This window comes from Microcaecilia unicolor, chromosome 1 (genome assembly GCF_901765095.1).
Source record: "Microcaecilia unicolor chromosome 1, aMicUni1.1, whole genome shotgun sequence".
In the NCBI taxonomy this organism is placed as follows: domain Eukaryota; kingdom Metazoa; phylum Chordata; class Amphibia; order Gymnophiona; family Siphonopidae; genus Microcaecilia; species Microcaecilia unicolor.
In genome coordinates, this window is record NC_044031.1 from 477427673 (window position 1) to 477499761 (window position 72089).

Consider the following 72089-nt stretch of genomic DNA (forward strand, 5'->3'; position numbering starts at 1 on the left):
CCTTGCTGGAGCTGAATAGGAGTTTGGAGGAGAGGCCCCGAAGGAGATATACCTATCAGAATGTCTTCAGCCCCGCATCTGCTTTCTGGGTCTTACTGACCAGGAATGTCTTACTAGGTACTAATTTGACAGGGCTGCCATACAGCATCTCTGTGACCAGCTACAACCTCTCCTCCAGCACAGGGTATTCAGAAATAATTCTTTGCTAGTCAACCTGAAGGTCACTGCCTCCCTTACCTTTCTGGCCACCAGCACTTTACAGTCAGTGCTAGCAGTGAATACAGGCCTCACCCAGCTTGCCATCTCCAACTGTCTTGTCCAGTTCTTTGATGCCTTCCTCACCTTTGATGCCTTTATCTCATACTATATCACCTTCCCCACTACTGCCCAGGCACTCCAGAAAAGCATGGCTCAATTCTACACCACAGACCACTTCCCCTCAGTCATAGGCCTGAATGTACTTTAGTGAGCTGCTGCTAGCGTTCTCATCAGTATGCAGGCATGGGGTAGGATGCTGGGGGTCCAGATATATGCAACCCCTCATTTTAGCATTGGATGGTTAGTGGGGGGGGGGGGGGGCAAAATTACTTGTCATTTGATATTCTGTATATTCTGATTTCAGCAATCTTTTGTTATTCCTTCTTAGGAAAAAGCAAGAATATGTATTGTAATTTACAAAGGGACCTCACTGTATGTGACTCTGCCTATGTATGGTGCTCACACATGAGTAAAGCTGTGATCCTGGGGAGGGGGGGGGGGGGGGGGCATGCTTCACACTTACCTTTCCAAGCTGATTTTTATGGATCTCCTTTATGGAGCTTCATGTCCTCATGGGGGACATTGTGTGGAGGCAGATGATGATGGTGTTTGAAGATTTGTCTCCTGTGCCTCACCAGAAACTCTTACTCCTAATCCCTACTCAGTGACATAGCTGTGCACACTGAGGAACATTCTTCCACATGCAGATGTATATATGCACATTTTTCATGTGGAGGGAACGTCCTGCCATTGCCGCAGATGTTTTCTCAACGCAGAGACCAGTACCACCATTACATGTTTTACCTATTTTATATTCGATTGGCAAAAAACGTTTATCTCTGAACGTCTTTGACTCTTGTAGAGCGTCCTCTTTCTAAAAATGTTTTTGGGGGGGAGGGGGTATTTTCCAGTATCAGAAAACATTCAGTTCTTTCTTCCATTATGTACTTGCATTTTTAGATGTTTTCTGATAAATGTTTCTTACACCATTTAAAAGTCATAGCATAAATTCCTCTCCACATCTGCCATGGTTTAAGTTGTACCAGTTCCAATTACAAATAAAAAGGGATACAAATACTGAAGTATGAACATTAACTCAAATAAAAGCCTTTCAAACATCCTGCTGCTGAATATTGTGGGCTTGGTTCAGTCCCTGTGACTTTGAGCACTGGAAGATAAATATCTGTGTATATTTGGGTTTTCTTGAATAGTAATTGTCATAAAAGAGGTTATTTAGGGCAGTGAAAAGTGTAATGTAGGTATATAGGATGAATAGCAACCACAGGCAGTGCACTAGGTTTTTCTGCTATGTCCATAAACCAATCCAAAATTGTTTATTGCCAATACTTTTGTACAGGACCTAACAGTCCTGTGATCCAAAGATATTTACACCTTCCTAGAGACAGAACAACTCTAGAAGGTCATTTGCCACAGTCAAGTACCTTCCATTATAGCACAGAGGAACGACTGTATCGCTTTTTCCTTTTAATTTTAAGGTAAAAATGAAAAAAATGTAGATAGAGCAAGTCATGGTATTTTTTTGTTACTCCATTTTACTTTATAATGAGAGGAAAAATGTGAAACTGAATTGTTCATTTGTTAAACTTACAGGATATGTTTAGTAATACCGAGGTGAAAAGTTGAGGGGAAAATATTTGTTTTGTTTTCTTTTTTTATTTGCTTAGATTTAGCTCATGTCTTTTCATTGGCAGCTCAAGATGAGGTACATTAGATATTTCCCTGCCCACAAAGGGCTTAAAATCTAATGGACCTATTTGCTAAAAATAAATGGCAATAAATGTAAAACACCACATTTTTGTGGTATTTCACTGTAGGAAAACTGAGAATTTGCCATGCTGGAATCAGTAGCATGGCTTTGTAAAAGGAACCCTAAGGGTGGTACCTTAGTACCATGGGTTACTGAATTCCACAGTACATATATATTTTTAGATTGCTGTAGCCAGAAATATCACACATTCTCAATTGTAGCTTTGTGTGTTGGTGGACCCCAGCTCAGACCTGCTATCTTCAGAGATTTTAGTAAAACAAACAAAAAACCCAGCCCCCTTCCAGAGCAATTCAAATCACTGGTAGTTCTCACATGTCACATATCTCCTCCAACACTTCCACACATACAGAGTGGAGTGGAATGGGTAGAGGTGAATCGCTTGTTTACTCTTTCTAAAAATACTAGGACTACAGGGTCGAAAGGAAGCTACTAAATAGTAAATTCAAAACAAACTGGAGAAAATATTTCTTCACTCAATGTCTAATTAAACTCTGAAATTCATTGTCAGAGGATTTAAAAGCAGTTAGCTTAGCAAGGTTTTAAAAAGGTTTTAAAAAGAAAAGTCCATAAATCATTATTAAGATAGACTTGGGAAAATCTACTTCTTATTTCTAGGATACTGTCAAATAGTTCTGGCAATATTCTACTGTCGACTACACAAAGACTCCAGTATTTTTTCTTTATCACAAAAACATTTTATTGTATTGCAATGCCCACTAACCTCACTAGCACTGCTGCCTACTATTAAAACCTCACACATTCACTCCTCCCATAGGCGTAGTTTGACTGTTTCATTTGGGGGGGCAAAAAAATGGGCGGAGCATATTAGCATATCATTTGCATATATACATATGCAAATGAATATGCTAATATGGAGGAAGGAAATGAAATTTACAGGCAAAATATCACAGATGCACATTTCAAAAAGCTGACACATTTCAATTAATAAATTATGAATAAAATAAACTTTTATTTACCTTTGTTGTCTGATCATGTAGTTTTTCTATTCGCTTTGATCCCAGTGTCTTCTGTTTTATGCAGTGTCTTCTTTCCAGTAGGCTTCCCTCTGCTCCCCACCCTCCCAGTCCCATCCATCTCTTGCTCCTTCCCTCTGCTCCCCACCCCTCCCAGTCCCATCCATCTTCTGTTCCTTCCCTCTGCTCACCATCCCTCCGTCCCATCCATCTCTTGCTCCTTCCCTCTGCTGTGCCTGACCTCTCCAAATCCCATCCATCTCCTGGTCCATCCCTCTGCTCCCCACCCCTCCCAGTCCCATCCATCTCTTGCTCCTTCCCTCTGCTCCCCACCCCTCCCAGTCCCAACCATCTCTTGCTCCTTCCCGCTGCTCCCCACCCCTCCCAGTCCCATCCATCTCCTGCTCCTTCCCTCTGCTCACCTCCTTTCCCAGTCCAATCCAATTCCTGGTCCTTCCCTCTGCTCCCCACCATCTCTTGCTCCTTCCCACCCCTCCCAGTCCCATCCATCTCCTGCTCCTTCCCACTGCTTCCCACCCTCCCAGTCCCATCCATCTCCTGCTCCTTCCCACCCTCCCAGTCCCATCCATCTCCTGCTCCTTCCCACTGCTTCCCACCCTCCCAGTCCCATCCATCTTCCCTCTGCTCCCCACCCCTCCCCCCCCCCGCGCGAGGTCCAAGATGGTGACTCCGTTTACCCCCTCTCTTCCTCCCTCCCTCCCTCCGGCGCAGGCAGCAGTCTTTTCCAGCGTTCCTGGCAGCTGTAGCGATATACACGCTGCCTTCGGTCTGCCCCGGAAGCCTTCTCTTCAAGTTCCTGTTCCCACCTATGCGGGAACAGGAACTTGAAGCGAAGGCTTCGGGGCAGAGCCAAAGGCAGCGTGTACAACGCTACCGCTGCCAGGAACGCTGGAAAAGACTGCTGCCTGCGCCGGAGGGAGGGAGGAAGAGAGAGGAGTAGACGGAGACGCTCCTCTCCGTCCGCTTGGCTTCCCTGCCCTCTCTGTCTGCGTCCCGCCGAAAGGAAATGACGTCAGAGGAAGGCGGGACGCAGATAGAGAGGGCAGGGAAGCCAATCGGATGGAGAGGAGCGCGTGCCTGCATGTGTTTTTTTTTTTTTTTAACTAATGGCGCGGCAGCGCCTCGCGTCGTTTGGGGGGGCACTGCCCCCCCTCGCCCCCCCCCAGTCTACGCCTATGACTCCTCCACTCACCTTGCACACCTGTATTTAATTTAAATACAAAACAGTTGATTTTACATTTTAAACTGCATACTTATACTGTTTCGTATTGTGCATATGTTTTGCCATGCTTATATATTATATCATACTCAAATAATCAAAACATGAAACAGATATGGTGGACTGTTGAGTTAGTCACCAAGCACACAGCACCTGTATTGTGATGCATACTAATGACTGGAGGTGGCGTATTTGAACAGCCAACGGAGGTTTAATGGACATACAGAGTTTGTCCATGAAGAACAGTCATCCAGCGTTTATGTGGAAACATTTTCACTGCGTCCATGCGGAAGGCGTGGCGTTTGTAGGAAAAGGACCATTTTGCTGGCAGGACTGAGTTTTGATTATTTGAGTATGATATAATGTATAAGCATGGCAAAACATATGCACAATGCGAAACAGTATAAGTATGCAGTTTAAAATGTAAAATCAACTGTTTTGTATTTAAATTAAATACAGGTGTGCAAGGTGAGCGGAGGAGTGAATGTGTAAGGTTTTAATAGTAGGCAGAGTAGTGAGGTTAGTGGGCATTGCAATACAATAAAATGTTTTTGTGATAAAGAAAAAATACTGGAGTCTTTGTGTAGTCGATATTAAAAGTGACTCTGGAATTAAAAGAGTTATCCCCTGATTAGTAATTTTAATATTCTACTGTGCCAATACAATATTCAATACTATATCCAGTAGAAAAGATCTACGAAGTATATATGTGCCACTAAGTACTGTTGGCTGTTCAAGGGAGAGTCTCATACAAACACCATAAAAATCCTCTACACCATTCGGTGTATAACCTTTAAAAACGTGACAAATTTAATCATTGACAGCGTAAAACACTGAAGGCAGCTACACTGTCCTGATCACATTTTGCCAAAAATTCCTTGAAAAAGCCGTCTTAGCAAAACAGGCACCTGTCGGGGGGGCAAGACCAGTACCTGGGACGTGAGATGTACCTGGACTGGAATACGAAGGACAGTAAGAACACCAGATAAGTGAACACGGCCAGGCTTGATGTAGACCACACAGCCGATAGTGGCATTACTAATCTATTCCGACTGCATTACTTGATCTGCATAAGAAGTATACATATCCACAGCGGTAAAGCATAGAAAAGGATTTAGGCTCCGCTGTTGATTGCATGAAAGCAGACGCAGAATAGCGGGAAAGCATTATACTTGAAAAAAAACAAAGAATTAAAAAAATATTTAAAAAACATTAAAATTCGGATATACAGGCAGGAGGGCGGCTGTCAATGATTAAATTTGTCACCATTTTAAAGGTTATACACCGAATGGTGTAGAGGATTTTTATGGTGTTCGTATGAGACTCTCCCTTGAACAGCCAATAGTACTTAGTGGCACATATATACTTCGTAGATCTTTTCTACTGGATGTAGTATTTTTAGGATAAGCAGCATAAAATCTGTTTTACTGTTCTGATATCTTGCCTAGTGCTTGTGACCTGGATTGGCCATTGTTTGGAAAACAGGATCCCTGGCTTGATGGACATTTGGTCTGTCCCATTATGGCAACGCTTATGTTCTTATATGTACTAGGTGGATGTACTTTGTTTTAAAAAAATCCATAAATAAGAATCAAATATATAGTAATCGATATATTCTAATAAGATTCCTTAATAGCAGCCCTGGATTGACCATTAATCAAAATAAGCACATGCTTAGGGCACCAAGGGAAAAGGGACACCACAGAGCTTTATCCCCTGACTATCATGCCCTTAACTCTTTCACTGCTGTCTGCTTCACCCTTTAACCAACATAAATTTCAGTATTTTTTAATCATTATAAATATATATGATGTTTTGCTTTGCACAATAATGATATTTATCAGTACTTATTGTGGCTTAAGTAATGGCAGGGCCAAGGGGCACCATTGTTCGGCTGTGCTTAGGGAATCAGTTGGACTTAATCTGGCCCTGCTTAATAGACCTGCATCTCTCATTTAACTATTGTTTGAAACTACGAAGATGCCAAACTGAAGGATCCAGGAGTTAAAACCTGGAAAGGAATATGAGGGGAAGTACTACAATCATAATAAAATTACAAATCAATACATATTTTGCCAAAACACCATATATTAACAACTATCTAAAGAGAATTGTAACACAAGACTACCTCTACTTCAGGAAGCAGGTGAAAGCTTGGCTCTTCAACCAGGCCTTTAATAGAAGAAGTAACTAACTTGTTAGTCTCACTCACACACTCAAGGAGTGACTCGGGCTGCATATACTGCAGCAGGACATGTTTATCCACTCCTACCCTAGCTAAGATAATATTTAACCATATCTCTGACCTCATGTGCAACTTTCTTTAAATCAGTCACCTTACTTACTAACTCTTCCTACTTTCTTACCTATCTATATGTTACATCTTTGCTTTACCCTTCACTATCAATTATAATGTTCTATTACGTATAGTGTTGACATTGTAAGTAGTATACCATGCCATACTTTGTATTGTTTTTGAATATTTTTACTGCTGTAATTGCTTATTGCTCATGTTTGATCTATGCTTACTGTACACCGCCTTGAGTGAATTCCTTCAAAAATGTGGTAAATAAATTCTAATAAATAAATACATATTAAATAGGGAATATACATTGAGGAACAGATGGGTAGAAGGCATCAAAAACACTCACACAAACAAAAGAGAATGACCTAAGAAAACCTAAAGGTTTTCAGGGTTGATTTTAACTTGACAAAAGAAGTTTATGACTGGATGTATTACCAGAAACATGGGTAGGAACAAATAAATGTTGATGGAGATCCTAGTCTGATAGAAATGAAAGCAAGATGAAAATTGATTGTTAATGTATTTTATGTACAGTATCTGATCAGATACTGCCTATATTGAACGCTGTTAAAATATATGCCTATTGCCCTTGACAAAGCAAACAATAGCGAAACAGGCTCCTGTCGGGCGGGCATTGTTCTTGCTGATCTGATCAAGTTTCTACAAGTGAAGCGCGAGGGCTACAACAATCATTGGATTGAAAGCAACAAAGCATCCCGCAGCTTCTAGAGAAATGAGATAAGTTAAAATATATACTTGTCCTTCCCATATTGCTTCGTTTGATTACAACAGTATAAAAAGTTTTTTTCTTTCTAAAGTAAAGACTTTAAACCCTATGTATGCACTGGAGAAAAAATCACATCAAAAAAAGAGTGTCGATCACAATAAGATATCAAAGCACATTCACTTAGAACGCAATTCCCGTGCATCACAGGTGGTTGGGGGCAATCTATGATTACATTTTGTCACAGCTATATAGGCTCAACAAAAGCCAGTCACATATAAGTGTCCATGTGACTGTATGAGACGCTCCTTATATCTACATACATATTGGTATTTCCAATATATTTCTAGGATAAGCAACATAAAATGTATTGTACTGTTTTGGAATCTTACCAGGTAGTCGTGACCTGGATTGGTCACTGTTAGAAGCAGGATACCGGGCTTAATGGACCTTTGGTCTGTCCTAGTATGGCAATACTTATGTACTTATGTTCTTATGTAACAATCTTCTCTCATTTGTATGCTTTTATTGGAAGACTCATCCTTTGACCTTACTGTTTGACTGTTTCTACAGACTCCATAAGATTCTCCTTGTTCCTTAACTTTGGTGATTTCCTTTTCTACGTAACGTTTAGAGCCACCGGGATGATTTTGAAGGCTGTATGCCAAGGATTCCATTAATGTTGCCTTTTGCCTTGTTATCTTTTCAGCCAGTAAGGTAAGGTTGCAAGATCAACACTTACTGATGATTCTTCTTTTGTGATGGGCTCAAGAAGTATCTACATACAGTTGCTCTTTGTCTGGTGCAGGTCCCACTCTGTGGAATTCAATATCTGTTGCTTTCTGCAGGATGACTGATTTCCTGGATTTTTGATAGAAAAGTTAAATATTTCAGGATGCTTTTAACATATGAACTTAGAACATTTCTGAATTTTACCGTCAATAAACTTCTGTTTTTTAATGTTTGTTTATATATGTATTTGTTAGTGCATATGATTGAATATGATCTATGTTTTGTTGGCATCCACTGAGAACTTTGGATAAGCAGACTATAATTGATTTGTAAATAAAAAAAAAATACTGTATAAGCATTTGACCTTGCATAAAACTCAACTACTGAATAGTCTGAGCATGATACATCTATGTTTGCATTCTTTGACATATGACATTTTTATTAGATGAAATAATAAAATGCTCTCCAGTTGATTTGGATGGATATACAGTATGACTACTTGAACTTTTATTGTGATCTTTGATTGCAAGCCAGATGTTCATAACACCATCAAGGTTATAAAATATAAAGAGTCACTGGAATGCACTTTAGAGTGCTTATGAGGGTTTCAAGGTATAATGATTACAGGAAGTACTGAGTAATTTTGATTAGATTATAATTCTTGATGCTTAAGGTGACCAGGCTGGAATAGGTCCATGTTTTAAATGATTACGCTTTCTCTGCATATCACAGAACTATAAAGAACTTCCCGCTTATCAATTCTCTTTATATCTCATATACAGAAAATCATAATTAAATGGGAGTTTAGATAGGGATGAAATCCTACCTAAAGGAAAAATAAATAACTGATGAACAGTGAACTGAGGAGATGCAGTCTAAAAACTCTCATCTACAACAAATATTAAGGGGAAATCTGCACTCCCATAGTCCAGTACTGGGTTAATGCCACTTGGAAACATTAGCTATCCCAAAGTACACCATATCCAAAACACAATCATCAAATTCAACTCCCCACACAAGCATTTAAATAAACTAAACTTTCAGTGAGAAAAATCTCAATATTAAAACACCAAGGAAAACAAGACTTCAAAAGACGCCAACTATCTCTGTAAGATAGGTGGTACTTACACCGCTTCAAAATACCAAAAATCTCAAAAATCTGTTCCATGGGGGGGCGCAGAGGAGCACCGACTGAGATAGCAGCATAATCACTGTGCTCTCTAAGACTCCTACAATCAATCGGATTATCAAACAACCTTATGTAACTAATTACAATCTAATTACTACATTAATAACCCTATAACTCATGGCATCTGGTAAAAATAGCAAACGTCATCAGGTTGAACCTGTGTCACCGCAGAAAGGGCAGACTGGAAAACCTGATGAATCCTGCATAGTGGCCATCTTGGAAGAGATACACCCTCTCAAAGAATTAATCACAGACACCAAGGAAGGTCTAAACGATATAAAGGAAGACCTCTCACTCATCAGATCCGATTTATCTATGTTAAACTCCAAGGTGCTTATGTTGGAGAAGAAAATCGACATTTCGGAAGCTAACATAAAAACGATACAAAAGCAAGTTAAGAAGATCACACTGCTTGAGAGAGAAATGGAGGATAGTAACAACAGATCCAGATGTAACAACATACGTCTACTACGCCTACCAGAAAACCTAGGAGGCTCCGATCCCATGCAATTTCTAGATAAATTCATACCAAACATTTTGTGCCTCCAATTTGACAAGGATTTCGAACTAGAACGAGCACTCAGATTACCTTCTCAATGTAGTCCTAAAGACAAATACCCTTGGCCTATCATCATGCGTGTACTGCATTACCCTCAAGTTACGGAAATTTTTCAGCGTGCCCGCATTCGTGCTCCAGTAAAATATGAAGGGCAAGAGCTACAATTTCTGCCGGATCTATGCAAGGCAACAGTTCAAGCACGGAAACAGCTTTTGGCCTATCGACCTAAACTGAAAGAGATCAATGCTAGATATGGCATGCTGTACCCTGCCAAGCTAAGAGTAATATACAACAACGTTACCAAAGATTTTACCGCTTCCAACACCTTGGCTTCTTATCTGGAAGAAATAGCTCCAAGTAAAATTGACGCAAGTTGAGCTTAAATTTCTATCATGGCTGTTTATATTACAATTTTGTTGTTATATGGGCTATAATGTAATTTATGTGTGAGATTTCCTAACCACTATAATTTTCTCTTCTTTCTCTTATCGCTCTTATTTTCTACAAGGTTAGTCTCAATCAGACCTAAGTTTTTTAAATATTTTTGTATGACTTATAGTAATCATAAGATTCTATATATACTTTTTCATTAGTAATGATAATCCTAAAACCATATATGGTTTCCTTAAATCCTCGGAGTCAGTGAGGGGATGCTGGTCATCTGGGTATCCATATCTCATGGTTAGAACATACCGTGTTTGTTGTTCACACACTGCTATGTTATATGTTAATGTACTCAGCTCTAAAAATATGATACTTTCACTACATAATACTGACTCTATTCTTAGGAGTGTATACATAACGCTGCTGTTATTATTTCACATGCTAGGTGTTACATGACGCTTAATATTTTATCCCTCAGTGTTAAGAGGTTTAACAATCCAATTAAGTGAAAAAAATTTTAAATTCCTTAAATAAGTATGTACCCGATATAATCTTCTTCCAAGAAACACATTTATCTGACCGTGAGTCAATTAAACTTAAAACGTCATGGTCTTTAACCCCCGTTTTCTCTGCTGCTGATGGAAAAAAATGGTGTGGCCATTCTTATCAGGAAGAAGGATAATATTAAATTAATATCATCTGACAATGACTCATTAGGCAGATGGGTTAAGGTGCACCTCACAGTAAATGACGAACCCTTAATGTTATTGAACCTATATGCACCGAACACTGATGGCCCGGATTTCTTCCACACTATTGCTGACCTAATTGCATCTGAAGGAGATAAACTATACATAGTAGGTGGTGATATTAACCTCATCTTGAACCCTGAAATTGATAGGAAATCCACGTTCCCATACAAGAAAACCAGAGCTTGGTTCATTCTGAGGGACATGATGCTACAACTTAAACTATGTGATGTATTGCACCTCTTACATGATAAAGAACGCAATTCTACTCCTTACCACATAATTCTTACTCTCGTATTGATTACTTCTTAATTTCTGAGGCCTTATTAAGTTTCTGATACTAACATTGATACTATACATCTATCAGAGCATGAACACATTTCTCTACAACTCATTGATCTTTCATCTAAAGCACAGGCAAAAAATATGGCACTTTAATGCTAGTTTACTAGCTCATCCTGAATTTATAGAGGAAATAAATGGTTACATTATAGAATACTAGTAAAAGAGGCCCGTTTCAGAGCAAATGAAACGGGCGCTACCAAGGTTTTAGTCGCCAACACCCCCCCCCCCCCTCCGTGGCCAACTCCGTCGTTGTTCTGCCATTGCTCCGCCCCTAACATCATGACATTTGACGCGAGGGTGGGGCCTGGAGTGATTTCCCACCCCCCTCCTCCCTGCCTCCCTCCCTGCCAAGCCCTTCATTGTTCTGCCATTGCTCCGCCCTCGAGGGTGGGGCCCGGAGCGATTTTGGTGGCTTCACCACCACGAACCTTCGAACCTTTTTTGAAGGAAGTGAGGGCTTGGCTTCACTGACATCAGTGTCCTCAGAACATTGAGGGTGAGTTTTATTATAGTATATTTTCAATTTAACACATTAGATGACACTAACTGGACAACTAGATGGGACGCTTTCAAAGCTTATATATGTGGCTCAATTATACGTTTCTCTGCCAAACAAAAAAAGAAACAAACATGTGACATTATTGAATTGGAAAAATCTATATCATGTTTAGAAAAAATCCATCAGAAAACACCTTCTGATCTAGGAACTTTGGAAAGATTACAAAAAGCAAGATATAAATACAACTTAATATTAGCTAATAATGCTAATAAAGAGATATTCATGAAATCAGCGCAATACTAATTGCATGTTCTCCCTGTTTTTATCTGATTTTTCATTATATCATCCATGTTTCTATATATATTACCAATTGTATCTGTACTAAAGTGGCATAAGTCATGATTAATGATAAATGTGTCTCATGGTCTAAATGGATAGAAGCAGGTATCTGGTACATACACCAACTTCTTGATCAAAATAAGTGGATTCCATTTACAACACTACAATCATCATATAAACTGCACAACCAATGCTACTTTCAATGGTTACAATTAAAACATTGCATATCTACAAGCATTGATATTGACCTATTAACAAATGCTACACCAAGTTGCTGGGACTTACGTCATCAATTCTCCAATAGAAGGAAAATTGCTTCTAACTGGTATAAAATTCTACAAGACTGGACTTTTCATGCACCATCCGCTTTAGAAAGCATATGGAATAAAGAACGTAATACTTCATTAACACCCGATTAATGGGAAAAAGTTTGGTCCTCATTATACAAATCCTCTAAATCAGCAGCATACACACAATCTTCTTTCTTTGTGCTACATAGAGCTTTATGGACCCCAAATAAACTATCTAAAATATCCAAAAGCTCATCAAATCGCTATTGGTCTTGTAATTCCAACATAGGTACATTTAATCACCTTATATATTATTGCCCATTATTGGAAGAATATTGGTCTCAAATTTAGAAAACTATCTCTAAAATATTATACATAAAGGACACCTTATCGTACAATATCATTATCACGGGTGAGCTTGGTCTAAGCACTTCTGTGAAGCCATATGCAGCTAAGTTACTACACATATTATTGCATACTAGTAAAAAAGGCCTGTTTCTGCCTGAAATGAAACGGGTGATAGCGGGCATGGGACTCCCTTCCCCTCCCCTTACTCTACTATCCCTGGTGGTGTAGAGGTACCTGTTCGCTCGGGGCAGGAAAGAAAGAGCCCCCTGTTTCCTGCCTGTAGCACTGCTGATAGCTGCCCTGCTGCATCCTGTGCAAGTCCGGCTCTCAGCGTTTCAAAATGGCCGCCGAGAGTTGAAGTCTCACGAGGCTGCTTCAACTCTCGGTGGCCATTTTGAAACGCCGAGAGCCGGACTCACACATGATGCAGCAGGGCAGCTAGCAGCAGCGCTCCGGGCAGGAAAGCGGGGGCTCTTTCTTTCCTGCCCTGAGCGAACAGGTACCTCTACACCACCAGGGATAGTAGTGTAAGGGGAGGGGAGGTGACAGGAGGAAGGGAAGGTGATGGGGGAAGAGGGGGTGACCGGGGGCGGGGCGGTAGCATGAACAGGGTGGGGCGATGGCGCGAAAGAGGCGGGGTGATGGGCACGTCCTTGGCGGCTTGCTTTTGTTAGGGTGTGTGCAGCAATTCATTGGAAGGGGAGGAGTAGGGAAACACGCTCCGCGTGTTTCCCTACTCCTCCCCGTTCATTCATTGCGTTGTTGTGTACTTGTTCTGCCCTCGACATCATCACGTGTGACGCGAGGGCAGGGCATGGAGAAATGGTGAGTGTTCTGGCTTCACCACCATGAACTTACGAACCGGTGTCTGAGTGGCTGCAGTGACGTCAGTGTCTTCAGAACATTGAGGGTGCGTTTTATTATAGTAGATAGCATTCAAGTTGATATGCCATAGTTGGAAAGACTTTACAAAGTTATCATACGACATGTGGTGTAATAATGTCTGTTGAACTGCCAAATGAACATGCAGCTGCTGAGAGATGTGGATCCACTTTATCTTTCAAAAAAGTATGGTCTCCAGTACAAACTTATATTTCTAAAAACTAACAGTGTATTATTGTATCATATTTGCTTACTTTTGAGCTAAATTTTCCATTGTATTTTGTCTACCTGAGTACATGTTTATAACTTGCTAATTTTGTCACAATTGGCTATTTATATATTGCCATTTTGTTATAAAAAACAATAACACTAATTGAAAAATAAACATAAAATCTGTTCCATGGAACTAAACAATACTTAAAATTAAAAAATGATATCTAATAATTATACTTATCATCCAAAAGTTAACATCATGAAGAACCAGAAAAAGAGTCAGTAAAGCCACAGTAATATATCTCAATGGCAAAAAAAAACATTGGCAGCCGGTATTCTCAAATTCATACTCATAAATTAATAGAATTAAGTTTGGGTAAGAGATATTAAAGATTAATATTCTAAAATTTAAATATTATCTATATATCTATATCTGTCAATCTATCTATATATTATTTTTTTCTTAATGGCATAGACTGAAGCATTCTGACATTCAATAATATTCACTCAGACTTGCTGTGAGAAAAATGATAGATTTATTAGCACTATAATCAGTTTGAGTGTTTATCTGTTTTTGTTTCTAATAAGAAGGTGAAGGTTGAAAAGGAGGTCTGAATTCAGAGATTCTGGGACTTTTGTAGACCATTAAAGAAGAATTTCCAATAACTATGTAGTTATGTTAAAAGCAATGACTGTATATGTATTTTGTTTATGATTTATTAACCACTTAATGATGAAATTCATCCTGGGTGTGTTTGTAATGGAATTTAAATTATCTCCTCTTTTCAAGATTTTATGCTCAGTATAGATATTGAAGTGTAATAAGAGAAATCATCTTCCATTGATCTATAGTTTTGAAAAATGTGCCTATCTCTGCTAAATGCAAAAACATGCATAGCCTCATCTACTGGGCAGTACCTCTAGAAATGAGGCAGTGGTGGAAAATCTAGGATGAATTCTCGGAGGGAAAAATCAGTCTCTTCAGGGTCCTAGTGGTAGTTACCCTTCCTGAAAAAAATCTCCCACAGACCCATATATGATGTTCCAAAACAGTAATTGATCTACTCTAGATTCAAAACTTTGCTCAAAACCCATCTTTTCTCTGAAGCCTTTGGATCATTCTGCATTTAGGGTCCCTCAAACCAAGCTGCAGTAAAAGGGGGGTTGGAGTGGCATCGGTATGTGGATTTGCCACATGCTGATGCCCCCTTTTACTGCAACATTGTTCCTTTTCTGATTTGTGTATGTAAAGGCAGCGTTCCCTATTTGCTTGCTTTTCCCTTCTCTCTAGTGTCTGTTATTTGACTCTGTGGCACAGCCTCGTGTATTCTTATGAGTGGCTTCCCTTTACCTTTGAGTCCTGTATGGCCAGCCTTGTGTATTCTTATGAGTGGCTTCCCTTTACCCTTGAGCGCTGTGTGGCACAGCCTTGTGCATTCTTATGAATGGCTTCCCTTTACCTTTGAGTCCTGTATGGCCAGCCTTGTGTATTCTTGTGAGTGGATTCCTTTGACCCTTGAGTGCTGTGTGGCATAGCCTACAGTGTTCCTATGAGTGGCTTCCCTTTTCCCTTGAGTACTGTGTGGCGCAGCCTAGTGTATTCCTGAGTGGCTTCCCTTTTCCTTGAGTGCCTGGTGGCACACCCTTGAGTATTTCTTTGAGTGGCTTACCTCTTCCCTGAGTGCTGTATGGTACAGCTTAGCGTGTTCCTTCATGAGTGGCTTCCCTTATCCTTGAGTGCTGTGAGACATAGCCATGAGTGCTCCATTGTGTGGCCTTGCTTTGAGTTTTTCCTGTGTGCTTTCTGTTTGAGTTCTCTCTATGAGGTTTCTGACTCTGCTTGAGTGGGTTGGGTTTTTTTTTTTTTCGTTTAGCTGTGACTACTAGTGCAGCCTTGAGTGATCTCTCTGTATGGCACAAGTGGGCCATTCTTCTGTTTAGCTATCCAGCTTATAATCGAACGAGAAAAACGCCCAAGTTCCGACCTAAATCGGGAGATGGGCGTTTATCTCACAAAAACGAATAACGCGGTATAATCAAAAGCCGAATTTGGGACGCTTTCAACTGCACTCCATCGCGGATGCGGACAAAGTTGACGGGGGCGTGTCAAAGGCGTGTCAAAGGCGGAACTGGGGCGTGGTTATCGGGCGTACAGAGATGGGCGCCCTTTCGCCGATAATGGAAGAAAAATATGCGATTTTAGCGAGAATTTAGGGCACTTTTCCTGGACCCTGTTTTTCCACGAATAAGGCCCCAAAAAGTGCCCTAAATGACCAGATGACCACTGGAGGGAATCGGGGATGACCTCCCCTGACTCCCCCAGTGGTCACAAACCCCCTCCCACCACAAAATATGCCGTTTCACAACTTTTTCTTTTCACCCTCAAATGTCATACCCACCTCCCTGGCAGCAGTATGCAGGTCACTGGAGCAGTTATTAGGGGGTGCAGTGGACTTCAGACAGGTGGACCCAGGCCCATCCCCCCCCTACCTGTTACAATTGTGCTGCTTAATGCGTTAGTCGTCCAACCCCCCCAAACCCACTGTACCCACATGTAGGTGCCCCCCCTTCACCCCTTAGGGCTATAGTAATGGTGTAGACTTGTGGGCAGTGGGTTTTGAGGGGGATTTGGGAGGCTCAACACACAAGGGAAGGGTGCTATGCACCTGGGAGCTCTTTTACCTTTTTTTTTTGTTTTGTAAATGTGCCCCCTAGGGTGCCCGGTTGGTGTTCTGGCATGTGAGGGGGACTAGTGCACTACGAATCATGGCCCCTCCCACGAACAAATGCCTTGGATGTATTCGTTTTTGAGCTGGGCGCTTTCATTTTCCATTATCACTGAATAACAAAAACGCTCAGCTCACAAAGTAGCGAATAACATATGGGCGTCTATTTTTTTCGAAAATACGGTTGGCTCCGCCCCTTCACGGACCCGTTCTCGGAGATAAACGCCCATGGAGATAGGCGTTATCGTTCGATTATGCCCCTCTATGTCTACTAGCACAGTCTTGTGCATCCCCTCTGTTTAATTCTGTTTGAGTGGGTGGTTCTTCTGTTTTGTTGGGACTACTAGCTCAGCCTTGAGCTGCCTCTGTGTGTGATTTCTGTTTGACTTGGTTAGGATCATTCAATTATAGCTGTGGATCTAGCACAGCCCTGAGTGTCCTCTCTGTTTGGTTCTGTTTGTGCTTGAGTGGGTGGTTCTTCTGTTTAGCTGGGACTACTAACCCAGCCCTGTGCTACCTCTCTGTGTGATGTCTGTTTGACTTGGTTAGGATTAATCATTTATAACTAGGGTTCTATGCCCAGTCCTTTGCTGCATTCCTGTGTGGTTTTCTTATCTTTTACTTGTGGTTTCTACCATATGAGTCTAAGTGGGGTTCTCTTTTCCCCTTCAGTTTCTTTGTGCCAATGTGTAGGGTCTTTTGACCCCTTGATTGTGGCTCTAGTGCAGTGTGTGTGCACTGCTTGAGTAGTACTTGCTCAAGAGATTCCATTCTGTTTCTTTTCCCTTCCCTCTGGCATGATTCAGTTCCAGTTCGGCCATGAGGCCCTTATGCTTGAACTCTGTACGAGGTGTTCCGGATCAGCCATGAGGCCCGCCTGAATGGTCTAGCTCCCTTTTCTGGTGGTGCTTGTTGCTTGTCTTGAGTGTGCTGTCTATTTGCCATGTCTAGTATCCTGTGTGTATTCAGTGCCTGGTTCACTTCTGCTCTGCGCCTCCCCAGAGGACTTGTCTACTGCAGCCCAAGGGCTCATTATCCCAGGTTCCATGACACAAACATACAGTGTGTGCAGTGAGACCTAATGTAACCCGATGTTATATATATATATATATATATATATATATATATATATATATATATATATATATATATATATACCCTTTTTTTTAGTACCTGGGGGTCCTCTGGGGCTTCCAGACATTATTGGTGGCCAGTGCCCATCAGGAGTTTCTGGAGGAGCTGCTCTTTCCTGCTCCTCCGCTGATGCTATCTGGCTGATGAGTGATGTTTCCCGGACAGGCACAAGCTACAGAAAGGCTGGATTTGGCCTGTGCAGAGGAGACACCTAGCATGCATGCCTTTTTCTGCACTTGGCTCAAAATGAAGCCAGGGCCTTGATTTTTGAAGTGCTGCAGTAGGAGTTCCATGGCTACTATGGTAATTCATGGTAGTATGCCATGGCTGTGGAGGGACTTCCGGGACCCACATCAGTGGTGGAGGTTGAGTGAGGACCCAAGAAGTTGCTTAGCTTATTTTTTAAGTGGTTTTTTTTTTGTCCTGTTGGGCTGGCATTTAAGGGGTTAATTTTTGAGGGTTTCTAATGGTAGTTTTGGATCCCTGAGAACTTCTTTAGGTGTTCTAGTAGTTTGAAACTTTTTGAAAAAAATATTTTTGGGGTTAAATGAGAAGGTTTTAGTTTGTCCCAGTTCTGAGCTTTGGATTTTTTTTTTTTTTTTGACTGTGTATTGCTCGGCCATGTGCGTGGGGTGATGCAGATTTTTATTGGAGTGAATGTCTCTAGTTTTATAGAAGTTTTGATAGAGATTAATGTCAAAAATATATGAACATCATTTCTTTAAATTTTGTTCATACCTTTTTCAGTAGTAGCTCAAGGTGAGTTACATTCAGGTACACTGGGTATTTCTCTAACCCAGGAGGGCTCACAATCTAAGTTTGTATGTGAGGTAGTGGAGGCTTAAGTGACTTGCCCAAAATCACAAGGAGCAGCAGTGGGATTTGAACTGGCCACCTCTGGATTGTAAGACCAGTGCTCTAACCACTAAGCCACTCTGTATGTATTTAGATTTATTTTAAAAATGTACTGTATGTGTAGTTCAATGACACTAATGGTTATAGGATATATTGATCAAATTGTATAGTAATGTTTATGGTTTTTTTCCCCTAAAAATGTAACTTTTCTATTATTTTCTATGGAGAAATTATTTTCCAAAATGGAGATGTGAAAAATGCTAATTAGGGCCCATAATGCAAACATCCTGTGTTCTGAGACCTGATTGGCTAGCAGAGGTCAGCTGGTCACTCAGAGTCACTGTTTCCCTTAGCAACAGTTTTCCTAGGAGTGGGGAGAGGGCATGAAGACACCGAAGAGTAAGAATGTGTGTGAGGGAGCTCTGACTGGATTTCTGAGACAAAAAGTATCTGAAAGTGAGTTTTTCTGCAAGTGTTTGAGCACTGAGTGAAGGTGAAGTGAACTAGAAGTGAAAGGTGTTGGATTTGAGCAGAGAAAAAAATCTAAAAAAATTTTTTTGTGTGTTACTCGTGTGATGTTTAAAAGCTCTGCAGTTAAGACTGAGGTAGAGAGACCAAGTACATGATTGTGTGAAACAAGTTTGTTTAAGTGGATTAATCCCAGTTAAGCCACTAGGAAAACTGGTCTCCAAGACGTAAGGTTGGGCCTTGGGGTATTGCAGTTTATGTATTCTGCATGATCTGCTGGTGTGCTAGTGTGGGAGATTGCATGATTTTGGAGCGACTGAGTTGCTGTGGGCAGTGCTACTGTAGGATTCAATGAAGAGTGTCCTTCCTTATTTAGCGTACACAGTAAAAAAAAATAGAAGAACTATTTAAGGTTGCAAAATTATTATTTATTTTGTCAGCTAGAAAGCCACAGTTATCCCTGCACCCCAGCTAGGGCAATTCCTGGTGTTAAGTCTTTTTGTTGTTGTTGATTTTCTTTAAATTGTGAGGCAGCAGGTTCCTGAACTGGAAGAAAAGAACCTGAACTCCAACGTTCAAACAAGGAGAAGAAAGAAGCGCCAAGAAAGACCAAATTAAAGATAAGTCTGCATTTCTGTGCACAGCTAAAGAAAGGACACTGAGAAGTCACTGAATTTAATCCAATTTACTAGAGACTGGATCTGGGTGTTCACACCTGAAAGACATAAATAAGTTCAAAAAGAATCAATTCTTGAGACATACACTACAAAGGAAAGTTATAGAGTAAGAGAGAGCAAATAAGATAATTTGGTCAATACCTATCTGATGGGTTCACTGTTGTTCCTAAGCAGTACTACTGCACCTGTTAGAGAAATTTCAGTTGTTAGTTTATATTTAAATGTATGTTTATAAACAAAAGAGCCTAATGTGTTAACAACATCACATCTTTTTATACTCCAGATTGGGTTTAAATAAAAAAAAAAAAACTAGTAGCTTGTACTTACCATCTGTCTGGTTACTGGGTCTTAAAATCCTTTTAGTTTCCTTTTCTCTCCATAGTTTAGAACTTTGGAGATGAAGTTAGTTTAATTGTGTCTGATCTTAGAGGTGAAATGCATCTTGAGGTATTTGGCCATTGGTAATTGTAGAGCTTGCAGGGCCTTCTGAGACTCGGAAGCTACACTAAGAATATTTTAGAGACGGAACAATTCTTCAAGGAAGGATGGAAAAAAAAATCCAAAAACAAGAATAGAAAGATTCATCACTGGCTACAGGAAGCATTTGAAAGCTGCTATTTCTGCCACAGAAAGAGTTACAAAGTATTGACTGAATGGATGTCAAACTTTTGGACCTGCTATAGTCTCTGTTTTCTTATCTGGAATCTTTAAAAAAAACTGCAAGTAAATAGTAATTATGTATTAAAAGTCACAGAAAGATATGTCATTCCATGTAGAGTCTGTCAGCTTGTATTTGTGTAGGAACACATGAAAACATACAATTCAAAGATGGATACCTAAACTTCTGCACACAATTGTGTGTCTCTCGCTTAAAGAAAAATATGTGCCTAATGTACTTAATAGTAATATCACAAATCTGTAAATTATGTGAGGGTAAGGCTAATGATAAAAGATTTAGATTTAGCTTACACCTTTCTCAGTAGTTCAAGATGTTACATTCAAGCACAGAGAACAGCTATTCCATTTTCAAATTGGTATGTCCGGTTAACTTTAGGAGTTAGCTCACAAATGTGTCCAAACATAAATTGTTTCCTGTATAATTTTTGCCCAGAGAAAAAAAAAAGTAACATTGGGGAGGCAATTAAATTTCAGCCAGATAACTCTGGTCAGATAGCTATTCTAAAGTCATCCAGATCTTTATCCATTAATATTCAGTAAGTGCTGCTGAATATCAGTAGAGTTTTGAGCAACAGTCTGTCCAGAGAACATACAGAATCTTTTTAACTTTAATCAGATATTAATAGGTCAATGCTATATAGTTGGCCATCAGCAGTTATAATGCGTAAGGGCTGAAACAGTTGGCACTCACATTTATTATTGCTTTATGCACTATTCTATAAGGTAGTGTCTATGTGCCTTACCCCTGAATTCTATAAATGGTGCTAAAAATTGCATACACAAATTTAATTGAATAGTGAGCAAATTAGTGCTGATAATTGGGCCACAACAATCAATTATCAGTGCTAATTGGCATTAATTAAAATTTACATACATAAATTTACATGGTCGGCTCCATGTGTAAAAATTTACACACGGATCCAAAAAGGGGGCATGGTCGTGGTTGGGTTATGGCTGAATCAGGGGCATTCCCACAATTTATGCATGTTGCTATACAAAGGGGATTCATGCCTAATTTAGGCATGGGGATTTACACCAGCGTTTCATTGGTCTAAACGGTCACGCCTAAAAGTAGTTGCAGTTTCTGCCATGAAGCGCTATTCTATAAATGGCACCTAACCTTGAGTGCTGATATTTTAGATGCCATTTATTGAATTTAGTCCTTAGAACATAACTGCAAGGGGGGCTTATGCATGGACAGAACATGGGAGAAGCATGGGCGTGTCTCCAATTTGCATGTGTAACATATAGAATGCTATAAGTTCCCCTCCGAAGGGACACCGCCTTGTAGTGGTGGAGGGGCTTCTGTGTTTCAATGACTCAGAGGGCTATGCTGAAGGGTTACCCATATCAGATAGGCCTCTGAGGAGAAACCAGACAAAGAGTGTCCCAAACTGGGAGAGTGGTAAGATGGTGACCTGAAGTTCGTATGCCCAACGGCCCAGCTGCCCTCTGAAGTTTTGTATTCTCTTATGTAAATTTCCTCTCTGCAATTGCAGTTACCTTAACTGAGAGGAAGGGGAGAACCGGTGGTCAGCCGCCGATGGCCAGCGTTTTGTCCCCTGAGCAGCAAGTGCGGGATCGCTGCGCGACGAACTGCCCACAGATGAAAGGGTTGGTGAGTCCTTTGATTAGCGCCGGCGAAGGAGCGTTGATGCCCTTGGACCTGGAAAAAACAACTCCATCGCTCCCGAATTATTCAACCACCATGTCCAAAGGAGTGGAGGAGTGAGTTAGAGGCATATGCTGAAATGGAGGACGTTTACAGCAGAATCCGAATCGGCGAAACCACTCCTAAACACCTAAGAGAAATCAACTTGGAGTTTTTGGCTCCCATGGAGGTTACATTGAATAGCATCTGGAAGGCACTTCGGGACCTAACGGTGGCAGTAAATAATTTTGTTTCAGATATAATTTTATTAGAAAGTTACATGGACAATTTACCTGAACCCTTTGAGAGTGAAAAATTGATATAACAAATGATTCTACGCGAGCAAGAAGTGGTTATGATTTGGAAAATGATAATAGACCAGAAACTTTGAATAATAAAATGAATATTATTATAGATGATTAATATCGAGATTATTGTTTTTCCCAGAGTTCCGGGTATGACTCCTAAAGTTTTCCTCAGAAATATTTCCTTAATTATTACTTTAAAAGGAGAGAAGCCTATGAAAACTGGGATTACTTTAATCAGTGGGATTTGAATTACGTATATGTATTGTTAAATAACTTCTGGTTTTTTAAAGAGAAAGAATGTCATCAGATGTATTATTTCTAACTAATATTGGACAATAAGTGTGTTTTCAATGAAATAATTTGACTATACACCATTGTCGCCTTGAAGAGGCCAACCAGATGATCAATGTGGAATAATGAATTAGACAAGTAATATCTGGGGATAATCAGGTTAATACCACTTTTTTTCTGTTTACTGTTTAATTGATCTCCTTGTCTTGTTTCACTCTCCCTATTTAGCGGTTTAAGGAAGAGAATAGAATTACCTGACTGAAATAATTCCTATATATTGCTTTCTCTGTATTTCTGGCAAGTTGTTTTATCGCTTATAAAAATTTAAATGGTTATAAATATTTTTTTTAAAGAATGCTATAAGTTATGCATGTTTCATGACACACTTAAGCACATGCATTTATGCCTGCCAGTGACCTGACATAAAAATAGGTGCTCCGGTGTTTACTTATGGTAGTAGTCTATAATGGCATCTTCGATCATAGATGCTGTTTTAGAATTGGTGCTCAGCATGTGGCATTGGCTCATCTAACTTGAGGCATCTCATTATAGAATTGCCCCTTAGATGACTTATCCAAATAAGTTGGTGCTGCATAAAATAGATGGTTATCCAGCTCATTTTTGAAAGTGATCGCCGGCCATCTTCCGACACAAATCGGGAGATGGCCGGCGATCTCCTGAACCCAGTGAAAACGGTATAATCGAAAGCTGATTTTGGCCAGGTTCAACTGCTTTCTGTTGCAGAGCCAGCGAAACATCAAGGGGGCGTGTCGGTAGGGTAGTGAAGGCAGGACGGGGGTGGGACGGGGGCGTGCTCACGAGATGGCCGGCTTCGCCCGATAATGGAAAAAAAACAGGCTTGACGAGCATTTTGCCGGCTTTACTTGGTCCCTTTTTTTCTCATGACCAAGCTTCAAAAAGGAGCCCCAACTGACCAAATGACCTCCCTTTACTCCCCCAGTGGTCACCAACCCCCTCCCACCCAAAAAAAACCTTTTTGCCAGCCTCTATGCCAGCCTCAAATGTCATACCCAGCTCCCTGATAGCAGTATGCAAGTCCCTGGAGCAGTTTTTAGTGGGTGCAGTGCACTTCAGACAGGTGGACCCAGGCCCATCCCCCCTACCTGTTCCACTTGTGTTGGTAAATGGGAGCCCTCCAAAACCCACTGTACCCACATGTAGGTGCCCCCCGTCACAGTGCTATGGTAATGGTGTAGAGTTGTGGGGAGCGGGATTTAGGGGGAAGGGAGCTATGCACCTGGGAGCTATTTTTAATTTTGTAAAAAAGTTTTAGAAGTGCCCCCTAGGGTGCCCAGTTGGTGTCCTGGCATGTGAGGGGGGCCAGTGCACTACAAATGCTGGCTCCTCCCATGACCAAATGTCTTGCATTTCGCCGGGTTTGAGATCACCGGCATTATTTTCCATTATGGCTGAAAACCGATGCCCGCCATCTCAAACCCGGCAAACTCTGACATTTGGCCGGGCCCAACCGTATTAGCGAAGAAAAAGATGGCCAGCCATATGGTTGGCTCCGCCCGCTTGCGGCACCAGCCCTGGAGATGGTCGCCCATAGAGATGGCTGGCACCGTTCGATTATGCCCCTCCACGCTATTTAGATATCTTAGGGGACTCTATCTAGGTCTGTCTTATCAAAAAAGAGTAACTCTCTGGAAAACCTTTATGCCCATTATTGCCATGCCTATGATGCCTTCTAATTTTAAAAGCAAAATGTTTGTCCTTTTCAACCAAACCTTATGCATTTACTGGGTCAGAATGTTAGAAGTTAAAGATTTATCCAAGTAACTTTCATGTTACCCAGAAAAGTCTTTTGGAATATCAATGCCATGGGCCGGAGACTCGGTAATCCGTCAGCCTAGGTTCAGTCTGTCTGTCTTAGGTGTTTATTTAAGGACTTGTAGTATTGGAAATAGCTTTTTTTATTATTTCCTTTTTGCTCTATCTTTCTGTCTAGTACATGGAGTTCTTTTCCTTTTCTATTTAGACTGTATACCGCTTTGATATTATTGTGAAAGGCGGTTAAGCAAGTACCCAATAAACTAAACTAAACCATAGATTTTCAATGTACGCATTATCTACATTGCTGTTAAGTACCTTTGGTATGCAACATAGGTCATGGAATACATATTTTCTCTTAAGCAAGTGAAAAAAATAAAACAGGCTGTTATAAATTAAATAAGAAGCTAGGATTCAATTCTGTAAACAGATGTAAACATATGTAATCCTTACAGATTCCTTATCAGTTTAATTAACAATAAATAAAAAAGAATTATTTTTATTGGTAGTATAGAATTAAAATCAGCACTTGAAGCATTATAAAGCATCCCTTGAAGTAAAAATGAATAAAATATTTGGTATCTAATAGATTATTTTTTTAATTGATATTTCTTAGTCTATTGTCTATTTGTGTGATTTAATTTACCTCAATTCACATCAGATGCTGAATTGCCTTGATTGGAAGAATTTACCCATATTGACTAAATCACAATTTTGAGCAAGCTTTCTGTCTCTATCTCTCTCTCTCATTTTAACAAGAATAGACTTGAAGGCAGATGTCCAGATGCTCCTGATAGGAAGTAGCCAACATTTCTATGACACCTGTCTGCAGTGTCATAGCAGTTTGCATGCCTAGAAGAAAGAAAAAGCAAGGCCAAAGCATAAACTACTACTTTATGGGGTCCTTTAACAAAGGTACAATGGAAAATGTTCAGGTCATTTCACATAGCAGAGCAGTGCTGTCTCATTTCTCCGCTACTCCACTCACGTTATCTGAATCTATTGATAAGGCAGTTAGGAGCCCTTTTACTAAGGCATGCCCAAAAGTGGCCTGTGCTGGTGTAGGTGCTATTTGGGCGCCCACTGGTCCATTTCTTGAGCACATCTGGGAAAAAGAGGATTTTTAATGCACCAGAAAATGGCCGTATGGCAAAATGAAAACTAGCGCGCGTCCATTTTAAGCCTGAGACCTTAATGCTACTAATTGACTTAGTGGTAAGGTCTCACGCACTAACTGAGCGGAATGTGTGTAGCTCACACCAACTGACGGTTACCGCCGAGTAAGGACCCCGCGGGAGAAAATAGAAAATATTTTCTGCTGCGTGTTTTGGGTGTGCGCCAAAAATGGAATTATTGCCCAGGGCATGTGGTAGCCAGGCGGTTATGCCAATTTGATGCACTTTGATGTATGTAGATGCCTATGCGCCAATGTAAAAGGGCTCCTTAGCTTCTTACAGCACTATACATCCCTCTGCTTCATACACTTTTGCCTCACTCTTTACCTATCTTGTAAGGAGCTCTAAATCTCAATCACGGCTTACCCCCTTATTCTATAACAGCACACATAAATTGTAGGAATGTCCCTGATTTGCCCGTGACCCTCCCGTGGCCATGTCCCCTTTTTTGGAGCAATGCGTGAAATTCACACGTGGACTTCTGTGACTAAAAACCTGTGCATACATTTTAATTAATGGCGATGAGTGCCAATAATTGATCATTAGCACTCAATTATTCACACTAATTGGCTTGTTATTTAATTAAATTGCACCATTTATAGAATTTGGGGGATAATGTCTACTTACTTTATATAACTAAATTTCTCTTTGAATCACTAGGCCCGTTATTGGGCGCCTTATATGTTTTTTTCTTATTTGATTTAAATACCTCTCTAATTGTATTGGATCTCTATATTTGAGGATGAGCATTTTCTGTTTAGATGTTTTCACTAATAATGGATGGATTTCCAATTTCTAGAACTTATTTTATGTAATGTTGAAACAAATATTTATGCTCAAGAATTTACAAAAATAATATATTACTTTCACAGTAGTTAACATATTACTTTCATTAAACAAGTAACTAATAACTGTAATATATTACATTTTCCTTGCAGTAATTAATAACTTTAATATTCTAAGCCCAACACTGATGGTGGTGCTGTTAAAGTAAGGAAGGGGTGACAGGAGGTCAGGCTCCCCAAAACGGTGCACAAGAAGAAAATGGAAAGACTTGAGTGAGAGTCAACCTTTAAGCAAATAACAATGGTGTTCAATAAGTTGTGCCACATGAGAAAGAGGAAAGTCCTGGAGAAGTAAGGAAGGAGTATGAGCCACTGTCATTTCTACTGCATGAAAAAGTTCTGTTTAAGCCTGTACAGTGCTGGGGAAAAGAGAAGATAGGACTTACCTTTAAAACATTGTGTGTTGGCAGAATTGTATTACATGAGAATCTGGAAATCCTAAGAAAGTGGGGTTGGTGCAGGAACTCTACTTTTTTATTGAAGAAAAAAGCCCTAAGGAAGTTGGGGAGGGGCCCTATTGTTTTTTATGGAAGAAAAGAGCTATGTTGCTGAGTGAAGGAAACGTGTCCTATGTTTATTTTGATAGAACAGGAATAATTGTTGAACTATGTTTAAACAGAAACTATGTTTGAAAAGGAAGACATACAACTATATTTGTTTTGGTGATATTTAATAAAGAGCATTTGAAGCAATATTCTAAAGCCTGCCAGTCTATTGGGGTATGAAGAGTGGAATCCCTAAGACTAGATAGACTGGGAAGAAAGGCTTACATAAGGATTTCCTGTTTGAAAATATGTGAGATGGACGTTTATGTGCTCAGAACATCTAGCATGAACAGCCATTTTAGAAAACTGGAAAGACCAACATATGAACGGCAAAAAAAAGCAGGCACAAGGACATCTGTCTAGCAGCATTCTTAGAAGAATGGTCACACAGACATTCAAGGGACCCAGGTTCAAATCCTGCTTTAACACTTTTATCTTACAATTGTGAGCCCTCCAAGAAAAGAAAAAAATATCTACTGTACCAGAATATACATGAGCTTGCAGGTGGCATTTATATTAGGTACAAGAGGTATTTTTCTGTTTCTGGAGGGCTCGCAATAAAGAAAAAGAATGAAAGTGGTATTTGAACCTGGATTCCTTGGTTTAAAGTCCACTACACTAAACACTAGGCTACTCCTCAGACTTGCTTCCTGTTTTGGTAAGAAGACATCTATAATGCCTGGAACTGTCATAGATCCTTGCATTCCCTTTCATTTTCACTTTCAGAGGAGAAGGAGAGGGACAGCAACCACTAACGGATTAAGGAGGTATCGTGCCTTAATTCCTCCAGTGACCAGCTGCTCAATCAGAACATCTTCTTGTTCCCTAGACATGATTGAAACAGGTCTAAATAAGGATGCCCTTCTTTTTAGACTTGGCTGTTTCTTCCACTTTGGTAATTGTTGTTGGATATCCTAATTTTGGGTCTTCTTTAGTCCTGCCCAAAACACATGCACAACATGCCCCTTTTCTATTTGGACATACTGCAGTGTGCATCAGTTGGACATCCCCCTATTCTGCCTTTGCAAAATTGGGATTTGGATGTTTCAACCACTTGGACATCCATTTGAGCATTTTGAGATGTCCATATGCTTCGAAAATAAGTTTCATTGTATCACCACCTTACAAATTTGCAATTATAAGAGTACTAGTAAAAAAGGCCCATTTCTGAGAAATGAAACGGGCGCTAGCAAGATTTTTCTCAGAGTGTGTATATTTGAGAGAGTGTGTGTGAGATTGACTGTGTGAGAGAGAGGGAATGTGCGAGAGAGTGTGTGTGTGTGTGTGTGTGTGTGTGTGTGACAGAGAGAGTGTGACTGGGTGCGAGTGTGTCTGTGACAGTGATAGTGTATGTATGAGAATCAGAGTGTGTGCCAGGGGCCCATCACTCCCTCCTCCCTCCCAGTTCCAGGGTCTCCCTCCCCCCTACCTGTGCACCCCAGCTGACCTTGTTAATCACCCAGGGCAACCACTCCAGGTGCCTGAGAAAACAACTGTGGCAGGAGTTAATTGCTTTACTTGTAACTCTCTTTTCCTTTGTGTACTTGCTAAACCGGATATCTATGCCACCTCAAGTTTCCGGCTGGAGGCTTCAATTAGAACGTTGGAGGTGCCTTTTATATAGAGAGATGGTGGCTAGAATGTAACATTTTCTGGTCTCTTACTTTATATGGAAATTTTTCTTAAATGGATGCATCATACCAGACATCGTCTGACTGTCATGTAGAAAGGAGTTGATCAAAGCTCTAGGGAAAGAGATATATGTAAGCGGAGTTTGATAAATGCGGAGAATTTAAGTATAGCATGAAACAGTAACTATTCACCTTATCATATTGAGTCCCCTTTGTAGAAGTTTAAGAAAAGCTTTATTTCTTAAAATTCATTTTTCTGATCTGGTTATGAGTGTGTTGATCTGTTCTAATGGTTTAGCAATTCCAGATTACAACTTGGCTGTCTTTGCTCTGTGCATGAAAAATGTCTACAGTATCTGTCAAGCTGTGCTGTATTAAGTGCTCGTTCATACAAAACTGCATTATAAGTTGGCCTTGTTTTCTCTGTCTGTTTTCCCTGAGGATTCTGGTAAAGACACATTTTATTTTACTTTTGCTAAAAATTTCCCTGGTTTTAGAGCTTGCAATGAGCTCTTCCCCCCCCCACTGTCAGAATAAAAAGTTTTATATGGCTCAGTTGGAAGACTTTATATACATTGCCCTTCATTGCACTGTAGGACAAACCATACCACTGGAAATATTTACAGTCCAGTGATAGGATTATAAATCATGCCTGTGTTCATGTGCTATTTTAAAAAAGATCCAGGTTCAATGCCTCCACTATAAATGGTATCAGTATTGGCCTCAGCCTTCATCGGTTAGAGCTTTAAGGAAAATTACATTTTTACAATCCAGCAAAAAAAAAAAAAAAAAAAAAAAAAAGATTGAGGTGGCTTCACAGCACAGCCCCAATCACATATAGCTTTCTAATGCATCAGAATCAGCAAACATTTAACAATAATGGAACTGGGTTATCAGAGCCATATTATTTATGCTGAATATAGCACTAAATACCTTGAGCTATGGTGGCATAGACAATTTTGTACCAGATGGGCACTAGTTAGCCTGACCTTGTAATAGGATCACCTTTTCCCTAAAGTGTGTCCTTGATTTTAAATACAGACTGGATATGCATGTCTCATCAGTGATTGCTGAATTAATGAGTACCATTTACTGACAAATATGAACAGAAAGGATACACTAAAAATGCATTTCTTTCCTATGCTGCTATCAGTACCATTTTCAGCCTGGATTATCTTCTAGTCCATCAAACAATAAGTGATTTCCAAAAATGCTACTTGTGAACGTGACATTTGAATTCTAAACAGAAAAGGAATTCTAAATCTGGGGAGTTTTATATAGTGCAAGGAGCTCACTCTGAAGATCACAGGGGCCCTTTTACTAAGTCACATAGGTGCAAACGTGCATCCTACGTGTGTCAACTTTGTCCCTGTGTCATTCTCTAGATAACTTATTCATATTGAGATTAAGTGCCAGTTCAAGATTTTGGTATAATTTACTAGTCCATTTGTAAATCCTAAGGTATGTACATATTTACAACTATTCCAGTCCATTACCCATCCTTTCTGGGTGAACAATCTAAGGATGTGCCTGCAAGACTGGCACATCAAGCTATCTCCACTGTCTGTCCACTCTTTTCAAAGGTGTACCTCTCAGAGCTACTGCCTTTTGCTTCAAACAGGTTCCTTCCCTGCTCCTACTCCCAGGCTTGGCTTCACTGCTTTCCACCTGGAGCACCCCTCCACTTCACAGTTAATGCTTGTACTGGCAGAAACCTCCATTTAGTTTCTGCCGTAGTTTATTGAGCCCATCCAGGACACTCCCACTCCGCTTGGATCCTGGCGGGAACAGAGGCAACCAAAGACCATTTGGTCTGCATAAAAATAACTTTTATAAACTCCAAACTCCACCCCCTACTGTCATTCAATAACCAGAAACATTTCCCTCAGCACTTTTCTACAAACACTCCCCTTAGAGATGGGCTTCTCACTCTCCCATTAGCTAACCCCCTCCCCCCCAGTGACTCTGAAGGAGGGGTTTTTCATTAATTTAGTAATCTCCAGTATAATGGAGGATTACGGTAACATCATGGAAGCTTTATTGGAATGGAAGAATAGCCTAATGGTTAAAACAGTGGGCTGAAACCTTGGGACCTGGTTCAAATCTAACATAAGCTCCTTGTGATCTTAGGCAAGTCATGTAATCCTCCATTACATCAGGTACAAGCTCAGATGGTGATCTCTCTAGGGACAGAAAAATACTTATTGCACTAGAAATAATAGGAAACAGCATCAGGAATTGCAAGTCAAATGTAAAGCGCTGATAAGGAAGGCAAAGAGGAACTTTGAAAAAAAAAGATTGCATTGGAGGTAAAAACACATGGGGGGGGGGGGGGAGCATAATCGAAAGGGGCGCCCAAGTTTTCCTGGGACGTCCTCGCAGGACATCCCAGTAAAGGGGCGGGAAGACCCATATTATCGAAACAAGATGGGTGTCCATCTTTTGTTTTGATAATAGGGTGGGGGATGCCCAAATCTTGACATTTAGGTCATCCCTAGAGATGGTTGTCCTTAGACTTGGTCGTTTCTGATTTTCTCTGATAATGGAAACTAAGGATGCCCATCTCAGAAACGACCAAATACGAGCCCCTTGGTCGTGGGAGGAGCCAGCATTCGTACTGCACTGGTCCCTGTAACATGCCAGTACACCAACCGGGCACCCTAGGGGGCACTGCAGTGGACTTCAGGAAAAGCTCCCAGGTACATTGCTCCCTTACCTTGTGTGCTGAGCCCCCCAAAACCCACTACCCATAACTGTACACCTCTACTATAGACCTTTTGTGAAGGGGGGCACCTAGATGTGGGTACAGTGTGTTTCTGGTGGGTTTTGAAGGGCTCACATTTACTACCACAAGTGTAACAGGTAGGGGGTGGGCCTGGGTCCACCTGCCTGAAGTGCACTGCACCCACTAAAACTGCTCCAGGGACCTGCATACTGCTGTCATGGAACTGGGTATGATATTTGAGGCTGGCACAGAGGCTGGCAAAAAATATTTAAAAACATTTTTTGAGGATGGGAGGGGGTTAGTGACCACTGGGGGAGTAAGGGGAGGTCATTCCCGATTCCCTCCAGTGGTCATCTGGTAAGTTCGGGCACCTTTTTGTGGCTTGGTCGTAAGGAAAACACGACCAGGTAAAGTTGTCCAAGTGTTGGACAGTGTTTGTCAGGGACGCCCTTTTTTTCCATTATGGGTCGAGGATGCCCATGTCTTAGGCACACCCAAGTCCCGCCTTTGCTACGCCTCCGACACGCCCCTGGGAACTTTAATGTCCCCGCGACGGAAAGCAGTTGGGGACACCCAAAATTGGCTTTCGATTATACCGATTTGGGTGACCCTGTGAGAAGGACACCCATCTTCCGATTTGTGTATATTGGAAGCAAGCAGCAGGCAAAGAATCAGTTGGACTGCTAGATGACTGAAGGGTAAAAAGGGCACCCAGGGAAGACAAAGCCACAGAGGATAAATTACACAAATTCTTTAGTGCGGTCTTCACCGAGGAAGATTTGGGAGAGATACTGGTACCAGAAATGGTATTCAAAGCTGACGAGTCAAAGAAACTGAATGAAATCTCTATAAACCTGGAAGATGTAATGGTGCAGTTAGACAAATTGAAGAGTAGCAAATCACCGTGATTAAATGGTATATAACCCAGCGTACTGATAGAATTTAAAAATGAACTTACAGAACTATTGTTAGTAATATGTAATTTATATTTAAAATCAAGTATTGTACCAGAAGATTGGAGGGTGTCCAATATCATATTTATTTTTAAAAAAGGTTCCAGAGGTGAAGCGGGAAATTATAGACCGGTGATCCTGACTTTGGTGCCGGGCAAAATGGTAGAGACTATTATGAAGAACAAAATTACAGAGTATATTCAACAGCATAGATTAATGTCAATTTGGGATTAGTGAAAGGAAATCTTGCCAAACCAATCTTCTACATTTCTTTGAAGCGGTGAACAAACATGTGGATAAAGGTGAGCCAGTTGATTTTCAAAAGACATTTGACAAAGTACCTCATAAAAGACCCCAGAGGAAATTGGCGAGTCATTATCATGGGATATGAGGTAGTGTTCTATTGTGGGTTAAAAACTGGTTAAAAGATTGAAAACAGAGAGTAGGGTTAAATGGTCAGTATTCTCAATGGAGAAGGATAGATAGTGGGGTTCCCCAGGAGTCTGTGCTGGGACCACTACTTTTTCACATATTTATAAATGATCTAGAGATGGGAGTAACTAGTGAGATAATTAAATTTGCTGATGACACAAAGTTATTCAAAGTTGTTAAATCACAAGAGGATTGTGATAAATTACAAGAGGACCTTACAAGACTGGAAGACTGGGAATTCAAATGGCAGATGATGTTGAATGTGAGCAAGTGCAAAGTGATGCATGTGGAAAAGAGGAACCAGAACTATAGTTATGTAATGCAAGGTTTCACATTAGGAGTCACTGACTAGGAAAGCGTTCTAGGTGCCATCATTGATGATACGTTTAAACCCTTTGCTCAGTATGCAGCAGTGGCTAAGAAAGCAAATAGAATGTCAGGTATTATTAGGAAAGGAATAGAAAACAAAAATGAAGACATTATATGCCTTTGTATTGCTCCATGGTGCAACCACACCTCAAATACTGTGTGCAATTCTGGCCACCGCATATAAAAAAAAAAGATATAGTAGAATTAGAAAAGGTACAGAGAATGGCAACAAAAATGATAAATGGGATGGGGTGACTTCCCTATGAGGAAAGGCTAAAGTGGCTAGGGCTCTTCAGCTTGGAGAAAAGACGGCTGCGAGGTCTATTAAATAATGATTGGACGGAATGGTTAGATGTGAATCGCTTGTTTACTCTTTCCAAAAAACACTAGGACTAGGAGGAATTGAATGAAGCTAAAAAGTAGTAAATTTAAAACAAATTGGCAAAAATATTTCTTCACTCAACGTGTAATTATATTCTGGAATTCGTTACCACAGACTGTGGTAAAAGCAGTTAGATTAGTGGGGTTTAAAAAAGGTTTGGATAGCTTTCTGAAAGAAAAGTCCATAAGCCATTATTAAGATGGACTTGGGAAAAATCCAGTACTTATTTCTAGAATAAGCAGTGTGAAATGTATTGTAGTGTTCTGGGATGTTGCCAGGTACTTGTAACCTGGATGCTGGGCTTGATGGACCTTCGATCTGTCCCAGTATGGCAACACTTATGTACTTATGGAATGTGCATTGTTTCTATAGCTTTCAGACTTGCAGATGGTATAAAAGACAATAAATCATTTTGGATCAATGAAATACATCAACACACCAACATGGTAAAAGGAACAATAGTAAAAACAACATCAACTGTGGCAAACATTGGAACGTTTTCATCCATGGATGTAGAATAAAGATTGTGGGTTCTGTTCCTGTGGGGTAGTATGTAGTTCAGGATAGGAGGGAAGCCTGATGGTTTGGTTGAAGCGGAGGCAGAAAAAACCCCATGGAGTGAGCCCAGCACAATTGTGGTGGAGTTGTGTGTAGGGTGGGCAGTTCTTGAGTCCTTGCAACTCATTGATATGTCTAGTACAGGTCTTACTGACATGGAAGAAATCCTTCCAGATGATAAATTTGATGTAATACTTCTCAGTGACTCAAAAGTGGTTAGCATTAGCTGACGAATGGTGGTTTCCCATGCTGCGGAAGTCTCAGAATAGCAGGTGGAAGTTCCTGAATCCTTTCATGAATCTTGCCACAAGAAGCTGGGTGAATATGAGTTTGTCCTCATGGTCATTGTAGAAGCTTCTCCTCCTTACCTACAAATGCACCCGGTCTGCGGCTCCTCACTACCTCTCTACCCTCATCTCCCCCTATGTTCCCGCCCGTAACCTCCGCTCACAGGACAAATCCCTCCTTTCAGTACCCTTTCTCCACCACTGCCAACTCCAGGCTCCGCTCATTCTGCCTTGCCTCACCCTATGCCTGGAACAATCTTCCTCAACCCCTACGCCAAGCCCCCTCCCTACCCATCTTCAAATCTCTGCTTAAAACTCACCTCTTCAATGCTGCTTTCGGCACCTAACTTTTCGAGAAATATAGTATGCCCTATCAGATTGACTCTACACTTGTCTTTTAGATTGTACACTTGTCTCTAGATTGTACACCTGTCTTTTAGATTGTAAGCTCCTTGAGCAGGGACTGTCCTTCCATGTTAAATTGTACAGCGCTGCGTAACCCTAGTAGCGCTTTAGAAATGTTAAGTAGTAGTTAAGTAGTAGTAGTAGTATAGCTATGGTGCTTGAATATACTTTGATGGAAGCTGTGTTAAGGTTTAGCTCCAACAGGCTGAATAGGTATTGAAGGAAAGGAGGAATGAAACATGAGAAAGGGATCAGTTTTGTGGAGACATATTAGATCTGGAATTGTTTCCACTTGAAGTTATAAGATCTTCTAGTAGACTGGCTACTAGAAGAACATTTGTGATCTCAGGAGTTAGGTAGAAGGGGGCCATAATTACCCCTTCAACATCCACCCAGAAAATGCCAAAGCCTTCAAGCTGAGGAGGAGTATGGTCTTCCTGCTTTGAGTGATAAGGTCTAGTAGCAATCATAGAGACATGGTTCACAGAGAACCACGACTGGGATAATTATACCAGGCTATACTCTGTTCAGAAAAGGCATGGAAGGAAGAAAGGGAGGGGGAGGGGAAGTGGCATTTTATGTTGAAGATAATATTAAAGACACACAATTGCAAGACCTACAGGGTAGGGTTAATATAGAAAAAGGGAATGGCAAACATATTTACATTAGTGTGATGAACAGGTCTCCTTCACAGCCAGAAGAAATGGACAGAGATTTAATTGAAGACATTCAAAACACAGCTGTAAAACAAGAAGTACTACTAATAGGTGATTTTTATATGCCAGATGTTGTTCGGGGTATCCCTATTGTGGGTTCTTTTAGAAATAGAGAGATCCTAGATTTTCTACAGAGGGAACTAGTCCAGCAGTTTGTAATGAAACCCACGCAGGATAGCACCATACTGGACTTAGTGCTTATTAACAGGGAAAGTGTTTCTGATGTTATAGTAGGTGACCATCTGGCATCCAGTGATCACCAGATAGTGTGGTTTAATATTAAGATAGATGTAGAGAGGGTTCATTCAGAAGTGAACTTTGTTCAGATAGAGGATTACCTCAAGATATTGCTGCCTGGATGGGAACATATGGAAGAAGTTGGTAAACAGTGGGCAAAAGTGAAAGGAACTATTGTAAGGGCAACACACCCTTTTGTAAGGAAAGGAAATAAAAGGAAAAGGAGGCCACTTTGGTTCTCAAAAGAAGTAGTTGAAAAGGTAAGGGGAAAAGACATGTCGGGGCATTCCAAAAGGTTGAACACAGGTTTATAAATTTCATCCAAAGCATGCCTAAGTTGGGTGCCGGCGTTTACACCTGCTTTTAGCAAGTGTAAGTGCTACACCCAAAAGTTAGGCGCTGGATCTGTGCTGAGCATCACTGTGTAAAGGGCATGCTCCATTTACAGAATAGTGCTTAGTGCTCAAGTTTTTCAGGGCCAAATTTTCAGAGCCATTATTGAATTTCCTCCTTTATGTTTATGTTTGATATGTTTTCCAGTGTTTTAGATTTGGTTTTATTTACGTAATAATTTGATATATTAATTATTACTTATTTATTGTTTAAATTATTTATGTCCTTTCTTTTTAATACAATACTTTTTTTATGTATTTATGTATTTATTTATTTTTATTTATTTATTGCATTTGTATCCCACATTTTCCCACCTCAATGTGGCTTACAATACATCATGAATAGTGGAAATATATCTATTTTAACAATCTTTTTGCACCTGATGCACAGCGTAAAACATGGCCGAGTTGGGCACTGGTTTGTAATTTTACCTGAGAGTTGTAGTGACATGATAAATTATATTTTATTATACCTCCGGTCTGCTTCTGAACTCCCAGTATGGCTTCCAGCATCGGAGTGCTGCTCTGCTGAACGTTGATCTCCCACTTCAGAAACAGTTTTCTCCAGCCCCACTTCATGCTTCTGATATGTATCTGGCTAAAGTTTTACCCCAGTGCAAAAATCTACTTCATTGTATCCTTGCATCCAACTACCCAATAGCAGGGCTCATACTGTAAGAATTATCAGGTCGGGATACCTGACAGGGGCCCATACATGTATAGTAAAACTGAAGCAAGTGGTTGTGATTCTCTTGGGGAGTGGATTTTGACTTGTTTTATAGAATGTGAACATCTTGAAATGTTGGGGAAATTATAATCCATAGATTGCACAATTTCAATTTGAAGGTATGTCCAAAGCATTAGTACCGTCAAATCATGGAATAGTCATGGTCATGGAGTTCCTTCCTCTCCCTTCATTAAAGGCATATATATTAAGATAGTGCACAGCCAAAAAAAATGGCTAGTTTTTATTTTAAGGGGTCCTTTTACTAAGATGCGCTGAAAAATAGGTTGCGCTAGTGTAGGCATGTGTTTTGGGCGTGCGCAGATCCATTTTTCAGTGCGCCTGTAAAAAAGGCCTTTTTAAAATTTTTGCTGAAAATGGACGTGTGGCAAAATAAAAATTGACACACGTCCATTTTGGGTCTGAGACCTTACTTACCACCACCCATTGACTTAGTGGTAAGGTCTCATGCGGTAACCGTGCGGTAATTGTCTATGGGTGTAGAATGACAATTACCGCCCGGTTTCCGCTGCACGCAGGAAAATAAAAATTATTTTTCAGCGTGAGTAGCGGACGCATGTGAAAAATGAAATTACCACCCAGGCGACGCGATAGATGGATGGTAACTCCAAATTGACACGCATAGGATGCACGTACGCACCTACATGGCTTTGTAAAAGGGCCCCTAAATGAAGTTTCAATGATTTTCACGGGTTTTTAAAACATATATTCCTGATTTTTGCATACATTGTATGTGCACAAGAACTATTTTGCACACACAAATCGATTCTATACATTCTTGGATGTACAAGAGATCTGCGCACATTTAAATTTTTTAGGTGCCCATTCAAAATGAATGTGTGCTCATGAATGCACAGCCCTAGTGTACATCAGTGGCACAGCTAGGTGTGGCCACAGGGGCCTGGGCCCCCTAAATTTGCTCTGGGCCCCTGGTTAGCTGGGGGGGGTCCCCAACCCCTGCCAGCTGAAGACTTTGTCCAGTTCTGGTCTGTGGCAGCACCGCCACATTGCCTGCCCTGCTCTTTCTCCCCTCACATTGGGCACACTCCTTTTTTGAAATTGAGCATGCTCAGTTTCACCAAAAGGAGCATGCTGTACATGAGGGGAAGAGAGAGCAAGGCAGGCAATGTGGTGGTGCCGGAGACCAGTGCTGGATGAAGTCCAGTTGGTGGGGGTTGGGGACCCCCACCAGCCAAGATGTACAGCGGTGGAGGTGGGCGGCGGCAGCGGCAGGGGGCGGAGGTAGAGTGGGGGCGGCATTGGGGTGGCAACCAAAATGTGCCCCCTCACCTTGGACTCTGGTCCCCTCCCACCTCGAGGTCTGGCTACAAACCTAGTGTACATGAACCCAAAATCTTCTCCAGAGCCAAACACACTCCTCTCTTCTGAAGAGGGACAAGAGTATCTCTCCTAACCTTACTCACAACGATCTTCCCTGGTGGAAAATCTCACCAAGGGGTTTCCTCTTTCAGGAGAATGAATTACAATGGACTTGAACCTCTGGACCTTTTATAATTGTCTCCAGCAGAGGAAGAATTCTCTCTGGCTGGTTTATAACATGTGGATCTATTAACTCTCCACAACAGCCACTAAAAAACAAGATTTAGAAATGCTGCTTTCAAAGTATGTTATTCATAAATAACTTAGAATTGGAATTAAAAATAAATTGTTAGATGTAAAAAAAAAAAGTTGAGTAAAGCACTACTGCAAAATGATTAGTTTTCATCCACCAATATTTCATTAGACTTTACTACTTTACTGCTGTTGTAGAAGTTATAATTAGTTTTTCTCATCTTTCTTCCATTGAACCAGAGCAATGTTTGATGACTAACTCTAAAGATGAACAACTTATCTTCATAATGAAAATTAACTCTGCCTTTTCTGAATAGTATTTGCTCATACAGAACACGAGTGTGTAGATTTTCTGTTCGGTGCACAAGAGAGATCAGATTTATTTATTTTATTTATTTATAGCATTTATATCCTGCATTAGGTTCAGTGTGGCTTATGATGTTAGACCAGTAAAACATGAGGGCCTCTTTTCCAAAGCCACGCTACCGATTCTCGGTGTGGCAAATGAGAGGAAAACCATTCAATTCCTATGGGCTTTCTCTCATTTGCTGCGTGGGAATCGTTAGTGTGGCTTTGTAAAAGAAGCCCTGAGTTAGGAACAGATGTAATGAAATAGTTAGGGGCCCTTTTACAAAGAGGTGGTAGGCCCAACGTGGTAGCCTGGTGTTAGTTCCCTCCCCCAGTCTATGCCATTTCCGATGCTGCACAACTATTTCAATTTGTGTATCTTTGGTGTGTACCCGTGGTAATAGGGTTACTACCTGGTTAGCGTGGGAGCCCTTACCGCCACTTCAATGGGTGGTAATAAGTGCTGTCCCCCAAAATGGCCACGCAGCAAGTGCTTCACCTGCTGCGTGGCCATTTCTTGATAAAAAACAAAGACCTGCCTTTTACCTGCTGCTGTAAAAGGGAGGACTCAGCGGGCATCAAAACATACGCCGATGCCAGAGCAGGCCCCCTTTTGCTGCAGATTTGTAAAGGGACCCCTTAGGGCCTGCTTATTAAGGTGCACTAGAGTTTTTAGTGCACGCTAAAAATTAGCACATGCTAACGCTAGAGACACCCATAGGAATATATGGGTGTCTCTAATGTTAGCACGGTAAAAATGCTAGCATGCCTACAGCGCAACTTAGTAAACAGGGCCCTTAGTCATTTAAGTTAGATAATTGAAATATAGAGGAAAATGGTAAAGGGCTAGGATTAACTGGGATAGACAGGAGTAGTGGGAAGTGGGATGAGGTAAAAATTAATGCCATGAGTTTATTTGAGAAGAGAGCATATTCCCTTATTTCCTTACTAGATAATCAGGCCTTTTTTTCATAAGAAGGAACAGACCTTGATTTTCAACAATTTCATCAATTATCTCAGATGTAAATTATTTAGGGTTCCTTTTACCAAGCTGCAGACCATGCACTAAGGTCAATTTTACCACAGCTGGAAAATGATCAATTTTCCTCTTATTTGAATTAATGGCCATGCGTTAATTTTGCCATTAGTGTGTGGCGATTAAATCCCCACCCCCTTTTTACAAAGCCTTGCTAGAGGCTGCTGGTGCAGTAATGTCAGCATTATCAAGTGGCAACCACTAGCATGGCTTAAAAAAAAGGTGTGGGGGGGGGGGGTTACTGCATGAGCACTTATTGACACCTATTTTGTAAGCAGTAAGGACTCGTACGCTAATCCTGCGCAAATAAGTTAGTGCACAGTAGTCGCAAATAAGTTAGTGCACGGTAGTGTAGATGTACTGATTAGCACAAAAACTCCCACTTTCCGCTCCCAGATATGTCCCTCCTGGAAAAATAATAAAATATATTTTAGCATCTGGTTTATGTCCTGCACCTTGCAGTAAGCCATTTTAAGTAATCTTTAGTAAATGTAAGCTTGCGCTTACTGCAGCTTTGTAAAAAGACCCCTTATGCTTGTATTGTTTTCTCTTTCTTTTTTAAATATAAATTAACAACTGATTGTGTTCATACTATGTGACATTTTGAGTACTGAGATATTTTACGGATATTGTTTTGTTCTGAGATGCAATGAATAGTATTTGCTAAATAGAACTAATTAGATAAGTATTGTAAATAAATGCATTTTGACCTTTCCACCTTTTACTTATTTATTTGTTTGTTTATTTATTTAACACATTTATACACCACATTTTCCCACTAGTTGCAGGCTCAATGTGGCTTACACAATAACATGGGTAGGCTACAGTTCAGTATAATATCATTAAACAATGTTATAGTAAAAAAGTAATCGTAAATGTATCGTCTAAGACAACAAAGATAATAAAAGATAATGGAAAAACATTAGGTAATGGTATGCTTAGTGCTATCATGCAGCCACCAAAGGAAGGACTTTAGCGTAAGAACATAAGAATCGTCATACTGGGTCAAAGCAATGGTCCATCCAGCCCAATATCCTGTTTCCAACAGTGGCCAATCCAGGTCACAACTACCTGGCAGAAACGCAAATAGTAGCACACGTCCACAGTGCCCCCAGCATGCCCTATTATGATCTGGATGCACTGCAGATGAAATGCATAGATAAATGTCTGCAAAACAGGTTTTGAAAATACCGATTTGGACGTTTTAAGAAGAAATCTGTCTAAATGCTGCTTCATGACACTTTTTAAACATTTTTTTCTCTTTTGAAAATAAGCCCCCCTGTTCTACTATGGTCTTGATTGTGATCTCACTATCGGTTTGCCCTATCTTTCCTGTTTTGGTTGTATCCTTCAAAGATACTTTGTTCTGAGCCATGCACTTTTGAGGGACTGTCAGCCTTCCCCGGTTTCTAGATTTAAAAACTGTTCTATTTCCTTTTTAAATGTTGATGCCAGCAGCCAGGTTCCACCCTGGTTAAGGTGGAGCCCATCTTTCTGGTACCCACAATGAATATGCAGCTTACAAATAAAGTGGTGCTTGTACAAGAGTTAATGAGAAAGCTCCTATGTGCTAACAACAGTAATAACTCTATTCTAGAGAAATTCATTGTTGGAAAAAAATCTCAGCATGAAAAATAAAGCATCTCAAATTCTAGCCTAAATATTTTTTCCAGTGACAAGCAAGATTGAGTCAGGCACACAAGTGGGTGATATCATCCAATGGCTCCAGAACGGAACTGTTGTCCCAAAGCTCAGAACTTATGACAATGTTCCGAGCATTTGGGACCCTTCCTGTGGAAAGAGATCTCTTTTTTTCAGTTTTGTTTCTTCCATTCTACTGAATGGATATGTGCCAAAACTCTCCCAGTGAATTTGATTTTGTTATTTCTTTTACTGAATTGTTTTATTTTTTTCTTGTTTTATCTGTTGTATACTATTAAAGTCCTTTGTCACCTAATTATTTCTGAAGAAAACTGTGATATTTTCTTTTATTAGTATGTTGACTCTTTTGCTCTTGCCCTCTAATTATATAAAAGTCGCTAAACATTGCACGCACAAATTTGGGCATGTAGCCAATTTGCAAATGCAATTTAATTTAATGATGAGCTAATTAGCACTGACAATTGTTTTTTTTAAACAATTATTGGCACTAATTAGATTAATTGAAATGTAGGTATGCACATTTAGGCATGGGATCCGTGCATAAATTTTACATGTGAGTCAAAAAAAGGAGGAGGGAATGGTAGGGTCATGGGTGGATCGGGGGCATTCCTTTAAGTTACACACATAGAGAATGAGGACATCTGTGCCTAAAGTTAGGTGTGATTCCCAAGAGTAAGTGCTATTCTACAAACCACGCCTAACTTTAAGCACATTTTGTAGAATAGTGCATTTGTTTTGGCATCATATATAGAATTTACCTATTTGCGTGCTGGAAACATCCACATAGACAATTTGCAGGCTATTGGAGGCCAAATCATGACACAGAAAGCTACATTTTCTATAAGTCATGTCAGTATCAATATGCCACCAGAATAACAGGCTTGAGCAGCTCCATTCATAGTGAAACCAGCTCAATTTATTTAGATTTTGCTCACACCTTTCTCAGTAGTAGTTCAAGGGTATTTCTCTGTCCCTGAAAGGCTCACAATCTAAGTTGTACCTGAGGCAATGGAAGGTTAAGGGGGCCTTTTACAAAGCGTCGGTAACCCCAACGCAAGCTTACCAAATGCTAAATCAGGACCACCGCTGGCCCAACGTGGCCACCGGTGGTAGTAACACCCTGAGTGCACACCATTTACGGGGAAAAAAAGAAAATCCATGGAAATGACTTGCCCTGCAGTACCCGGTGGTAATCAGGCATTGCCATTGAGGTGGTGATAAGGGCTCCCCGCCGCATGGCCACGCAATAAGAGTTCTCTTACTGCATGGCCATGTTTGTCTGGGGGCTTTTTACCCACTGCACAGGACCCTTATCCCCCATAGCTTGGTAAAAAGATCCCTAAGTGACTTACCCAAGATCACAAGGAACAGCAGTATGATTTGAACCAGACACTTGTGGATATCAAGACTGGTGCTCTAACCACTAGGCCAGTCCTCCACTCCAATGACTTCTTTTCTGAGGTGGTGGTTCTCCAGACCACCCAAGTTATGAGGGCGCCATTGCTGTCAAGTAGTCAATTCAATATGGTACCTGAGGCATATACCTCCCATCTGTGCAGAGAACAGAGAGGAACATTTATGGCATTCTCTTCTCCTTGCTCTGTTTTCTTGGAGGTATGCAGACCATTTTATATTTCCCTTATTCAGGGTCGCACTGGTCCTGCCACCATGAATTGTGCTGCACAAATGGCTTTCCTAGGCTCTGTGCATTCATTGCACAATGGCAGTGCACATATGCCATAGAGCAATTCACTTCATCAGCAAGGCAGTGCTGAGCTATGGGCTATGTCTTACTGAGATTGCACATTGACTACATATTGTGCTGTGCTTGGAGTTTTCCAAATGAAAAATAAGAGATACAACAACTAAACAGTTTAAATTCCAGGGTGCTATACATCAGATTTCTCATTACGTATCAGTTAAGGTTTACCGATTGAAACTATTCCCCTGAGGTTATATCATTGTACCTAAAAAGAGTCATGGGTGAGGGACATAAAACAAAGGAAAGACTGTACTGGTTGTTTAGATTTGTCTGCCTATACTGGACATGTCAGGCTGGACTTAGTACTGTGAGGCTTAAAAATGGAAAACTGCCATGATACATTATTTCAGCTTCATGTCCTCCTCCTACTGCTGAGTTTACGTGTTATCAGTGACCGATGCTGCCGCCACATGAAAACAGCAGTACAACAATGCACAAAGTCACTTAATGTATGTCTTATAGAAAAGGAGCCAGTCATGACCAAGGCAGGATCTATAACTATCGCTGCACCAATGATATTCAAAGTTTTCAATTTCTATTATCCAAAAATTATTTTTAGGATTTAACAAAGGGTATCAGTGCATATCAAAACAGACAGAGCACAGGACCTTATAAAAGCAAACAACACCTGCTTATTTTTCAAAACTTTTGCATCTACTTACAGTACGTACCTGCTGTACATAATTGAAAACCCAATAGAAACAGAGAAAAATTAAGGCAGATAAAGACCATACGGCCTATCCAGCCTGCCCACCAGTACCATGCACTATCCCTTCTTCTCCCCTAGAAATCCTATATAGGTCATAACAATATGTCCAAGGTATATTCACAAAGTTCTTAAAAACAAAGACACATGCTGATGCTAGTACAAGTCTCCTTTTACCACAGCTTAGTAAAATGACCTCTTAGCATATAAATGCAAGGAGGGCATTCACGGGGTGAGGAGCATGGGCAGGACCAACATGTACATATGTAAATTATAGAATACTGTCAGGGGTGACAATTTCAAAATGGGCTACCATTAAGATGTGTTATTTTACCTTTAGTCCTAGGTCTGACTGCATACAATTGGACCTGTGCTACAATAGGCAGGCAGCTCCTTGTGACTCTGGGCAAGTCACTTAACCCTCCAAATAAGTACCTGTATATAATATGTAAGCCGCATTGAACCTGCTATGAGTGGAAAAGCGCGGGGTACAAATGTAAGAAAAAAAGAGAAAAAATAGCATAAATTAGTGATTAAAAAACACATCTTAATGATAGCCCCCATTGATAACTAAAATTCTAATGTGCTAAAGTGCCACATTTACACTTGCTATTAAAATGGTGTAAGTGGATGCACCTACTGTAAATGTCGGCATGTGGATGCTGAGTTACACTAGTTTTCTCTAACTGAATCTTGGTGTTTAGATACTGTTGTAGAATTTGTGCCTCGCACTGCATTTAAGTGGCTAACTTGTGGCACCTATCTGTAAAGCAGCTGCATGGACCTTTCTTTATACTTTGATGGTGCATTATTGTTGGAGAATGCCTCAGCTCAGGACACTAAGAGCTATATATTCTCCAAAGGTCACCATTATAGAATACTAGTCTAAGGGCCCTTTTACTAAGGTGCACTACCGTTTTTAGCACGCGCTAACAGTGTAGGCACTGATAGGAATACTATGGGTGCCTACACGGTCAGCATGAGCTAATGTTTCGCTTACGCTAAAAATGTTAGCTCACTTCTAACGTGGCTTAGTAAACAGGGCCCTAAGTCTGCATAAGCCACACTGAGCCCGCAAAAAGGTGGGAAAATGTGGGATACAAATGCAATAAATAAATAAATAAATAATAAATAAATTTATATGCCTAACTTTAGGCACAAGCACTTAAACCAGCTAAATAGCTGGAGTAAATGCTTGCATATAACTGTAGGCAGGAAGGTGCATAACTCATATCATGCCAAACTACCTGACACACCCACAACACACCCATTCCCTTCCCAGTTCCACACCCCCTTGAAGTTGCATGCTTTGGAATTTGAGCACACAACTTATAAAATAGTGATGAAGGGCAGTTACATATGTAACTGCCAATTGTTGCCAATTAGCACAAAGGCCAATTACAGGCAATAATTGGCTGTTAATTCCAATTAACAGCCAATTATTGAATTAAGTTATACACACAACTGACCAGGCTAGTTTAAAATTTATGTCTGATGTAAATTTTTGACCTTCTCAGCTGCTCCTCTAAGATTTTTTTTCATCGTTCTTCTCATGTTATCATAGTCTCCTTTTTGAATGTTAAATGCTAACGTATTGGATTTCCTGTGTGTACTTACTCCTGAGCCGGTAGCAAATCTGGTCAAATTATGATCACCGTTATCAAGCTGCCCCAGCACCATTACCTCCAGCACCAGATCATGTGCTCTGCTAAGGACTAGGTTTAGAAATTTTCCTTCTCTTGTTGGTTCCTATACCAAATGCTCCATAAAGTAGTCCTTGATTTCGTCAAGGAATTTTACCTCCCTAGCATGCCCTGATGTTACATTTACCCAGTCAGTATCGGAGTAATTGAAATCACCCATTATTATTGTGTTCCCCAGTTTGTTAGCTTCTCTGATTTCTGATAATATTTCTGCTTCTGTCTGTTCATCCTGGCCAGGTGGATGGTACTATGCTCCTATTGCTATCCTTTTCCTCTTTATGAATTGAATTTCAGTTTGTAGGGATTCCAAGACGTGTTTTGTTTCCTTCAGAATTTTCAATCTATTTGATTAAAGATCCTCCTTAACATACAATGCTACCCCTACACCAATTCAATCCACCCAATCACTATGATATAATTTGCACTCTGGTATGACAGTGTCCCACTGGTTATCCTCTTTCCACCAGGGTTCAGAGATGCCTATTATATCTAATTTTTCAATTAGTGCAATATATTCTAACTCTCCCATCTTATTTCTTAGGCTTCTGGCATTTGCATATAGACATTTGAAACTATGTTTGTGGTTCCTGCTTTTATCTTGCTCAGCATTTGACAGTGATAATTTGCAATATTTTGTCTGCTTTTTATTTAAAGACACCTTGCTATCGGGATACCCTATCTTCCCTGTTTTGGTGATGTCTTTGAAAGATACCTAGTTTCAAACCATGCACTTTTGAATGACTGTTGGTCTTCCCCCAGTTTCTTGTTTAAAAGCTGCTCTATCTCCTTTTTAAATGCCAATGCCAGCAACATGGCCCCACCCTGGTTAAGGTGGAGCCCATCATTCCGAAATAGGCTCCCCCTTCCCTAAAATGTTGCCCAGTTCCTTACAAATCTAAAACCCTCTTCTCTGCACCATCACCTCATCCACACAATGAGATTCCAGAGCTCTGCCTCTCTCTTGGGCCCTGCGCATCAGAGGTCCAGCTAAGCAGATCCATTCTGACTGTGGAACCAGCCTTGTAGGTGTTTGCAGAGAATTGAACATCACATATGTAGAGAAAGCAGGAAGTTCCTGGTCCTGTAGCAGATGAGTAGCCCGGAAGGGTTGTGGGACTGGGTGCCTGTCTGCCAAAAGTCACCAGCTGGGTAAGGATTTAGCTGGCTGTATAGTAGGATAAAGAAGAGACTGGGCTGGCTGACTGGTTTCCTATAGTAGGCGGGGCTAATGTTTGGGAGGCGGGGCTAGTGCTGGGCAAGACTTCTACGGTCTGTGCCCTGAAAATGGCAGATACAAATCAAGGTAAGGTATACACAAGACGTAGCACATATGAGTTTATCTTGTTGGGCAGACTAGATGGACCGTGCAGGTCTTTTTCTGCCGTCATCTACTATGTTACTATGTTACATATACTAAATTAGACCATTCTGCCATTGAAAGATATCTATGTGATGAAAAGTGTACCTGGATCTTCAATCCTCTTCTCTCGTCATATATGAGAGGAGCATGGGAGCACATAATTGGAATTGTTCATCTTATCCTTGATATCATGCTCTTGGATACTGATCTCCTTCAACTAGCACATGGAGTCTGACAACCTTTCCTGCAGAGATCATGGCTATCATAAACATCAGATCTGTGGTAGCAGTATCATCAGATAAAGAGTCACCATTGATTTTAACATCAGCTGTGTTTTTGATGGAAAAGTTTAATGTCATTCTTACTCCACATGGAGATTTAAAAAAATAGCAACATCTACAAGCATCAATGGAAGCAGGTTCAATACCTTTCAGACATCTTTTGGAAATGTTGGAAGAAAAAGTACCTTCCTTCTCTGCAGTATCAAAATAAGTGGCAGAATAACCAGCTGAAGCTACAAGGAGGCAGCCTGAGGCAGCCTTGTATTGCTGAAAGACAGTCAAGTATAGCGCAACAGTTGGCCATTGGGGCTCATCCCAAAACCTATCCAAGTGAGGATAGGAAAGTGTGCAAGGTGAAAATCAAAACCACAAATCAAGGATTGCTGAGACCTTCATCCGACCAGTCACCAAAGTGATACTTCTTTTACCTCATGAGGAGACAGGAACACTGTGGACCATAGTCCACTCCAGAGACTCAAAAACTTTTTCTTTCTCTTTTATGTTGCTTGTGTTGATTGTATCTCATTCCAGCTACTGCAAGACCACTAGAGAGAAGTCACCAGAGCTACAGTGGGCCGGTGACAAGCAAGAAGTTGTCAACCTTCAAGATATGGCTTTACTTATAGACTTTGCTTGCACTTTGTGGTATTGATGTTGATAAGTTAAATAGTGGTAACTACAGATACCAAGCGTGGAATGATCTATCTCCATTTGCATGGCGGCAGGGTGCATGATGTTTATATGTATATGTTGGACATTGTATCAAATTGAATTGCTTGAAACAGTTTACAGTGCTTGTGCCCTTTAAAAAAAAGCAAGAAGTGCCTTTTTTTTATTTCATTTGTACCCTGTGCTTTCCCACTCATGGCAGGCTCAATGCAGCTTACATGGGGCAATGAAGAGTTAAGTGACTTGCCCAGAGTCACAAGGAGCTGCCTGTGCCTGAAGTGGGGATTGAACTCAGTTCCTCAATTCCCCAGGACCAAAGTACACCACCCTAACCATGAGGCCACTCCTCCACTCCACTTTGGGCTATAAATCTTAGTTTTCCTGCAGTGCTGTGTGATAGGCTGTGCCTGAACACATGTGCCTGTTCCCTATGCCTTATAGAACTTTTCCTATTGGCTGGTACTTGTACCTGTGTATACTGGGCTAGTAGCCCTCCCCTTCTCTCTCCAGTATGGCTGAGAGAGTGTATGAAACATGTATTTCTAAGAACTGTAAGCTGACTTGCTCTACCTTGTCACATGCTCCTCCTTCCAAGTTACTGTAAAATAATCAAGTTTTTACCAGTTTAAAAGTATTCACAGCATCTACTTTCTTATCCTGGTGCTGAGACCTTCCAGCTCCCCTTGTATACAGGGTGAGCTGGTAGAGAACAGGCTCCCAGTTCTGCAAGGCAGAGATTCTTGTCCAGCACAACTAACTGTAAGTCATTTTCTTTGTTTGATTTGGCATTAAAAAAGATGTTGGTTTAAGAGTCCTGAGTCTTTTCGGTGATGTTCTATACTCTGGTTAACTGCATGCTAATTCCTGAGTAGAGGAAGCCTATCAGGAGAAAGAGCAGAACACAGACCATGCACCGCCAAATTAAAAAAAAACCTCTAAAGGTATAATTGATGAGAAAAGAATTAATCCATTGTAATGTCTTTTCTGTTATGCCCAGTTGCACAACTAATAATAGTGAGAGCAAGACTGACCAAGTTGAAAGCCGATGAAGGATCCAATACAATCAATAATACAGGAATATTTTACCCATCGTACCCATTTTACCTTGAATAGGGATGTACATTTCTATTATGCAATAGTGCATCCTATTGTTAACCAACACACACTATTTTTAATAGTATAAATCATGTCCCAATGAAGAATAGTGCATACTTCTTGAGCAAATAGATGCACTACTGAGCAACAGTATGCACTGCACGATAGGATGCATCGTCCACAGCATTGCCTCCAAAATCTAATGCTGCAAAGATTCAGCAGTACATACAGCCATAAAGCCAGCTTGGCCACATACCCATGAAAATGACTTTATAAAATTACATCTAGAATGGGAGAAAAGCATTAGTGCATTAGGACCTACATGCTTTGATTTTAACCATCATCGTTTTAATTAAAGCAGGCAATCTTACATTATTAGATTTCATTATTCTGCACATTAACTTACCATTAATGTGAGTTTAATATATCATAATGCATTATAATACATTTTACCCATACCATTACAATATTAAATAATTAGATGAGATGATTCAAAAACTATTTTAGGTAGGATTGTTAAAACATTTTGCAGTCATATAATTGAAAAACTCCCCTATGTTTACTACAGAAAATTAAATTTCTAGAGTCAGAGTTAGCATTTCTGCAACAAAACACATTGGGATTTAGAGAAATGATTCCCTGGTGCACATTAAGCGATGAATTAGCTTATTTCTTGACATGAAAGTGTCAGAGTAATTTTATTCCTACAAGGCTAATTTGGGCATTTTAATGGCTTAGCTAAAAAAAAGTATAGCAAATAAAAAACTTAATTAAAAAATAAGTTTTACATTTTGCATAAAGTTTGAACATTTATTTAAAGTCCTGAAAGCAGATTATCACTTGGGCATTGACTGAGTAAATTTTAGTTGGGTTGGATTTCTATGCTATTTCATAGTATTCAGTCATTACACAGCTTCCATGAAAACTAGCTGATGTGTTGGCTTTCTTACTAATAAAATTTGACACTTTATGGCATAATTCACCAAAACCATTTCCTATAAAAACAGAATGAAAGAAAATCCTTTTGTTCTTGGTAAAAAGACAAATCCAAATTAAATTGCTGATGTAGGTTTTTAAAGTGTTGAGTAAATGGAACCTACATGTTGAGCTGATACATTTCCATAGTATGGCCCAGTTCAGACAATCCAGATCTCTACATGACATTATGCCAAGATTCATCTCGTTTTGTGTTGTTTCCCGTTTCATTTTTGAGAATGCTCATTTTATTTATTTTGTTTGGCCATTTTTTCATCATGGAAGCAAAGTACTTGTGTGCACATTCTTTTGAAAAAGGGTGCACTCTATGCAAAGAGGGCTCAGTCTTTTGAAAAATTGCACACTATCATCCTAATTCTGTAAAACTCACCAAAAATTGTGCAAGCAAATTTGGGTGTGTGCCCAATTTACAAACATTGGGGGATCCCGGAGTGCAAGAAATAAATACAGGCTGATAAGAGACATTGCTGCGGAGGCAACGGAGGAGGAATGTGAGCTTCAGGTGGACATGGGAAATCCAGTCTGGAAGTAAGTTTAGAACAGGGGAAGCCTGCCCAAGACTGGAGCGTAGCCCTGTGAGGTGCATTGTTGGAAGAAGGACAACCTAAAGGGTCTGTGCCTGCAAGAATTGGACTGGAAATTGGAAGTATTAGAAACAGCCTTGGATTCCTGTCACGGAAAGGATGGGTAAAGGACAGGAAGGATGTAAATATGTACAGCTGTGAATTACCTGGGTGAGGGAGGAAGAGAGGTCAAGATTACTACACTGATCTTGAATGGAACTGTTTATAAAAAGAGTTTGAAGTGCTGACTGCTGGTTGCAGAAGTTCCAGTAAAGTTATTTTACAAACACCTGAATTGCTGTGTGGTTTTTGGAGAGAAATTGAGAGGCATCACTATAAAGGTCTCTTAAAACTCCCAACACCCCGAATCACTATTCTGAGTCATTGACCCACTCCCAAGCTTGACTGCAGGTGAACTGCAACTACAAATATGATGTATGTGGTCCCCTGACACATCTGGTGATGGTAAAAAAATCTGTGCTTTGTGACCTGGGTGGGACCTGAGCTAGCGGGGACCATAAGACACGGGTTCCACTTGCCTAATGTAGGCATGCTTCAGTTGAGTCAATCATTTTTTTTATTTACAGGAAAAAAAACAGAAGAACTGTTCTCCATGAAAACAAAGCACACCAGACACAGTAAAGGTGAATAATGACAATAAACAGAAATTCAAGGTGTAATGATCAACTTTATTGATTGGCAAAATCAAGACTCAACATGAGTCATGTTTCAGCCACAAGAACTTCCTCAGGAGTCTATAAATAAGACAAATAATATCCAAACATCAAAAATAAACAATATTAAATATAAAATGTAATATAGATAATAATACAAAATAATATAAAATAAGAAATGTCAAAAAAATACTAGTTGACACCACATATCAAAATCTGTTCAAAAAAAGATATATACACAGAGAGAATGCAAAAATTAACATAATTTAGAAAAGGTACTTCTAGAAGTGTGTTCAGAAAGATAAGACCCTAAATCAAAATTATGCTAAAACGCAAATATAATAAATACATACAAAAAATATGAAATGATATAAATACATACCAAAAGTTAAACCAAGCTCATGTTATAAAACCATAGTTTAAAAAGTAATAAATGGCATATATACTTACTTAATAAAGAGCTTCTTTTACTGAGCCGCAGTAGTGATTCCCAGTGCAGCAAACACGATGAAGCTCATTCAATTCCTATGTGCTTTGTTGCATTTGCTGCATGGGAATCACTACCACAGTTTTGTAAAAGGAGCCCATAGACTACAAGATCATCCCAAAATGCAAATATAAATACATATGAAATTAAAAAAAACACTTGCAAAGGTAGAGCTCTATGGAGAGCCTTTTCATTTGCACAAAAGCGCTGGTTGGTGTGGAATGTTGGTGTAAAGTGACTCCAAATCGAAGGTGACCAAAATAATATCATTAAGATCACCGTCATATTCTTCTAATAGATTAAATTATATGTGACGAATCGCGAACATAGGATTTAACTAGTTGAATAAATGGTCTGAGAATAGTGTCTACAAAAATCGAGAGCAGTTCAAGAATGGATCCTATTCCGGACACATGGTTCTTCCAGGGGGGGTCAATTAGAGATTTGTGAATTTTAGGTAATATGTAAATAATGGGTGTAATGGGATGGTTAGTTGTTAGAAAATCTCTTTCCATAGAGCTTTACCTTCGCAAGTGCGGCGATTCATAATCATCATTTAACATCTTGGGGCAACAACCCTGTACAACTTACCGATCACAGAACTGTACATTGAGCCCTGAGGCAGGCGTTGTTTAACGCCGAAACACGGCCCGTGTCGGGTCACTTGTCAATAAAGAACTTCAGTTGTCCCAGTCTTGAAGGCCCAGTGTTGCTTTTTTTGTTTGTGTTTTAAATTTGTGCTGAAAATGGACGTGCAGCAAAATGAAAATTGTGGCACGCCCATTTTGGGCCTGAGACCTTACTGCCAGCCATTGACCTAGTCGTAAAGTCTCAAGCGGTTGCTGGACAGTAATGACCTAAGCATGACAAAAGCCACTTGGCACACATAGCTGATGCGTATCAGAAAATAAAAAATATATTTTGGTTGTGCATAGCGGACGCACGCCAAAAATGAAATTACCGCAACGATCACATGGTAGCCATGCGGTAACTCCATTTTGGTGCACGTTGGGCACGTGTAGATGCTTACGCGGCTTACTAAAAGGGCCCCTTACTTTTTACTTTTAACTGCAAGTATCAGATGTAAGTTTTATAAAAACATTTCACTCCCACTGTATGAAAACCTGCAGAAAAGACAAATAGTATTAAAAAAAATCCCAACCCACCCCTATCTGACAGTAGTCTAAGGAAGGGAAGTTGTACATTCGAGGCTGGGGGGGGGGGGGGAGGTAGAGAGAGAGTTATCAAGATGTAATAAAAGGTGGGCTTTTACTACACCTTGATTTACCATGGGAAACACCAAGCTGCGGTACCACAGATTGCGGACTCCTTTGGTAAATGAATAATACTTCTTGCGAGCCACCTTGCTTTAGCCCAATGCAGTCATTTATATATACAGCTAAAGAAAACCAAAAATTTTCAGTACAGTTATGAATTAAAATATTTATTTGTTAAATAGCCAGGCTTTTAACAGTTTACTGAACTTCAACTAGTCTCCATTGCCCCAGGTACAAAAAAAAAGTTCCTGTGTATAATGTATGTAAACCACTTTGATTTGTAAGCACAGAAAGGAGGTATATCAAATCCAATTCTCTTTCCTTTTCTCCCTTTCCTGTGTAAACCTATGGTCAGGATGAAGAGTGTCACAAGTCAAGTGCAACAGCTTTAAACATTATCTAATGGAAAATTCACAACTGAAGAGTGAAACAGTTTGTAAGATCAGCTTGTTAACTTGAGTGCATCAGCTAGGTCTAGTGGTAGATTTAACTTGTATGAAAGTAGCTAGGTAAAATGACACATACCATGTAAAATTTTAAAAGAAAAGCATAACACTTTAAACTGAATACATGTATGGCCTGCTGAATGAGATACTTGAATATAAAGAGGTCAACATCCTTAAATGAGACTGGCAGCTAGAACCCCTCTAGGGCCCCACCCAAATCCAAGTGCCCTCCATAGTTTATGACCCCCCATCCAAATTAATCCCTTGAGGTGAACCCCCACTCAGAAGTGCCCTTTCCCCCAAACACAGATCCCCTCTACCATGGCAGTAACCTCCCTCAAAGCTCCCCCCACCCTCCTAAAGCCCCCCTCCTGACTCCAAAATCCCTGACATGTAGTGATTCAGGCCTGTATAAATTCAAAGCCTAATGTAACACAAAATCTACTCTATTTATTTTCTCTATCTACATATAAAGATAAAAGAAAATGAAAACAGGAAACATCAGCCTTTTCTATCCAATATAAACTTTTCCAAGTGTGCAGGTTCTAAGAAAATATAATCCACATTATTATATATAACTATGCATTTACAGGGAAATAAAAAAATGCAGCTCCCATATCTATCAAAATTTGGGGAGAAGTTATCAAGGTGCGGTAAAAGGTAGGCTTTTACTATACCTTGATTTACCATGGGTTGCTGAATCCTGTGGTAAATTGATATTGATGCTTGTGAACCACCTCACTAGCAGCATTATTCCATTAGCCCATGAGCATTGGGCCTCAAAGCATAGCCCAATGCTCCCAGGATACATCTCTACTACTACTACTACTAACTAACATTTCTAAAGCGCTACTAGGGTTACGCAGTGCTGTACAATTTAAACATAGAAGGACAGTCCCTGCTCAAAGAGCTTACAATCTAAAAGGCAAGAGAAATCTAAAGACAAGTGTACAATCTAGAGGACGAGTTAATCTGATAGGGTGGATAGATTGGGGGATTCTATATTTCTCAAGCGGTTAGGTGCCGAAGGCAGCATTAAAGAGGTGAGTTTTAAGCAGAGATTTGAAGATGGGTAGGGAGGGAGCAAGGCGTATGGGTAAAGGAAGATTGTTCCAGGCATAGGGTGAAGCAAGGCAGAATGAGCAGAGCCTGGAGTTGGCAGTGGTGGAGAAGGGTACTGAGAGAAGGGCTTTGTCCTGTGAGCGGAGGTTACGGGCGGGAACATAGGGGGAGATGAGGGTGGAGAGGTAGTGAGGAGCCGCAGACTGAGTGCATTTGTAGGTAAGAAGGAGGAGCTTGAATTGTATGCGGTAACTGATCGGAAGCCAATGAAGTGACTTGAGGAGAGGGGTGATATGAGTATATCGGTTCTGGCAGAATATAAGACGTGCAGCAGCATTCTGAACGGATTGAAGGGGGGATAGATGGCTGAGTGGGAGGCCGGTGAGGAGCAAGTTGCAGTAATCAAGGCGAGAGGTAATGAGAGCGTGGACGAGAGTTCTGGTGGTGTGCTCAGAGAGGAAAGGGCGAATTTTGCTGATGTTGAAGAGGAAGAAGCGACAGGTCTTGGCAGTCTGTTGGATATGCGCAGCGAAGGAGAGGGAGGAGTCGAAGATGACTCTGAGGTTGCGGGCAGATGGGACGGGGAGGATGAGGGTGTTATCAACTGAGATAGAGAGTGGAGGAAGAGGAGAAGTGGGTTTAGGAGGAAAGACAAGGAGCTCGGTCTTGGACATGTTCAGCTTCAGGTGGCGGTTGGACATCCATGCCGCAATGTCGGATAAACAGGCCGATACCTTGGCCTGTGTCTCCGCGGTGATGTCAGGTGTGGAGAGGTATAGCTGGGTGTCATCAGCATAAAGATGATACTGAAAACCATCACCCTACTCCTCCAATCAGACCTCCTTCCTCCAATCTTCAATCATTACCCCACCCCATCATCATCCCATCTCCTGATCAGCACTTTCACCCACCCAGCACCAGAATGCTCCCACCACCAACTTCTCAATTATCTCAGTCACCAAGGTTTCCCTCCACCAGTACCACTATCATCCCACCACCAGCCCTCAGGCCCTCACTCACCACCAGCACTAAATGCCACACAAACCACCAGCAATCAGGTCCACATATGCCACAAAGAGTTAAACAGGAAACGACACAGACAGTCAGAGAACACAGAGACACAGAGGATAGGTGTGGCTGGAAAGGATATCAGACAGCACAGTACAGGCAGACAGTCACACTCTGGGCCAGGGTAGGCTCACTGATGGGAGTGGAAAAGGATGGTTGGGAGAGATGGGTTGCACAGGGAGCATGCAGAGAAAGAGTTGTGAGGTTCCAGAGGGGACTTCGACACAATGAAGACTCGGGGAGAGGGGGGTTGAGACCATGACCATGTTAGAGATGCTAATCACATGAAAAACTCACTCTCAGATCTCCTCCAGTCAGCTGCAATATTAGCAGTCCAAACAGACAAGTCACCCTTTGAATTAAGTGTTATACATCATTGATCCTGGATGTCCATAGCAAAGCATATTACATAAGTGCATAAGTGATGCCATACTGGGAAAAGACCAAAGGCCCATCAAGCCCAGCATCCTGTCCCCGACAGCGGCCAATCCAGGTCAAGGGCACCTGGCAGCTTCCCAAATGTACAAACATTCTATACATGTTATTTCCAAAATTGTGGATTTTTCCAAGTCCATTTAGTAGTGGTCTATGGACTTGCCCTTTAGGAAACAGTCCAACCACTTTTTAAACTCTGCCAAGCTAACCGCCTTCACCACGTTCTCCGGCAACGAATTCCAGAGTTTAATTACGTGTTGGGTGAAGAAAAATTTTCTCCTATTTGTTTTAAATGTACTACACTACCACTACTTATCATTTCTAGAGTGCTACTAGATATAGTCATTGCTGTACATATTATAGTCTAGATTTAGTTTAAAAAAAACCTGGCACTCAATGCAATTCTATAACGGGCACTCAAAGATAAGCACCCATTATAGAATAGCATTGAGTGCCGATTTCAATGTCCAGATTTGGGCACCAGGATTTACGCCTGCTGAAACCAGGTATAATTTCCAGTGCCCAGTTTAGATGTACATCCCCGGTATTCTGTAACACTGCATGCAAATTTTAAGAACGCCTCTGACCTGCCCATACTCCTCCCATGGTCATACCCCCTTTTGGGTGCACATTGTTGTAGAATGGTGTGTAGCAAAATGTGTGCCCAATTCCAAATTAGTACCTAATTATTGGCATTGAATGGTTCCTTAGCCAATTTCATTGAATGCACATCTTACAATCTGCATCCAATTTTGAGTGCTCTATATAGAATCAGGGAATACATGGAGGAATTTTATTGTGGACTCATAATCTAAAGTGTTTTCTGTACCTGGGGTAATAGAGAGTTAATTTAAATTTAGGTTTAAATCCAGGCTGCTACTTCAATTGTAGATTTTGTGCTGCAACCAGATCGTGATTGGATTTTGAAGATGTTTTTTCATCATAGACAAGATTTATTTCTTAATTATAAGATTAGAGTTTTTCCTGATGTCTCCAGACAAACCCAGCAGAGACATCAAGCTTTATGAAATTACGTCCACGTGTTTTGCAGCTAGGAGGCATATTTTGGCTTAATTTTCCATGCAAATGTGTGATTAAAATCCAGTCAGTTAAATATGTTTTTTTGATCCTGCACATCTGACTTTTTTGGACTCTGAGCTGATTGTTACTCCTCCTCCCCCTCCCCTTACTTCGGTACTTACTGCATAAAGTATAATTAGCTTGGACTGGGCTTTCTGGGGGGGGGGGGGTTCTTTTTTTTTTGGTAACAATATTTCTTTGAATTATGCCTTTCACTCCATTAATTGTGGACTTTAGATATGATTCTTTTTTTTTTGTACGTTTCTTTAGCTCTTTGTGAGATATATAAGGAGGATTAGTTGGATTTTTATTAATAATATATTTTGGGTTTTTTTCTCTCTTTTATGAGAACTTTTACTCCTTATTAATGAGATTTCATACCTTTCTGTTCAAGAGTTTTCTTGTAAAATTTGAAAATTTACAAATATAAAAAAGTTAAATTTATGTGCAGTTTATAGAATATGCTTAAATCTAGGAGTAGTTTATAGAATACACCCAACACCCATTTTCTATATTTAGTCGAGGCCATTTACACTGAGAATCAGGTGTAAATGCCTACTCCTAAATTACATGTGGAACAGGCATATTCTATAAGTGCACGCAAATTCTAGGAATGCCTGTGACCTGCCGTGGCCATGCCCCTTTTCAGATCTGTGTCTTAGAATTTATGTGCATCACTTTATAGAATACGCTTATGAATATTCATTAATGTTGCATGAAAATCTCTCTCATGCATATTCATTATGGATATCCTGAAAACCTGACTGGCTGGGGTGCCAATCAGACCAGGTTTGGGAACCACTGGCTTAGAAATTTGTGTAAATTCTAATTAATGTCAATTAGTGTCAATAATTGCTTGTTAAGTTCAATTATTGGTGCTGATTGGCTTGTTAAGCTAATTAAGTTGCACATGCAAATCCAGAATATGACTGGATTTACGCATGCAACTTAAGTCACACTATAAAGAATTAAGATGTAAGTAGCTAAGATATCCATATACAAAAAAAACCGCATAAAACACAGACCAATATTTTTGCAGTCCTATTTATGCATTTACCTTACCCCCCCCCCCCCCCCCTTTTACAAAGCAGCACTAGTGGGTGCAGATGTAGTAATGCCGACACAGTGACATGTTTGTAAGTGAATGGGGTAGTGTCAGCATTGCCACACTGCTTTGTAAAAGGGGGGGGGGGGGGAGGGTTAGCCGGTTACCTTTATTAATATCACACTTAGGGGTACTTTTACTACACAGAGGTACAAAGTGACCTTAGAGTACCCTTACATGAGTCATTCCTGCATGCTAAGGCCATTTTTACCGCTGGGGTATAATGGCCGATTTTCTGAAGTTTTCAATAATAGTCATGCACTAATGTCTAAAATTTTGCAGTTCTTTTCTGACCTTTTGTATTTGTACTATTTTATGTTTATTTGTAAACCTCTGTGATCTACCAGTTAGGCATGGTGGTATATCAAGCGTCATTAAACCATAACCCATTAGCACCTACCGCTACCATTTTTGTAGGTGGTAGAGACTCATGTGTTGAAATTGCACTAATTAGTTAGCACAGCACACGCCCACTCTCCACCCCTGTGTGTCACGTTTTCAAAGCTGGAACAGGGTTTGTGAGCCCTTGGGCCACTGCCGAGGAGCGGCAGTGGCAGGCAAAACCACCCCACACCAGAGACTAGACAGAACAGGACTGGAACTCTGGACTGGAGTTGCAGCAGAGGCAAACAGGCAGGACTAAAGCAGAGCAGGTACCCTTAAACTTCACCTGCACTTGGCCATTTTTCACCAAGAGTTGAACTCCTGGCTTCAGGTGGCCGGCAGGAATTACTGGGCAAGGCAGGACTAGATACCAGCAGGGAACACACAGGGACTAGAGCACACAGGGAGACTAGGCAGAAAACTAGACTAGGACTCACAGACAGACAAGGGACAGATCTGAAAGCTGCAAGCAGCCACTGAGGCAGGGAACAAACACAGATAGACAGGGGACTGATCTAAAAGCTGCAAGCAGCCACTGAAGCAGGGAACAAACACAGATAAACCCAGAGCTAGGCAAAGACATACAAACAAGACACCAGACTGGGAAACAAGCAATACAGTACACAAGCAATACCCTAAACTAAACATAGACTAACTAAAACAGGCAAGACTTCAGGCAAGAACTAGAGCAAGGAAACAAACTCAGGCTGAAGTGCAAAAGCACCAACATACCAGGGCCTTAGACGATGCAAAGGCAAAGGCAGAGAGTATCAAAATGGCTAATAAGCCCAGCAGAACCCTCGAGCTCAGTTGCAACAATCACCAGGCAGCTATGGGTGCTGTGCAGGGCCAAACAAGACAGACAAGTCTGGCAGCCTGGAAGATCTGGACTGGACTGGGCTGAAATCTAGAATGGGTGACAGCACACAGACAAACTAATGCAGCCAGCACACAGAGACAGAGACAGAACTAACTCACAAAGAACAGACAGAAGCCAGCTCAGAAGCTGACCACAGGAAATAAGGTGAGTCTGAGAGGGGTCACAGCCACAGACGTGACACTGTGCCAAAAAAATTAAAAACATATTTTAGTGCATATGAAGTGCACACACATGGCAAAATTACAGTGGGACACCTCAGCACGCCCTGCAGTATGCCATTTTTTGCTGTGGTAAGCACACATCAGTACTTACCACAGCTTTGTCAAAGGGCCCCTTAACCAGCTATGTTTTAGCTGGCCGCATATGACTGGATATTCAGTGCCAGTGCCTAGATACGGCCCAGCATTGAATGTCTGGGAAGAAAAGTGACAGCAATCAGCAAAATATTGAACACTGCAAGCTGAATATCTGCTCCTCTGAATCTATTTTATGGTGGATAATTGGTGATTTTGACTAAAATTGCTTACATCTAGAGTTGTAAATCAAAAGAAGCAATATCTCTGAAATAATGTTTTTAAACTGAAAATATAAACATCTTATTTGAAAATAGGTGAACAGTTTTGTTTTCAACAGAGAAACAGAGAAAATGTAGGCAGATAAAGACAATGATGGGCATAATCGAACATCGCCGGCGATCTATTTTGGCAGCAGCGCAACAGCTGGCCGGAACCATATTATCGAAAAGATGGCCGGCCATCTTTTTTTTTCGATAATACGGTTTAGCCCGACCAAATGCCAGAGTTCGCCGGGTTTGAGATGGCCGTTTTTGTTTTTCAGCGATATTGGAAAAAAATGCCGGCGATCTCAAACCCGGCGAAATCCAAGGCATTTGGTCGTGGGAGGAGCCAGCATTTGTAATGCACTGGTCCCTCTCACATGCCAGGGCACCCTAGGGGGCAGTTCTAAAAATGTTTAAAAATTACAAAAAAAGCTCCCAGGTGCATAGCTCCCTTACCTTGGGTGCTGAGCCCCCCCAAATCCCCCCAAAAACCCACTCCCCACACCTCTACTCCATTACCATAGCCCTTATGGGTGAAGGGGGCACTTACATGTGGGTACAGTGGGTGGTGGTGGGGTTTGGAGTGCTCAACACTTAGCACCACAAGTGTAACAGGTAGTGGGGGGGGGGGGGGGGATGAACCTGGGTCTGCCTGCCTGAAGTGCATTGCACCCATTAAAAACTGCTCCAGGGACTTGCAAACTGCTGTCAGGGACCTGGGTATGACATTTGAGGATGGCATACAGGCTGGAAAAAAGTGCTTTATTTTTATTTTTTTCATGTGGGAGGGGGGTTGGTGACCACTGGGGGACTACGGGGAGGTCATCCCCCATTCCCTCCAGTGGTCATCTGGTCAGTTGGGGCACCTTTTTGAGGCTTGGTCGTGAAAATAAAACGACCAAGTAAACCCGGCAAAATACTGCTTAATGCCGCTTTTTTTTCCATTATCCGCGAAAGCCGGCCATCTGGTAGCCACACCCATGCCTGCCCATGTCCCACCTTCACTTCGCCGGCAACACGCCCCTTTGAACTTTCGCCGGCGAGGCGACGGGAAAGCGGCAATGCTGTCAAAAAAGCAGCTTTCAATTATACCGATTTTGCCACTTTTCCGAGATCGCCGGCCATCTCCCGATTTATGTCGGAAAATGGCCGGTGATCACTTTCGAAAATGAGCTGGTATATGGCCTATCCAGTCTGCTCATCTATGCCATCTATTCTCCCTATCATTCTCTTGAGTTTAGATACTGTTTTCATCTCCACAACTTCTACTGGGAGGCAGTGGCGATCCTAGGTCGGCTGCCACCCGGGGCAAATTGCCGCTGCGCACCCCCCCCCCCCCCGGGTGCAGCGGCGTCCGTCCCCCCAGGGTGCAGCATGACACCCCCTGGCGCAATAACACCCCCTCCCCGCCGCATCAATCCCCTCCCCTCCGGGTACATTCTTGGCTGCTGGAGGGTGCAGAGAGCAGCCGCGTGCCTGTCGGCTCCACTGGCTTCCTGCTCCCTCTGCCCCGGAACAGGAAGTAACCTGTTCCAGGGCAGAGGAAGCAGGAAACCAGCGGAGCCAACAGGTGCATGACTGCTCTCTGCACCCTCCAGCAGCGTGCACCCGGGGCAGACCGCCCCCACCGCCCCGCCCTTGCTACGCCACTGCTGGGAGGCCTCCCACAAATTCACCACCCTATAACATCCGAAACACTATCCCCATTGGTATGCACTAAGGGCTCCTTTTACCCAGTGGCGGTAAGCCCAATGCGGGTTTACCACTCACTAAACAGGAAGTACTGCAGGGCTACCACAGCATCCCGGCGTATCTTCTCACTCCTAGTGTGCCGTCATATCCAGTGCTACAAATATATATATTTTTTTTGTAGCACCGGGGTGTACCTCGCGGTATCTGGCAGTGCCACATGCTGTCTGGTTACCGCCAGTTTAGCACGGGAGCCCCTACTGCCACCTCAGTGGGTGCCGGTAAGTGATCCCCATGAAATGGTTGTGCGGCAAGTGCTTTATTTATTTATTTATTTATTTATTGCATTTCTATCCCACATTTTCCCACCTCTTTGCGGGCTCAGTGTGGCTTACAATAAGATATGAATAATGGAAATACATTTGTTACAACTTGGTTATGGGTTACATTGTACAAGTTATGCGAGACCATCGAAGTATCATTAGGAATTTAACAATGGGACACCGCACGGCCATTTTCTGCAGGAAAGAGAGACTTCCCTTTTACCCGCTGCAGTAAAAGGGGACCTCGACGCACATGAATAACATGCACAGATGCCAGCACAGGCCCCCTTTTGCCGCAGCTTGGTAAATGGGGCTCTAAGTCCAGTATGACCCCATCTCAAATGGGTTCCATTGCCAACCACTGGAATAGTTCCCCCTGTAGAGAATCTAGGATTTTCCTGCTTCTAAAAGACCCCGCAATAGGGATATCCCAATCAAGATCTGGTATATTAAAATCACCTATTAGTAATACTTCCCCTTTCACAGCTATATTTTGAATGTCTTCAACTAAATCTCTAATCTAGCAACTTTGTGGATTTTGAGCTTTAATTCCTACTCTATGTGAGATGCTCTCACCTCATCCACTGCCAGGGCTTCATATCGATTCTTCAACAATTACTTTGGAAATATTACACAGTACACAAATGTTAAAGCTTTTTTTTTTTCAATGAAACATGTAATCAATAGGTTTATAATAACATTGCTTGAATCAGCTACATTAATACTTCAAATTAATTTAATTAGACTAATCTATGTCCTGCATTGACTAATGATTTGTTTCAGAGTAATAGCTTGTGTTTATTCTCCCCCTACCCCCATAACATTTTTTAATCACTTATTTCAATGCAGTCATTTGTAGTAATTAATGGGACCGAATTTTCATTTGTGCCTTGGCAATTTTTGTTCGAAGAGATAAACATTCAATCTTTTACAGTGATTTTCTATTTTGATGTTTTCCTCAGCAGAATAAGATTTAAGAATAATGATTTGTTTCAGAGTAATAGCTTGTGTTTATTCTCCCCTTACCCCAATAACATTTTTTGTAATCACTACACTGAAGCTGCAGTTCAATTGATACATTCTACAATGTGTCATTTCATTTTAAGACTTTTGCCAGATGCTATTACTAGAAGGATATTTTCAAACTATTATTTATTTGTATCAAGAGCAATACTCTATGCAGGGCAAGGCAATTTTCAGTTATCTGTGTAAACAGCAGTTTACTCTGGTTAAATGAACTGACTGAAAAGTGCCTTCTTCTGATCAGCATGCATACTTTCAAGCAGGTTAAATAAGGATATTCCTGAGGGTATGTTTAGGTTGGGGGTTGAAAAAACATTTGTACATGGACTTTTCAAAATGTCATACATAACTGCCAATTTATCCAGTTCCAGGCTGGAGACTTTAGGACAGTCCTGGATTTCTTACTATCCCATCCTGGTGCATTATGGGACTCGCAACATTGATTTCAATGGGCAGGATCAGGCATTACAAATACCACACTGCTTTGGCATGCAGGTTCAAAATCAGGACTGGCCAACAATCTCCAGCCTAGAACCGGGTAACGTGGCATAATCTGTGTCATGTACTCTTACTTCTCTTCAGCCACCTGAACCAGGAGGAGATGCAATGTATGTGGGCACTTTTATAATAGCTAATTTTCAAAGAAAAAGTACCCAGATGGATTCTTTTTGAACTTTAGCTCCAAACATACATGGTAAATGTATCTGAACACTTTTGCAAATACATGGGCTATTTGAAAATTGCCACACAAACATGGCAAGGAGCACTTTGGCATTTTCTTTGACCCCTTCCCTCCCAGTCACTCCCTTTCCATTGCATCAGAGTCACATAACACACAACATGAAATCAATAGAAAGAGTGGATTTTATTTGGCTGCAACATCACTAAAAAGATGTTCCATTCAATGTGGAAACTAAAAAGAGTCAGACCATTTTTCCCAAGGAGTGTCTTCCGCTACCTGGTACAATCATTGGTACTTAATCATCTGGACTATTGCAACTCACTCTATGCCGGCTGCAAAGAGCAAATACTCAAAAAACTCCAGACAGCCCAGAACACGGCAGCCAGACTTATATTCGGCAAACCAAAATACGAAAGCGCAACACCCCTTCGCGAAAAACTACACTGGCTCCCACTCAAAGAACATATCACGTTCAAACTCTGTACCTTGGTCCATAAAATTATCCATGGCGATGCCCCAGCCTACATGTCAGACCTAATAGAACTACCACCCAGAAATGCAAAAATGTCCTCCCGCACATTCCTCAACCTTCACCCTCCCAATTGTAAAGGCGTGAAATACAAATCAATGCATGCATCAACCTTCTCCTATACAAGCACACTGCTCTGGAACACACTGCCACAAAATCTAAAAACGGTCTACGAAATGACAAATTTCCGCAAACTCCTGAAAACTTATCTCTTCTACAAAATATATCACAATGGACAACACGCGTAGCTCTACATTCTTTAAGAGATCCAGGAACGTTCTCTAATGCCTTTTGCTCTCACTATCATGTACCTAATGCCCATATCAAGTATCTCACCATCATACACACAAAACCTCTGCTAACACAAATGTCTATTCTTTTCTACTTCCATTACCATGTATTTCTCCACCATGCACCAATACCTGTTGTAAAACCAAATGTCTATTCTTTTCTATGTTCAGCATCCACGATGAATTGTAAGCCACATTGAGCCTGCAAAAAGGTGGGATAATGTGGGATACAAATGCTATAAATAAAATAAATAAAATAGTACTTTTAAAAATGTACAAATGAGACTTATTTAACATATATATTCCCTATATACTATCTCCACAGTATAGTCCATCCAAATGATTTTGGACATCTAGCCTTGAGTGTCACACAGCTCCAACTGCCTTCATATCAATCAATGACCTAATCACAAATAGGTACTCAGTTTTTGGCACCAACAATTATAAAGTGGGGTGGTAGGTATGGCTGTTTCCCTCCTGTGCCTAATTTGTTTTTACACTCTACCCCTCTGATTGCTAATGATTTCTCTAGCTAAATACTGGATGATGCGCATTCCTGTCTGACAATGTATTTTATGCTTCTGATATCTGTGGTTCTACCCACTGTATTATATAGGCCTCAATCTGGGTACATAGTCCATCCTTCATAGACCTATATCAGAACAGGGCATCATACACCCCTTTGACCCTAGTGGTCTCAATGCATATTCCTATTATGAAGAAGATGTCTAAGCAGGTGAGATTAAAAACCTATCTGGCTAGACCATTCCACACTTAAGGCAGCCTTTTAAGTTCCTAAATCCTATTCCAAGTCACCCAAGCTTGGTATCATGTGTATGCCATGGCTGCTATCTCCACTACAGTGAGGTCACTTGCACTCTACATTCAGAATTGTAGTTCCACTGTTGCCTACATTTTAGCCAAATAATATGAATCACTGGATACGAAACACCTTACGCTGGAAATCTATGACTGATGGTTTTGAAAAGGTGCAATGTAGCTATTTCTTCTCTGGGGTAAGTGGCACTTCTTAAAACTTACATACTCCTTTACATGTGGCTTTCAATATGCATGGTACACACAGATCTGAAGTTCAAAACATTGGGAAGGATAGCTAATGTATGCAGGAATAGTAAAGAATAAAAGCCCCTATGTGAGAACAAGTTAAAGTCAATGGCAAGTCTCACTGCATGAGTTATGGTTCTTTTCCTTTACATGAGGTTCTCATATACTCCAGTTACTGCTTGGCGATTTCTTTTTTCTCTGGGTACTCCTGAAAACGCTTATGAAGTGGATGGAAAGTGAGATAGGCAGCCCTGTAAGCCTTGTACCTACACTCATACCTAGTAGCCAGTTTGGACCTCCATGCAGGTTTGGACCTTAATGCAGGTGTTTGAGTAGGTAGCTTGTGGTTTGTGCCCTATGCCTTCATTTCAAAGCCCATTCATAGCATGAGTGGGTGTGAGACATGTTCCCTTCCATAGACACAGCCAAGCAACAGCGTAAAGTAGAACAAAACATTTTATTGAGTTGTGCAGCAATTATATTGAGCCTGCAAAGAGGTGGGAAAATGTGGGATACAAATGCAATAAATAAATAAATAAATAAATAAATATACCTAGGCCTGGTAAATCAAGGACAAACATAACCCTGTTGTAATTCCATTTTGATGCAAAAGGAGTGGTCCCTGCCAGGATACAACTAGTTAGAATGTATACAGGAGTATCAACTTAAGGCTTCAGGTGAAGCTTTGTGCAAGATGGTTGCCTAAAGGAACAGCTCTGGACCTGATCCTAGATTTTATATCAGCCCTACCATCAGGATCGCTCATCATGGCTGTGAATAAGCAGAAAAAGATCAAAGCATCTTTTTGCAGTCACCATGGGAACCAAACGTTCCAAACATGTGCCTCCGGCGCTTATTAAGAGTCGGTTGGGCCGCTGGACGAAAATGGTGTTAAAGGGGCGATCAAGGAGGACAAAGCCGTAGCGGAGAAATTAAATGAATTCTTTGCTTCGGTCTTCACCGAGGAGGATTTGGGGGGGACACCGGTGCCGGAAAGAATATTTGAAGCGGGGGAGTCGGAGAAACTAAACAAATTCTCTGTAACCTTGGAGGATGTAATGGGTCAGTTCAGCAAGCTGAAGAGTAGTAAATCACCGGGACCTGATGGTATTCATCCCAGAGTATTAATAGAACTAAAAAATGAACTTGCGGAGCTACTGTTAGAAATATGCAATCTGTCCCTAAAATCGAGTGTAATACCGGAAGACTGGAGGGTAGCCAATGTTACTCCGATTTTTAAGAAAGGTTCCAGAGGAGATCCGGGAAATTATAGACCGGTGAGTCTGACGTCGGTGCCGGGCAAGATGGTGGAGGCTATTATTAAGAATAAAATTGCAGAGCATATACAAAAACATGGACTGATGAGACAAAGTCAGCACGGATTTAGTGAAGGGAAGTCTTGCCTCACCAATCTAATGCATTTTTTTGAGGGGGTAAGCAAACATGTGGACAATGGGGAGCCGGTTGATATTGTATATCTGGATTTTCAGAAGGCGTTTGACAAAGTGCCGCACGAAAGACTCCTGAAGAAATTGCAGAGTCATGGAATCGGAGGTAGGGTATTATTATGGATTAAGAACTGGTTGAAAGATAGGAAGCAGAGAGTAGGATTGCGTGGCCAGTATTCTCAGTGGAGGAGGGTAGTTAGTGGGGTCCCGCAGGGGTCTGTGCTGGGTCCGTTGCTTTTTAATGTATTTATAAATGACCTAGAGATGGGAATAACTAGTGAGGTAATTAAATTCGCCGATGACACAAAATTATTCAGGGTCGTCAAGTCGCAGGAGGAATGTGAACGATTACAGGAGGACCTTGCGAGACTGGGAGAATGGGCGTGCAAGTGGCAGATGAAGTTCAATGTTGACAAGTGCAAAGTGATGCATGTGGGTAAGAGGAACCCGAATTATAGCTACGTCTTGCAAGGTTCCGCGTTAGGAGTTACGGATCAAGAAAGGGATCTGGGTGTCGTCGTCGATGATACGCTGAAACCTTCTGCTCAGTGTGCTGCTGCGGCTAGGAAAGCGAATAGAATGTTGGGTGTTATTAAGAAGGGTATGGAGTCCAGGTGTGCGGATGTTATAATGCCGTTGTATCGCTCCATGGTGCGACCGCACCTGGAGTATTGTGTTCAGTACTGGTCTCCGTATCTCAAAAAAGATATAGTAGAATTGGAAAAGGTACAGCGAAGGGCGACGAAAATGATAGTGGGGATGGGACGACTTTCCTATGAAGAGAGGCTGAGAAGGCTAGGGCTTTTCAGCTTGGAGAAGAGACGGCTGAGGGGAGATATGATAGAAGTGTATAAAATAATGAGTGGAATGGATCGGGTGGATGTGAAGCGACTGTTCACGCTATCCAAAAATACTAGGACTAGAGGGCATGAGTTGAAGCTACAGTGTGGTAAATTTAAAACGAATCGGAGAAAATTTTTCTTCACCCAACGTGTAATTAGACTCTGGAATTCATTGCCGGAGAACGTGGTACGGGCGGTTAGCTTGACGGAGTTTAAAAAGGGGTTAGATAGATTCCTAAAGGACAAGTCCATAGACCGCTATTAAATGGACTGGAAAAATTCCTCAACGTTTGGGGAGCGTGCCAGGTGCCCTTGACCTGGATTGGCCACTGTCGGTGACAGGATGCTGGGCTAGATGGACCTTTGGTCTTTCCCAGTATGGCACTACTTATGTACTTATGTACTTATGTACTCCCACTGCTTCTGAGCGCCAAAAACTATTCTGACCAGTCATGGCAGAACCATTAGATTTAAATGATATGTTCAAAATCACTAATGATGCCTCAGAGGTCAAATCTGAGCTGGCCGTTCTCAAGCATCAATTGGCTGATTTTCAGGTAAATGCTTCAGGTCTCGAGAATTGTCTTACCTGCATGGAATTACTTGCACCCATAGTGGACAAGCATGGCACAGAAGTCACCTTGCTCCATCAGAAGTTGGAGAAAGCCAACACTAGAAGTAAAAGGAACAATGTGCACCTGCTTAGCCTAGCCATATGTATGGAAGATACAGACCCTATTAGATTCCTACAGGACTTATTGCCTGCATTGTTTGATCTTAAGTTCGATGCACCCTTGAAATTGAAAGGGTACATCGTGTTACCACCCGAGTGGCTAAGCACTGAAAAGGCCTGTGTCCCTTGATTTTTAACATTTTGCAACACCAGCAAGCTCTTGCCATCTTGACTAATATCAAAATATAATCTGCTATCAGCAAGCAAGCAAGATCACCACCTATCTGTGGGTTCAGATTTTGCTAAATGAAGTGTACAGAAGCAGAAGCAGTTCATGGATGCCTGAACTCGCTTAAAAGTTCTTGGTGCATGTTTTGGAATCTTTTACCCAGTCCGTATGTGTGTCACTCAGAATAACACAATCAAAGACGTCACAGATCTGCAGGCTTTGCTAGAATTTTTAGCCTACTGTGAACACCATACAATGACCACCTGATGTTACAGCCAGCTTCTCTGGTGGTGAGACCTTCTCATTCCATGCAGTATTTTCTTGTGGGTAACTACTGCATGGGTTTCAACTTAGTTTTTTTTGTTTTTTTTTTTGTTACATTTGTACCCGGCGCTTTCCCACTCATGGCAGGCTCAATGCGGCTTACATATTGTATACAGGTACTTATTTGTACCTGGGGCAATGGATTGTCTTTTAACGACTCCACTAAATGTATGTACATAAGTACATAAGTACATAAGTAGTGCCATACTGGGAAAGACCAAAGGTCCATCTAGCCCAGCATCCTGTCACCGACAGTGGCCAATCCAGGTCACGGGCACCTGGCACGCTCCCCAAACGTAAAAACATTCCAGACAAGTTATACCTAAAAATGAGGAATTTTTCCAGTCCATTTAATAGCGGTCTATGGACTTGTCCTTTAGGAATCTATCTAACCCCTTTTTAAACTCCGTCAAGCTAACCGCCCGTACCACGTTCTCCGGCAATGAATTCCAGAGTCTAATTACACGTTGGGTGAAGAAAAATTTTCTCCGATTCGTTTTAAATTTACCACACTGTAGCTTCAACTCATGCCCTCTAGTCCTAGTACTTTTGGATAGCGTGAACAGTCGCTTCACATCCACCCGATCCATTCCACTCATTATTTTATACACTTCTATCATATCTCCCCTCAGCCGTCTCTTCTCCAAGCTGAAAAGCCCTAGCCTTCTCAGCCTCTCTTCATAGGAAAGTCGTCCCATCCCCACTATCATTTTCGTCGCCCTTCGCTGTACCTTTTCCAATTCTACTATATCTTTTTTGAGATACGGAGACCAGTACTGAACACAATACTCCAGGTGCGGTCGCACCATGGAGCGATACAACGGCATTATAACATCCGCACACCTGGACTCCATACCCTTCCTAATAACACCCAACATTCTATTCGCTTTCCTAGCCGCAGCAGCACACTGAGCAGAAGGTTTCAGCGTATCATCGACGACGACACCCAGATCCCTTTCTTGATCCGTAACTCCTAACGCGGAACCTTGCAAGACGTAGCTATAATTCGGGTTCCTCTTACCCACATGCATCACTTTGCACTTGTCAACATTGAACTTCATCTGCCACTTGCACGCCCATTCTCCCAGTCTCGCAAGGTCCTCCTGTAATCGTTCACATTCCTCCTGCGACTTGACGACCCTGAATAATTTTGTGTCATCGGCGAATTTAATTACCTCACTAGTTATTCCCATCTCTAGGTCATTTATAAATACATTAAAAAGCAACGGACCCAGCACAGACCCCTGCGGGACCCCACTAACTACCCTCCTCCACTGAGAATACTGGCCACGCAATCCTACTCTCTGCTTCCTATCTTTCAACCAGTTCTTAATCCATAATAATACCCTACCTCCGATTCCATGACTCTGCAATTTCTTCAGGAGTCTTTCGTGCGGCACTTTGTCAAACGCCTTCTGAAAATCCAGATATACAATATCAACCGGCTCCCCATTGTCCACATGTTTGCTTACCCCCTCAAAAAAATGCATTAGATTGGTGAGGCAAGACTTCCCTTCACTAAATCCGTGCTGACTTTGTCTCATCAGTCCATGTTTTTGTATATGCTCTGCAATTTTATTCTTAATAATAGCCTCCACCATCTTGCCCGGCACCGACGTCAGACTCACCGGTCTATAATTTCCCGGATCTCCTCTGGAACCTTTCTTAAAAATCGGAGTAACATTGGCTACCCTCCAGTCTTCCGGTATTACACTCGATTTTAGGGACAGATTGCATATTTCTAACAGTAGCTCCGCAAGTTCATTTTTTAGTTCTATTAATACTCTGGGATGAATACCATCAGGTCCCGGTGATTTACTACTCTTCAGCTTGCTGAACTGACCCATTACATCCTCCAAGGTTACAGAGAATTTGTCTAGTTTCTCCGACTCCCCCGCTTCAAATATTCTTTCCGGCACCGGTGTCCCCCCCAAATCCTCCTCGGTGAAGACCGAAGCAAAGAATTCATTTAATTTCTCCGCTACGGCTTTGTCCTCCTTGATCGCCCCTTTAACACCATTTTCGTCCAGCGGCCCAACCGACTCTTTGGCCGGTTTCCTGCTTTTAATGTATCTAAAAAAGTTTTTACTATGTATTTTTGCTTCCAACGCTAATTTCTTCTCAAAGTCCTTTTTTGCCCTCCTTATCTCCGCTTTGCATTTGGCTTGGCATTCCTTATGATCTATCCTGTTACTTTCAGTTGGTTCTCTTCTCCACTTTCTGAAGGATTGTTTTTTGGCTCTAATGATTTCCTTTATCTTACTGTTTAGCCACGCCGGCTGACGTTTAGTCTTTTTTCCCTTTTTTCTAATACGTGGAATATATTTGTCCTGAACCTCCAGGATGGTGTTTTTAAACAGCATCCACGCCTGATGCAAGTTTTTTACTCTGCGAGCTGCTCCTTTCAGTCTTTTTTTCACCATTTTTCTCATTTTGTCGTAATCACCTTTTCTATAGTTAAACGCTAGCGTACTTGATTTCCTAGTTTCACTTCCTTCAATGCCAATATCAAAACCGATCATATTATGATCACTGTTATCAAGCGGCCCTCGTATCGTTACCCCCTGCACTAGATCATGAGCACCACTAAGGACTAAGTCTAGTATTTTTCCTTCTCTTGTCGGCTCCTGAACTAGCTGTTCCATGAAGCTGTCCTTGATTTCATCAAGAAATCTTATGTCCCTTGCGTGTACAGATGTTACATTAACCCAGTCTATATGCGGGTAATTGAAATCCCCCATTATTATTGTGTTGCCCAGTTTGTTTGCGTCCCTGATTTCCTTTAACATTTCCGCATCCGTCTGTTCGTCCTGGCCAGGCGGACGGTAGTACACTCCTATCACTATCCTTTTCCCCTTTGCACATGGAATTTCAATCCACAGTGATTCCAAGGAGTGTTTTGCTTCCTGCAGAATTTTCAATCTATTTGATTCAAGGCTCTCGTTAATATACAATGCTACCCCT